At 42.2% G+C, this 72,089-nt stretch overlaps 1 non-coding gene across 1 annotated transcript; it reads right to left on the bottom strand.

Annotated features, from left to right (window-relative positions):
* Positions 1 to 28,927: 28,927 nt before the first annotated feature.
* Positions 28,928 to 29,110, bottom strand: LOC112058921 (U2 spliceosomal RNA). Its single transcript, XR_002888094.1, has one exon. It is a non-coding gene; the product is annotated as a U2 spliceosomal RNA (small nuclear RNA).
* Between the last annotated feature and the right edge of the window lie 42,979 nt (positions 29,111 to 72,089).

Below are 72,089 nucleotides of genomic sequence, written 5' to 3' on the forward strand. Positions count from 1 at the left end.
AGAATGGTTTAATAAGGGGATCCTCACAGAGACATCTTCCTTCAGAGCTTTCTCCCTTTTTTGTTCCACAAAAAAGATATTGTGGCCTAAATATTTCCACTGCCCAATCCGCTTGCCTCCTTTCAAAAATTGCAAAAGGCTCTTTGCCAAGCCAGCTAACCAAAACAAACTTGGGGTTTCTAGGCCATGCCATTTTGTGTGTTACATAGAGAAAAGAAATGTTTTAAAAATATTTAAGCAAGATCACTATAAGATTTGTATCGCTAGATCCCTTTACCATGCAGGTGTAAATGCATAAGGGCTTGATTCTGCTGCAAATACTTATTTTTGACTCCAAATCAGTGAGGTATTTAACTATGTGCTTAACTTAAAGTATGCGTGCCACTGAAGTCAATGGGGTTACTCAGATTTTACATTTAACCATGTGTTTAAGGACTTTGCTGAATCAGGGCACATGTGAGTAACTTTAAACACCTTTTCTTTAACTGGACTAATAGCCTGAGTAAAGTTACTTATGTGGATAAGTGTTTGCAGGATTGAACCCTACAAGAGTGCACACAGGCATGTGAATGCATGCCTTTGCAGGTGCCAGGATCTGCAAATCAGGACCTAGAGCTAAGCTTTTAGCACCTGATCCAGCCCCTGTAGTATGAGGTGAAAAGGCTGGAGTGATGTAAAGGGCCCTAAATTCCCTGGTTTCAGCTGGAAGAGGACTTCCCCCAGCACAGGAAGGGTTTGAGGGCTCTGGTTTAGGGTTGTGCCATGGGTGGGGCTGGGGACAGAAGGTGTGCATTGGGATTAGGGCTGGTGCATGCAATGCTGCAGTTTACTGAGATTCTAAGATTCTAAGAAGCACTATGAACTATGAGGTAGCCCACAGAAGCTTCCAGGAGGGACTTGGACAGACCTCCAGTGCTGTCTGTTAGAATAGGGGCCTCTCCAGTCCCTGGATCAGGAGGACAAAAGATGGCTTAACACTGCCTTAGCTCCCCTGCCCATGAGATTGCGCTGTGCCTTTTAGAAGATGTCACTTTAGACATTTAATTCCATGTACTGGGGCATGGAAGCACTTGGGGGTTTCCATTACCTTTATGTTGTACTTCTGTAAAGTCTGTTTCCTCCCTATTTTCAATATTATAAAAAATATTATTGATTCTTTTGATATGCAAATTATAGATGAATACTTAGTGACTTGGGAAGGGTTCTTATAATTGGTGAGCATCACAAATTGAGTGTAATAAGAGACGGAGGAGGATTATGTAAAATGACTCAGTCTAAAGGGAAGGCCTTTTTCAGAGTAATAAAAAGAGAATCTATGGAGGAGAAACTACGGTCACTGCAGTCGAGTACTACTTTCAGTCATTCTGGATCCTTTTAGGACTCTTTGCAATAAAGAGTTTGAATTTTCTGAACAGGCTAATTCTAGTCTCCTGCAGAGAAGTAATATTCTTTCCTGAGGCAGAATGAGAAATTAAATGTGTCAGATTTGGGTTGGAGATGGTTTGTAGGTTACTTCAGGTAAAAATCCTTGGAGACACTTGAAAAGCTTAAAGTTTGCCTCCTTCCTCTCCCCCTTCCCCTGCTCTCCCACAGGCCACTCTGCAGGAAGCAGGTAATACTGATGGGAATTGCCACACGGAAGACTCCCCCACTGTAATGAATACTTGATGTTCTCTACAGGCTTCCAAAAGTTAAGTTGGGGAGCTGCTGAAATTTAATCTTGTTTTACTGAAAGTAGTTTTCCTGCTGCTCCAGTGGCTCTTGTCTCAATCTTGTTTTCTGCTTTGCAATCCAATATATTTACAGTTTCTATCTTTCATATATATCAATGCCCATTGCCATGGGTACCACTCTTTCTTTGTTCACTATTTTTGCTAGTTTCTAGCACTAAAAATTGCTGTAGCTCGTATCTTGACTTTAATATTTTCTGAGGTTGAAATTCACCCCTTGCTAAGGGCAAGCACAGTCTAGTCACCATCTAAGCCCCACTTAAGTTCTATATTGAGGGCTTTAGTAGAATTTAAGTTGTATATAGGCCTTGTGCTGCCACACTACATAGGGGTGAATTTCACCATGAGTGCATGATGTCTGTGCCACAGAGCACTCAAAGGATCTCTTTTCCCCTGGAGTTTGAATAGTCCAATTATCCTAAATTTGTGAAAGTTGAATTAGTGTGGTCAACAGATGGATGAGGATGCTTTCCACCCCTGCAAATAAAAAATTTGGTTTAATTTATCTTTTACTTGGTCATTTTCAATACAGAGGGAAGAGGGCAAACTAACAGTCATTTATGCGATTTTAAAATGTCAGTATGTCAGCACAATTTTAATTGACATTTGAGTCAGAACATTTAGAATTCTATGTGGAATTGAGTTGTGGTGAATAACAGAATTGAGTGACTGAAAGAAGTTGTTCTTCTTGTAAAACAGAAACATGGGGCTTCCCAGCATCCAGCTACAATGTAATAAGTGGGAGGAAGGTAAAAGGTAATTTAATGGAGGAAACAAACAAACAAAGCCATGGATAAGCATACTAACTGACAGGCATGATAGTGGACTGATGGTGAACACACTATTATCTGTATAAATCAGTTTAGCTCTGTCTCTCAAAATGTTTTCAGCCTTCACTGCTAGGCATTAACCCAATTTTGTGTGGTGCCCTTGATTTATGATAAAAAAGTTGTGACATTTCCTGAGGGCCAGGAAGACTTACATCAGGCTGTGATGGTGATGAGGGAAGAAAACTCTTTTATATCTCCAGTGATTATTGAATGGGGACCTGTAGAAAAACAATGCAACTTCAGATGCTCTCATGTCATTGTGTTTGTGCACCTGGTAGCTAAGAAGAAAATCTGCCCTTCTGTTGCCTGTGGGCTGGATTAGACTAAAGTGAACTGGCTGGTATAAGACAAGAGGAGATATGCAGTATTGCCTAAAAGATGTGGGGAAGTTGGCAGTTGCATTATAAGAAAAGCAACTGTCTTGTTTATAGGAACAATGTTTGTAATTTAGGAAATAAGAATGTAAACAGAGCCAAATTCTTCAGCAAGATGTAGGGACAGCTACTTGTCACTGCCTGGAGTTACTATAGCTGCAAAGTTTCAGGAGTTCTAGCTTTTGATGTTACTATATTTCTTAGCACAATTATTTAAAAAGCCTTCTAGGGAACAGTTCCTCTGTAATGCTGTTTCTGTTGGTGCCTAGGGAGAGGGAAAAACTGCTCTCTAAAATGCTTTTAAACAACAATTAAAGCAATAAACAGCCTTTGCAAAAGCCATTTTTTTCTTTCCATCCCCTGTCTCAAATACTGTCTTGATTGGGACATCAGAATGGTTGGGAGGAGAGGCAGTTCTTTAAGACTCCTTTAAATTATACCAAACATATAAATGCTCTTTGAACACTATTTTATTAACTGGTTTTAAAGAGCTGTCCTTACGCCTCTTCTTCTGAATTATGTGGCAATAGCTGGCCGATTCCTGCCATCTTTCATAATATTAAATTCACAAAATTAAATGTCCTGCCAATGGAGTGTAAGGATTTTGTCTGTACTTGCTGCTCCATGGCTCAGGGTCATGGGATCCTGCAAAGTTGGGGGTATGTAATGTTAAAATAGGAAGAGATAAAAAGTTCTGTCAGAATATTATGGGAGGTATTACTGAAATGACCTCTTCTAGCTTTTCAAAAGCTCTTAAGCATATGCTGAAGGTTGTGTGTGCTTAAATGTTTCACTGAATAGGGATTGAGTCTTGAATAGAAGCTCTGCCTAAGTAAGAATGATTATTTTGTTCTAATCAAATCAGCTGAATGCTGAGAATTCTATTTATAATTAACTCTTCATAAGTTCAATTTATATATACAATACATCACAAACTTGTGTAACCTATTCTGTAAAGATTTTAAAACTGATACACGTTGTAATGGCTTTCTCAGTGCAAACAATACTCCTTAGATAGTACATAAAACACATTACAAAGAAAAGACTAAAAATCAGTGCTGAAAAAAATAAACAGAACATCTGTTTCTTAAATGCTCTGCTGTATGCACATATGCCTGTGAAGCAAGGCAGAAAATGTGAGCTACTCCAAGAGTAAGGTGCTACTCAGGTGAATAAGGATGTCTGAATTGGGGCCCACACTGAATATCCTACCTGAATTCTGGGAAAACAAACATGCAAGTTGTCATCTAAAATGAAAATTTATTATTTTATGATATATTTGAATTCTGGTAGTTTCTAGGAGCCCTAATCAAAGATCAGAACCTCATCATGTTAGGCTCTGCACAAACCAGTAGCACGACCACTGTCTATGTCTCACAAGACTTCACAGTCTAGGCTTATGACAGTCTAGGCTTGTGTCTAAAGCTGCTCAAAATGCAAATTAACTTTCCTGGAAACTTATACAAAATTGCATTTTCTAAATTTCCCATGATAGAGTTTTGGGTTTCAATGAGAAACTAAAATGTTTGGTTTTCAAAACTAGTTTTTTTTTTTTTTTTTTGCTGCAAACTGAAATTTTCTTGATGATCTCTTGTAAATGATGAGAAACAGACAGAAGGGATGTTGGAGAAGTCTGATCAGAAGGACTATATAATAGTTACATGAGCATTTTTTGCATAGTAGATAATGGTTTTGTTTTTCTATTTTATAGAGTTTAAAAGTACAATAGCATCTCTGTTTTTAAAATCAACTATCCTACGTGGCCTCCTATATACAGAGACATAAAAAAAGTGGTCCAGATCAGCACTACACAACAAACTTCTCTGATTGTTGAGCTGATTCTAAGAACAGAATTAACGCAAAATGAATTGGAGAACCAAACATTGTCAGAAAGATGCACCCCAAAAGGTTTATGTGGTATTTATTAAAAAATTCCTTCAGCAAAATGTTCTCACCTCATCTACAAATTCACTTAAAGTATATCTACACCTATGATGGCATGTAGTGTACAGACACTGTGTACCCAGCTAGCATGGGTATAAATGGTAGGGTAGATGGTGAGGCAAGGCTTAGGTGAGTAGAGTATAGCGACCTATATGCCTGAACCACCAGGATATATACTCTACATGGATCTCTACAAGTCCAAGCAGTGCCTCACACAACTACACGGCTATTTTTAGCAGCGCAGTGTCCCACTGCCTTCCCTGCTGCAGTGAAGGGGGGGTGGGGAAGACTTTGGGAGGGAGGAGGCAGTGGCGAAAGCCCCCAGGAAGTCCCTGCTGTCTCCCCCTTCTTGGAGCCTTTTGCTGTTGTAGTAATAGGTTCCAGCAGCAGGGAAAGATTCTGGCAGGGAGGAGACAGCAGAGAAAGGCTCCAGCAGCTCCCTGATGCTGGATTCTTTCCCCACTGCCGCCCTCCTGCCAGAATCTTTCACTACCACATGTAGCTGCATATCACAGTGACGTGTGTGGATGCAGCCTGCTTTCACTGTGGCATGTAGCTACATGTGTAGTGCTTGTACTCTACATGCTGCCGTAAGAGTAGACAAGGCATTAGACTTGTCTGTTAGTTGCTTGGGTTTCCTTCTCTGGTGGTAGTTGGAATATTTACGTCCTTAACCATATTTCAGATACTTTTACTGTCATCATTGTTACTAAGGCTATGTCTACACTGGCAATTGAACGACACAACTTTTTGTCTTTCAGAGGCATTAAACACTCTTTCCCTCCCCCTCCCCCCGCAAGACCAAAGTTTTGCTGTGATAAGCACCAGTGTGAATAGCACGTTGTTGGCAGGAGCGCTCTCCTGCCAACAACGCAAACGGTGCTCCTTGGGGATGGAAGTTTTCTGTCAGCAGGAGAGCCAACAAACAGCAGAACACTGCATGACTTTTAATGGCACGGCTGTAGCAACACAGCCATGTCACTAAAAGCTGTTAGTGTAGACATAGCCTAAGTGTTGTTTTTTCTTTTACTAAGGGGAAAGAAAAAAGACAGATATAAAGCGTCTGCTGGCATTGCTAGAAGTTTTTAGTTGTCCTGTGACTTTGAGTGGCAAGGGGTAGTCTACATTTCCAAATTGAACAAATTCTAACTCAGTGATTCTCAAACGTTTTGTATTGGTGACCTCTATCACACAGCAAGCCTCTGAGTGTCACCCTGCCTCCTTTTATCCAATGAGCCAATAACAAATGCATATGCTAAATTGAATAATGTACTTCCTGAAGTACAGGTGCATTTTTTTCAGTGCCGGAGACACTTGAGACCAGCTTCGCTAGCTGGATTATGGAATGCAAACAGCTGCAAATGCCCAGCAGAGAATTCCCTTGTCAGAGGAGATCTCCTTTCTGGTTGTGTGTACACCACACCTGGGCTCTGTGTCTCCCTCCTTGTCTCCCAGTGTAATGGGGCTATCAGGGGAAAGAGGCAGCATGTTGGGGACTTGGAGGAGGTATAGTGGAACAGAGCTCTGTCACAACAAACTTCTAGTGGCATGGGATCTATAAAGGATCCTAAGCCAGTGGCAGAACTTAGAGCTGCCTGACAGCAGCTGTAAGCATTGTCCGGGCTGGCCATTTTAGCAGAATAGAATGCCTTTTGGTGTAGGAGAGAATTTGCCACTTGGTTTTTGACCATGTGCCATAATATTTTGATATGATTGTTGTTTGCCTATTATGTTTGCTGAGCAGCTTTAGGTGGAAGGACCTAGATCTTCAAAGAAAATAAACCCTCATAATAACATGTATTACATTCAATTTTTAAAAATCAACGTTGGTCCCATATTTAACAAAAGTAGAGCCCGCAATGCTCCTCTGTCTGATTGACTGACTCATATCAATCATATCATAATGGCTTCAGTCACACACAGGAACACATTTAACTGGCAGGACAAAAACAGAGGCCCAATGACATTTTCAGCATGGAAGAGACAAATCTACAGACCTCCTTATGTACTGTATGTGGTCTAATATTTGGTCATTCAAAAGATGTGTATTGTATAGTGTAGTTTCCAGGACTTTCCTTGCCAATGGCAAGCTGTAAAATGGCTGCCCCTCCCAACCCAAAATCAATCAGAAACTAAGGAGTTACTAAATATTTTCTGCCTTTGATTTTACTCCCGAGGCAGTCCTCTGCTGTGCCTTGCATGGTAGACGTAGTTTTTGTTCTGGTTATACCTGGAAGAATTGTTTTCTGTTTGACCTTTCTGTACAAGGTTTTCTTAAATGAGCCAGCCTGTCAGCTCTGCACCATGTATGCATTTGTGAACAATGGGAAAACTAGAAATTTCTGTGTGATGGATGTTTAACAATTAGAGATCTTATAGAGCAGGTGGGATAGCTGGAAAGGAAAGTGTAGCTACTCAGGAGGATAAATGATGATGAGAGATTTATTAATAAAACATGGGTAGGACTACAGTAAATGTAGAAAGCAGCAAGGTAAAAAATGACTTAGAAAAACAAGTCAAGGAGAGAATCAAAGAAAATAAGAAAAGACTACAATAAAGAAAAAGGAGATCAAGGGGAGAAATCAGTGTATTTGGGGAAAGAAAAACAGCCCCAATGGAGCAGAAATGATATAATAAGAAACAATCATGCACTGGCAGTGGTGTTCACTAGATGATCCAGATAGATAGGTCTTTTCCATCCCCTATATTTCTATGAATGGAAAAAGGAATTAGACATGAAACATAGTACTATTTAGTGCTAATATACAAAGAATCCTGCAGTGCCAGGGGATGAACTTCATGATTATTTCTCTCTTGGATTTCACTAGCTAGGTACTGTCAGTCAACCAGAGTGATGTTCCACAACAGTGACTGATGCATTTAGTCAAAAGCTATTTTAACCGTCTACATCTCTGACATGCAGAGATTGAGCCAAGGAGGTTCAGAAGAATATAGGTTGTCTGGAAAGGATGGGTGCCTTTCTCGTCACCCGCCTTTTCTGAGTGGTGTTAGCACTGCTGTGTTTCAATTAGGCTGAATTCTGCCAGACTTACTGTTGCGCTGCATAGTACCTTAATAAGTATTTGCACTAAAATGCTTAGGATTACACCTGTAGTAAGAAACTACTCACTGGGTGAAATTCAATCCATACACAGAATGACTGAGGACCTGATCTCTACTCTTTTATAGCAGGTTGTTCCAGAGTAGCAATACTGAAATTGATATAAAGTCGGTGTAACAGAATAGAAAACCAGGCCCTGAATTTTTGGGTTGTTTGGGAGGCCAAACTCATCCCCCAAACCAAAGCCAGGGTGGGGCTGGTGCACAGGCCCCCTGCTTTTGCTTTTCCATCTCATGGGCTAGAATAACCGCTAAACCCCCTCACTGTCACTTGGGGAGATGGACATTACATTTTCAGTTACATATTTTGCTCTTCTCATATTTGAGAAAATTTACACTTCCATTTAAGGAGTGTGGCTTGGGGGGAAGGGGGGCGGGCCCCAAGAGACTGGATGGCTAAGGGCTTGTTAATAGGTTACTGAGCTTCCTACCAAAGACTATTACATTAAATTGATATATTTTCATGTGAGGTGTATCCCCTTTCCACTCTTCAGGCAGAAAATATTAAAAAGGAGGATAATGTAGAAAGATTTAGGTCCCCAATTCAGCAAAGCATTATGCACAAGATTAATTAAGTACCATTCAAATCAATGGGAATGTATGGTGTTGCTCCTCAACCAGGAGGTTCTTTTCACCTTGCAGGATCAGGCCTCTGTTGCTTTTTTGTCTGTGCTGCTGCTTGGTTAATCCAGGCTTGCAAAAAAAAAAAAATCTTCAGCTGAACAACGCCTGCAGCCAAGTTGTGTGATCAGTGCTCGCTCCTCTTGATTCTCATTTGCCACAGTGAGGTATGAACTCTCCTCCCTCAAAATATAGCACTTATGTGGTTCATATGCTTTGTTCTGGCCCTCTGATTTCAATCATTTATGCAGTGTGGGTATGAATCCAAATTATTTACTATTTAAACCAATTTTTATACTGAAGCATTGATTTCATCCTATGAGTACCTCAACTATGTGAATTTCCTGCCACTTTTGTTTAAATAAACAGGTTGGTTTTTTTTTTTGGTTAGGCATAATGTTTTACAATAGATTCAGCTCATGATATTGCAGTGAAATTAAATGTGTTCTGTGTATATGCACATATGGGCCTAATTCTGTTCTCAGTTACACACGTTTTTTCACCCGTTTAAGTGAGTGCACAATATGAACCTTTGCTTTAAGAGGTGCTAGAAGCATAGCCTGTGATACTTTTACAGTGATTGCTGAAATTGTATGTAATGTCTAACATTCAAATCAGCAGAAAAATAAAGCACTTTAAATTCTCACATTCTCTCCTATCTTACAGGAAAGCAATATGGGTACTCTTCAGATTTAAAACAAGAATCAAAAACTCATATGAACTGCTCTATACATAGATAGTAGGTACATTGTTATGATATCGTCAATAAAACTAAGATGAATATTAAAGCGCTGTCTTGCTCACATAGATGCAGCACACGCAGTAAGATGGCATTTTAATTATACTCCATTCCTTTCCTGCCATTGTCAGACTCCTCTATGTTGCTGACTTGGCCTTTTGGATTAGATCACTAGAAGGTGACCCCCTCTTTGCACAGTGCATTTTTGAATACATTGATTTTTTTTATACCATCACTACACAGAGATGGTTTCTGATGCTATTGTGATTAGCATATGCACCAACTGTAGCATGTCCTTCCACTGATTGATCTTCTTCTATGAAATGTGAACCTAAGTGAAGTTTTTATGACCATGCTGAATAAGCTTTTACAGAAAGCATTAGAGTGTGGGAGAAAGAAAATATATTCTGATAAGTATGACAGCAGCCTGACCTGTGGTTTCTCAGTGGCTAGCTCCATCAGCTATGACACACCTGTTGACAAAACTTTTCAGTGCTTCATTTTCTTGAAGATACAAGGGAGACATAAAACAGTAGAGGCTTGAAGCAAATGAGTCCAGGAACAGTTAATTATTTCTGCTCTTTGTGGTGACAGCAGACAATTTCTCCAGGAGATTTTTATATTTCATATGTTGAATTTCTACTTGTGCTTGTGCTTTGCTCAGTAAAATCCAACTGCACAATGAGTCTCTTGTGCCAGACTCTCCGGATAAAAATCCCTTTACCTTGGCAATAATCTGGCAACTTTACGCCATCTCTTAAAGCCTTGCTTCTCAACTGTCTGACATGCTGCAAACCCAGTAAATGTTGCTGCATCACACTGTTTGAATCTTCTGTTGTGGCCCCAATGACAGAGAGGCCATCCCTTCCCTGAGTGATCACTAAGGAGATCATCAAACATCCAAACTCTATCATCAATGCTGGCTGTAGTTTATGTACTTTATCATTCCTTGAGTCATCTTGCTGGAGTAGCATATTGTCAAATCTAGAAATAATGACACATACAGCTTGTGAATTGGTTCTTTTTCACTAACTGAAAATGACCTGCCTCTGGCTCTTTTTTCGGCTTCACATAAATTGTGACCTCTGGCTGTTTTTTGTCTTTCTGTTGGACCAGATTCACTTTCCACAGTGTCTGCATCGTCAAAAAAAAAATGGCAAAATCCATGCCAAATCCCAACAGCTGCTCCCTACTGTAGCAAAAGATTTAGTCATCTGAGAGGCATCTGCACTTTCCTTTCTCCTATCTTCCCTGAGCTGTTCCTTTCATTGTGTGTGCTAGCAGAGATACACAATTAAGTTTTAAGGGCTCACATTACAGGTTTAACCCTTTGGGGGACAGTTGACTGTTTAATCCAGCTTCACAACTATCACTCAGATTTCACCTAGAACATTTCGAGACTTCTTATGCTTTTTCATCATTACTGAAGCATTGTCTCAACTCCCAGGACTTATGCCTGCAGCAAAAAGACATTTTCCCACTATTTCTCCAATGCATTTTAAATGTCAGTAAGGCTTATCTTCGATGCCATGGACTGGTATGAAGTGCCAATTAAAATATTTCATTCTTCCCAGGTCATTAGTATGTCCAAGTATATTTTTCACTTTTTTTGGAAATTTATTGGTGGGAGGACCACTTCTTCTCTTCAGCAGGTCTAAATAACTATTTGTTTCTAACCTCAGCCATGCTTACTTTGCCAGTGTAATCAGCGAACTGTTGCTTTTGTGACACCTGCATATCATTTAGCAATATTGCCGCCTAAGAATGTCCTGAGCAGTTGCACCTGGCTTGGTAAAGCTGTTATTTAACAAGAAATAGGAAGCTTATGCTCTACTTTGAAATAAATAGTGGGGTATATTTTGATGCCTCATCAATCAATGTGTAACCCTTCTGCCAGGTGGAACCGGCAGCAACCAGGGCCCAGTTCAATATCTAGGGGTTCCTTTTCAACAATACAACACAGAACGGGCTCGAACCCCTACCCAGTAGCCTGGGAAAATTACACACCACCCCATGGCGTTTCAGAGGCAACATTCCCAACATTCATTAGGGAAAAGGTCACAAGTAGGATTCATAATCATAAAACTATGAACAGGGTACCCACCCCATAGTGCATGCGGGCAGTGCCTTCTGCCTGATGTTCTTGAGTTCTACAACCAACAGTTCCTTTTCTGTGCCCCTCTCTGCTCCCTCACCATACCCCACTCACAGTGGTTGTCCGTGGTCCGTGAGGACCAAGGTTCAGAGGTGCATCTGTATGAGTTCACCTCCCACCCAGGGAAGAAGGCACCTTGCTTGTTCCACCATCTGCACACTTCCTGTGTGCTGGCCACCCTGCCAGCTGCTTGTTCATCAGCCGACTGTCAGTCACCTTCTGCTGACACCTGCCTTTCCGCTGTGACCTCTGCGCATCAGTCTCTTAGTGATTTGCAACTCTTTGCAGACTGGGCAGAAACACTGCCCCATCTCAAGTCAATTCAGCTCTCATGTGAGCACTTTAACATAACAAAAGGCCCCTAATGAAGCCTATCTAGCTCTGTCTTTGAACAGTGGTAAGGAACAGGTTAAACTAGACTGGGGACCCCTGAGGAGAGTCCACACCTCCTTGCTGGGACACCTGAGGAGAGCCCACCCCTCTTATTTTCAGAGGGGTCTGGCATTGGAGCCCCTGGCTTAGTGAGTTCATTTCACCTGAGGGTGGCCCCTCAGTCGAGACAAGCTCAGCACAGTTCTTCTCCCCTTTGTCACACAATGAAGATAAAACATTTCCCTATCCCTGCATTCAGTACTACAGTGATTTGTAACCCAACACCAGCCAAAGCTGATCACTTGGAGCTACACAACTCCTGTCTGCTAGATACCGAGGCAGAGTAGGCATGTTCATGTGAATACAGTTTGCTCTCGAAGTCTCTCCCCCTCCCGAACTAGCTGTCAGGGGATAGTTCATTCAGACCCTGATTACAAATGCATTATGTGGATTAGATCAGGTATTTCAGATTATCCTTTTCTCCTTAAAATCAATGCTTGGTCAGAGTTGAGAGGTAGGAGCCATGTACTAGTTTATGATGCCTAGCATACTAAGGCGCCAACTTGGATGAGGTCTCTAGATGCTGCTACTACTAGTACCAATACTCTAACAATAGTAACATGTTATTTCATTGAATTTTGGAGTGCACGTGCTTCATACTGGAGAGTAGTGTCAAAGAAGTAATGTGTTGCCTATCTGAAAATTGCATTCTATCAAAGACATGTACAACAAAGGACAAGGCAATAACAAAAACATGGTTGTTGGCCATTATAACTGGAAAGTGTCATGGAAGAATGTAAGGAGGTTGCTTTGAGGGAGGTTTATTTTGTTTTGTATAAAACAAAATTCCTCTTGGTTCAGAGAGTCCATCTGTCATTGAAATCCTTCTTCAGTTGCCACAATTAAGACTTACATGGGACTTAAATGGTGCATACATTGTGTGGCAACCCTGTACAGTTCCTGCATAATTTATATATTGGTAGAAGCGTTGCCTCCATTCTGCAAGGTACTCAGAACTCTCAACCCCTATTAATGCTAGGGGTCATTAATGTTAGATAGTTGGTACCTCACAAGAATGTTCATCACTTCTTCACAGGAGCACTCAGCACCTAGCAAGGTTGAGCCCCAAATGCCTACTCATTCCTTGCAAAGTGCAAAGAACCCTCAACTCCCAACAGAGCTCTCACCATTTTATAGAAATCAGCTCTTCCTGAACACGGTGGTCACAATAGGGGAAAAAAGTGATTTTTTTTTCTGATGGCAAAATAGCCTTTTTTAAACCATGAAACGTTGAGTAAAAACTTGTTGACAACTTTAAAATGTTCTGTTTTTTACAAGTTTCCATAACATTTTTATCAAAGTTTTTCTCAAAATAAACCATTTTTGGTAAGAGAAAATAGCAATTCTGAATATGATTTAGATTAAAAAAAAGATTTAAAATGTATTAATAGCATATAAACTTTTGCAAAAAACTGACCATAGGACAAATATGAACCCTGCAAATCAGAAATAATTTTGAAATTTCCCACAAGAACTTTTTGTTTTTATTTTTCAACAAGCACTAATGAAAAGTTAGTATTTGCAAAGAGTTAGTAAAAAGTGTTGTACCTGAGATTAACAGAATATCGTTTGTCAATAATATCATTGACAAATAATCATTGTCAATAATCACTGACAACGGTTTAATTTATTAATGATGTCTAGTGTTTTTTGGGTGTATTATGAAGATTTTGCCTGCTTCTAAGAATCACTAAAAGTAAAATCACAGTGTAACAATTTAGACTGAAATTTATATATGACTTTAAACAGACCAAAATCAATTATTGGCCTTTTCTAGTCTCTTCCCACCATTCCCTTGGTTCTAGTCTATTTTGTTCCTGATCACTTTATTTTCTTACCTAGACTAACAGTTCTTGTGCATTTACCTTAAGAGACTTTCTCTCAAGTTTGGTTGTTGGCAGATCCTTAACACTCTTAATTGTTTTGGCAGGAGCTACTTCCCATCCCTCTCCTAGAATCCTCTGGAGCCTTTAGCTATATATGCATAATGTATCAGATGGCAGAGCCAATTATGTAGGCCTGGAACAATGCCAGAGATTATTTTAGTCTTATTTATCAACTTTTGGTGTTTGTTCTCAGTTAAATAGTAAGGCACATCATGACAGGGCTCCTTGGTGTACAAGCAGGAGCACTGCAAGCTTTTTTGCCGCCCTAAGTGGCGGAAGGTCCCACCCCCGAAATACCGCCCCCAACAGAGGCGGCGGAAGGTCCCATCCCCGAAATACCGACGACGACCGGGGCGGCTGAAGATCCGGTCGCCGCCTCCCAAATGTTAGTGTCCTAGGCAACCGCCTAGGTCGCCTAATGGGTTGCGCCGGCCCTGTGTACAAGCTGGAACTGTGGGACCACTGTGCTCCACTCTCCAGCCTGGGCTGTCTCTGACGAGCAGCAAACCTCTCCAGGTGCTATTATCACTTAGCCACCAGCATACAGAGACACACCCAGCTAAATTGCATGAATGCTCTCTAAGACTCATGAACTACACAGAGAGAAAAATCCCCCCCCTTCCGCCCCAGCATTGCACCTCAGAAATGTACCATCTTACACTTCTCAAGACCTCTTGAACAATGCAAGTTCATTAATTAGTTCACACTTTGTCAAAGTATAATGGACATGCACCAGCCTTTTTAATCTGAGCAGACTTTAGATAAACACACTGGTAAGGATAAAACATTAAAATAAAGGCATTAATTACAGAAAGATTTTAAGTGGTACAGACAGGGAAAGGAAGACCTCAGACTGTTTAGATAAGTTTCATATAATCATTTGGATGTTGACACTGTTACTTGAACTGAACTCCCTAAGAATTCTGAGGCTGCACATGATGTCAGAATACAATTGATAAGTATTTTTTATTTTCAAAGTGTTTCATTAAGTTTCATAACAATCCTGTAAGTAAGTAAGCTGTATTCATAGTTTACTACGAGGGACAGTGAAGCAGAGAAGTGAAGCAACTTGTCCAAACCCATGTTTAGCCATCAAATACCTGCCATAGCCATATTAGGCTATACCATATGGACGATTAGATACTAACAAGATAGGCCATACTAGAGACCAATGATCTAATATGGCAGTTCCTACTCTTTGTTCCTAACGATTATCCCTTCAGTTCAGCTAACAAATAAATGTCCATTTTCAGCAAACTGATGCTCTAGAAACATAATGCCTTTCCCCCTTAGTTACATAGATAACTTTATATCCATTTACCACTAGCTGACACTATAGCTATTGTCACTAGTTTCCAGTTTAATATGATACATCATTTCACCAACAACATTACTATATTTACAAATCTTTCGATTTGCATAGGCATATTCTTTTAGCAATAATTCTTAACAAATACACTACTGTATCCAAACCAATCTTTCTTCAGTTATTTTAAATAATCTTTGTGAAACCTCATACAAAACCATCTGTAAGTACCATACAGACATGCACAAACATGTAATTCCTCTAACTAGTTAATATTTCTATGTACGCTACCAGAAATGAACAATTTCATTCTATGTACGCTTGAATGCATAAAATATATAATTTGTACAAAATCCATGCAATTTTCTGTTTATTATCATTAACCTATTTATATAATATACATATATTTGTATATATTGTTACAAAACTGAAAGGTTCTTATAACACTGAGAGTCAGATTCTGAACTCCAGTATGGTCCTGAAGTCAGGAACCAATTAAGAATATACTTAAAATGAAGAATCTGATTAAATGTTTTCCTAACAGGGATGTTATCAAAACTAGAGCTAGTGCCTTTTTGTACTGTTCTAGTGGAACACAGAGTCCAGAAAACTCATCCTGTTTTTGACAAAGGAAAAACAAAGAGGAAAGCTACTTCTAATGTTGTTGTTTTTTAATGTAATTTAATGCTTTCTCACATATTATCAGTGGTCTGACAACTGTGCCGATGTTTATTGTGAGGTGACTAGCTTTTTGAACATTCCAAATGCTAATGCCATTACCTCATCCCTCGGTACATGTGAATGCCAGGAAATCAAGTATCAGCTTTTTATTTAAAAAGAACTGGGCCCCCTTGAGGTTGGTAAGTAATATTATCCCCATTTTACTGTTGAGAAAATTGAGAAACAAAGGTTAATTGCCTTGTCAAGGGCTTAGTGTGGCCTAGTACATTAGATATAGAACTAAGAGTTTGGAGACTTACATAATAATCATAGTTCTAACTCAGGCTCTGGCTGGGTGATCTTGGGCAAGTCATTTACTTATCTGTATTTTGCCTTCCCAGCCCTGTCTGACATCTGTTAAATGGAGATAATGTAGAATGGATTTTAATTTTTTTTTCTCCTATGGAAAATTTTGACTTCTTTGCAAAAACAACTACTACAACAAAAACACAACACCACACAACTGATATATTTCTATTTGGAAATGCTACCTGGCTGCAGTTTCCCAGCCTAACTGGTCAGATTATGTCTCTCACAAATCCTATGCGCCATGGTTTTCCCCTTTTGCTGAGGGGAGGTGGTGTGGGACTCCTTGGCCATCATGCATCATGGGAGAAGAAGCCAAGCTGGAGAACCCAGCCCATAGGAAAAAATGGGGACATGAGGTAACAACAATTCCCGTGGAGCATTGCAGCAAGATATGGGAATCAGAATATTTCAAGTGTTGTCTGAAATATTTTTGTTTTTTGGCCAACAGACACTTTTTGTGCCAAATAAAATAAATAAATTATAATTGTTTGGAAAACTAGGTTATTGACTTTAAAGATAGTTTTTAGAAATTTTTCAACCAGCCCTAGGATAATATATATTAGGTTTCACAACACCCTGTAAGTTATACAAAGGCCACTTCTGTTGGTATAATAATTCACTCAGGGGTGTGAAAAAACACCCCCCCTGACTGATATAAATTACACCAACAGAAGCACCGGGTGTGGACAGTTCTGTGTCAGCAGGACAGCTTCTCCTTCTGACATAGCTACCACCACTCGTGGAGGTGATTTTATTATGTCAACAGGAATTCTGTCTCCCATCAGCATAGAGCAGCTACACGAATGATCTGACAGAAGTGCAACTGCATCAGTATTGTTGTGCCACTGTAAGCTTGCTAGTGTAGACCTGGCCCGAATAAAGTTTGTAAAGTGCTATATTAGTGCTATGAAACTATTTAGCGGTGCAGGTGTTCTTGGGTTCCACTTAGGCGTTCATTCCACATCATGTGGCAAATAGGGCAACACACCAGAGATTTCACAGTATTCTGGACTTCTGAAAGCTTTCAGCTTTGGTGGTGATTAAAAGCCTTTGTAAATTTAAATCAATCCGAAGTGTCCCTTGACATCCCCAACATTCTAAGCTGCTTTCAGTCAAGCAAAACAATCAAAATGCTCATTCACAATGTTCTAAGCCAAGCTAAACTACTTCAGTGTTCTAATTCAAGCTAGAATTCCTATTGACAATTCCTACTGGATATGTGGGGAAAAATATAACTCTTCATAGCTACAGACCTGAGCCAATTTTTTAAGTTTTACTTTTTTTTAAATCTAGAGATGTAAAAACCAAACCAAATATGAACATGTTTCAATCAGTGTTAACTTATGTATAATCAAACTTTCTAATTCAAACATGAGAAAATGCCTTTTGTTTTTCTTACTCACACAGTACTCAAAACGACTGAAGAGATTTTACTCAAACTTGAGACAAGAGACATATTCTATTCTGGGGTGCAATGAAACTTGTGTGGTTTAGTCTGCTTCAGAGCCCACCATAAATGATGGTTCAGAGTGTCGGCATAGAAGAGCATGCCACCCAGGCCTCTGTGTGCGCATGCATACACTCACACAAAATCTTTCTCACACCCACTCCCAGATTCCTATGCAATCTCAGTTTCTCTCCCCCACTCCTGTGTTTCTCTCCCTGATTCCCAGACTGATTGCCCAGCCACATCCAATCTCTCCCTATCCCAACTCCAACTCCCAGTTTCCCTCTCCTCCCTCCCCCTTCTGTCCCTGTTTAGATACACACACGCTCCAAGGTGTGGCTCTTGTCTCCATTCAAATCAGGCAACTTCCTAGTTAAATTTTGGAAAAGTTATCTTGGGGGGTGTTGCAATTTGGTTGAATCCAGGGGGCCCAATTACAAGGAAAGTATTGGTATTAATTCCTAGGAAGTGAAACTCCTGAGTTTCTCAAATCTCTTCTAGTTGTCTTGCAAGTATTGGTGTTTGCTTTGTAAGTGTCTTGCTATTGCACATCCATTAATATGTGCATCAATTGTTAATTTCTATGGATCAGATTGTGGTTGGCTCCAGTGCGAGGTTCCACATGTGACAGCTGATACAAGGGCTTTTTTCTCCCTTTCCATCTCCCACAAAATAGCTGGTCACAAGTACAGTCTCTCTACTTTCGTGAATTCAGGGTTGTGTGGCTCTGGGGCCCTAGAAACTCCAAAGGATGCAGAAAGAAAGTGAATCCATGGTTTTCACTCCTTCTACATGTCAGATAGGGGAGGGCACACTGCACTCATTGAAGGGGCATAGCAGCAGGCATGCTTTCTGCCAGGTTGCTTCAGGAGGTATTCTAACTTCCAGTAATTCCTTCCAGTTCTCAGGCCCACTGTAATTGAACAGTACAATTCCCAAGGCAGAACTTGGGTAATGATTAAAATACTATATTGGAATATGTCAGGTTCAATTTTTCAGTCTAATGATTATTCTTAGTAATATATTTTAATAGCACCCAAAAGGCCCAATCAGGATTGAGGCCCCATTGTTCTGAGCTGGCACAAAGACCGAAAAGAGATGATATGATAAAATGCAGCCTTTTGGAACTCTGATGACCACAGGTCAGGTGTAATATAATGTATCAAAACCTTAAAGTAACAGCACTAAACACTTTTCCATCATCTGGGAACCTGTTCATTTGAAAAGCACCAAACTTTTTTGTGCGATTTTTTTGATGATAAAAATTCAGTAATGTTGGGACCTCTTTGAACATAATTAGCACTGTACATTTAAAAAAAAATAAGGGAAATTTCTTTAGTGTGTGGGATAGAAAGTGATGGGTAGCAAAACAGGGAAACCATGAACAAGTTTGCATTTTCACTCATATTATAATTAGACTTGGAAGGACTGGATTTTTGTCTGTAAATGTTGGTGAATGTCAGTTTCACCATACACACACAAACCGATGAAAATATATTTCTATAGATAATAATCAAAATAATCTAAATTTACAGCTAGAAAAAGTAACATAATGCTGCCTGAGAACTTATTAGAGTTTGATTTAAGGATAATTATGTTGTATTTTTTGACATGATGACAATTTGTGATTTAAGAATTATAAAGCTTTAACTTTTTGTATCGCAACATCTACTGTAATGAAATAATCATCTCCATAACTGTAAATCAATCATTGAAAAAAATTAAATATCAATATTATCTATCAAAATTATGAAATAAAATAAAATAATATTCTGCCAAGCTTAATTATAATGCAAAGAAATGAAAGGACATAATCCAGGGGTATGCTAATAACCAGAATAGCGCTGTTATATGGGTCAACCATAATTTATATCACTGTACTTCACTTCATGAGAGATATATGGCCTCTCTTAGCCTTAAAAATGGCATACCGAGTTTGACATAAATACAATAGTCAATGTTTTCCCCTCTAGTCATTCAAAGACCCAATTCTGGATCCCTTACATGCACATTCACTCATATATATGCAAAAGGAACAGCACAGAGCCCACTATTTAAAAAAAAAACCTTAAAATATTTTAATATAAATAGGACTCTCTTTTTTCGTATTGTTAGTACCATCAACTCATTAAAGAAGGACAAAACCTACCCATTTTTCCAATGTTTAAAATACATAACACATCCAGGTATTTCTATATAACTATGTCAAATGTTTAAACTTTAATGGAACACACGTTAGCTAATACATATTTAAATTTCCTTTCTGTTTTTGTCTTGTTTAACTATGATCCCTCCCTCATTATCCTCTTTAAATTTCTACTTGTTTGGCCACTTTCCAGTTCTAGGTTTGCCCAAACCTATACAACCATCTGCCTGGTTCCACCACCACCCTCCGCCCCGCCCCGCCCCGCCCCGCCCCACCCCACCCCATGCAATTCCCTATCCCACATCATCTCCTTATTGTTCTGTTTTTCTGTTGGGGCCTCACTGCTGCTGACCACATATGTAGCTCAAGTAGAGATAATATCATGCTGCAATCTCAAACTCATTGTTTTTGCTGATACAGACTAACACGGCTACCACTCTGAAAACTCTCCTTTGACTTTCAACTCCTTTCTCTCCCCTTTCCACACAGCAATTCCCAGCTTGATAAATGTTTGTGTCAACACACCTAAATTTCCTTACAGGAAAATGTCACAGCAGGCTGTTGTCAGAAACATATTTAAAAAAATAAAAATAATGAAAAGACAAAATCTGCTAGTTTCATTTTCTCTCTCTCTCTCTCTCTCTCTCTCTCTCTCTCTCAAATTCACCCCACAATTTTCTTTAATATCATCAATGTTTCAAATAGGATATTAAAAACTGGAGCACTGTAGTAAGCATATGAACTGTATGTGGAAAGCAAACCAAACAGAAGCTTCTGTGCCTCTTGAATATTCCAGTGGGGATGCAGGACCTTATCCTGCTGAGTGCTTCCTGCTTGGTGCTAGGTACCATCAATGTGCATTGAAATCATCACTTTGAATGGTAGGTGTAATCACGTTGTTGTTATACAATACAGTGCATGAGATGGCATAACAGTTTACAGCATCCGTCTACCTTATCAATATAAATTGAAAGCTGCCATGTAATTAAATGCTGCTAAGATTTTCAAATTATAAGACAAGCTAATTTGATTTTAAGCAAAGAATTTTAACTTCAACTTTGGAGGTTTAAATGAAATCCCTATTGCAAATTTAATGTAGCTTTTTATGGTTAAAATTAATTTTAAAGGGAACACTTTCTTAAAGGAAAATGTACCTCTAATGTGCAATTAGAAAACCACAAATTACATATTTAGAATTTTCTTCAGCTATTATGATTATATTAGTATGTGGTTTTAAAATGCCTGATATTTATTTTATCCAAATATTGGCTTCACCTTTTAGAGACAGCCAGTCAATTCGGTGCCTGCTTACAGAAATGTTTGGTGACCTAGACTACTGGCCTGACTTTGATATACAACTTTTGATGAAGTGCACATACTTTATTTTGTCAGAATCACTGCCAGTAAAATAATCTGACATATTTAACTTCATAATCAGATCTCAAAACTGCTAGGAAAGACTGTTTCATAGAACATCAATGAGAAGCAAGGGGAATAGAATTCAATGTGCAGATGCCCTGGTTTTAGGATCTTTTCCATGCATATGACTGTTCTCTCTGTCTGTCATTCTAACTATGCTGATAATCTATTAGTTTACATTCTGATGATTATTCCTTTAGAATTGACACCCAAGCAACTGAACAAAGCTGCCTGCCTTATCAAATCCCATCCCCTGTACCTAGCCTTTGTAGCTGTGTTTAGACAGGGGGGTGGCATGGGTGAAGGAATAGGAATCGTCGGAATAGGAATCGTCTAAAACTGCAATAGCCACCGCTGCTTCTGCACCCTAGTTTGACAGGGGTTAGTGAATCTATAGAGTAGCCTCACTCACTTCCCACACTTGTGTGCCCCTGCCCTCCTCCTCCCCAGACCCTGCTGCACATCAACACACAGGGAACCCATGTGGAGTTGGGCTCTATAGCATACAGCTGGTGTAGATTCCTGAACAGACTCCCTAAATCCTATCTGTCTCTCCTTCCATCATCCTGCTGGATTTTGCGTAAGTAAAATATGAATTTAAGTCTTATAAGGTACTAATAGAAAAGACCGAATAGGTCATGTAGTCCATCCCACTGAACACTGTACTGTCCCCTGAAGTATATTTTTAGGGTTGTCCAGTCCATTAGTAATGGGCTGGTAATTCTGAAGCCCAGTTTAATTTCAGTGCTTACATTTACACATTAAACTACTGATCCTTGTAGAAGGATAATCTAGTTAATGATTTTAGACCAATGTGAATATATATGTCTGATTTATCCTGTAGTTCCCTACATTGCATAGAGAAAAGGCTAATGGTCAATTTGTCTAAAGTGGCCACTAACTCCGACCACCTCAGAGATGCCTCACTTCCAGTTTGTTTCCCTCCTCAAATGTTTTCCCAAGATCACTTGCATACCGAGGATGACAATCTTCAAATTTTGCTACCAACACAAAGCGTTTTTAAGTGAACCTTAAATTGGGAAGGCAGTATGTGAATGAAAAGGCCTTGAAAAGCTGCACTGACAAACTGGGGCTATGTCTACATTTAAAATGCGACAGCAGCACAGCTGTAATGTTGCAGCTGCACCGCTGTAGTGCTTCAGTGTAGCCACTCGCTACAATGACCAGAGGGGTTCTCCCATTGGCATAGGTAATCCACCTACCCAGAAAGTGGTCCGTAGGTGGATGGAAGAATTCTTCCATCAGCCTAATGCTGTCTACGCTGAGAAAGGTTAGTTTAACTATGATTCTCAAGGGTGTAGATTTTTCACACCCCTGAGAGCCATAGCTGGGTCAACATAACTTTTTAGTGTAACCTGACCTAAAATAATGGATTGTCCTGGGAATGGGATTGTGTTGCAGTTCCTGATAAAGAATATCTGGGCTGAGAGGAATGGAGACTAGAATGATGAGCACCTAGAATGTGTTCCTGATGTGGATTTACTGATTGATTGATTCATTTGATTTGTAATTTCCGAGGTCTCAGTTGAATTGATGGCCTTGATCATCCCCTTGCATGAGTGTGTGCAACTCTCACTGATTCACTGGGAGTTGTGAATGTGCATTTAGGGGAAGGACTAAGCCCATGGACTCCTATACTTTGATCAATCCATAGATGGGGAGGAGGTGAAACACTGTTGTAAGGTCTCTCTCTTTTCTTCCGTAAATATTACAAACTTTCTAAAAGGTTCAGCTGGGTGTCAGGAAGGTCACAGCTCAGGATAAGAATGTGATTTTTCCACAATTCAGAATCTATTAATCCAGCAACTTTGATAGATTTATTTATGTACAAATGTTATTCCTATATTTTATATGCATCTCATATAGCCAGCTGGCTATCAACTCTTGGCCTCTGTGTCCCTCACCTGGCCCCTGCACCTACTCAGCAGCTACTTGGTCCCAGAAACCAACCTACCTGCTCCTTCCCCCTGCCTGCTTCCCTTCTGCCACTTTCCACCTTCATCCTCTCCATTGCAGACTTGAAAGTTACCTTAATCCATTCCTCACCACTGCCCAGCTCCCTTCTTGATAATAGTTATCAGTGTCCAAAATTCAGATTGTGCAGATTCAAATGGCCAGTATCCATATACCCATCAATTCCCAAAAAGCTGAATTTGTCACATCCCTAGTTCACGCTGCTTTTGGATATTTTTATTCCATCCTTATTAATATACATGCCAGTTTTTCAATATCTGAAATTACTTTAAATCCTGGATGCTCAGGCACTAAAATACTAGTTACAACTCCCCTGACCCACTGTGATTTGACAACCCTCCAAGAAACTTCTCCCGACGGCAGTACTTCCAGCAGGGATATTAGAGCCTGCAAGAAATCCTCATTGTGCTGCAAATTACCCAGGTTACTTTCAAGTACTATACCTCACCAAATGTTCATTGTACAAAGTTCATAAAAGTTAAAAGCCTGTCTGTGGAACAGTTTGCAATGCTTGCATCTGCTAAATGCCAATTTTAAATGTATATTTTATCACTATGTTCTTCACTAACATATAATGCACTCCGTATGACTACAAACTTGTTTATGCATATCTCACTTGTTTCTGTTCTATAAATTGCTCAGTAATTGTTTTATGTCTAATAATATTTTAACATTATTTCCACATCCTGCAAAAGGGAATTATTTTGATAACCCTAACAGTATATGGTAGCATTCTTAAAATAGATTTATTTAGGATGTAAATTTTCTCTACAATCCTGGGGTATTTCATCTTCCTCTAAATAATACTTATGTTGAAAACAATTTTTTTTCCCATATTGAGGTTTTTTTCCATATTGAGGCTCTCCTGTTTATAAAGTTTTGGCTTAATGGTGCCTCAGTTATACCCATTACCCACTGTTGAAGCCACTAGTGGGGTTGTTCATGTATAATTAAGGGCAGAATTTGGCAATATGAATAAAACTGGTTTTTATTCAGTTCAATTTCAGTGCCCAGCCAGTAAACAATGAGATCAGGTTCATTTGTTTTATCTTTGAACATGCTTAAATTGGTATGTTGCTGCATGTACCCAAAGATGCTGTTGAACATGACTTATTCTCATAAAGTTTCCCAGGATCTCTCTAGCTTGTCTTTAGAATCTTTCATAATTTCATAGTAAAAGAGGGTTTTCTTAACAATACAAGACACAGCTGTGACAAAATTTGAACTATGTCTGCCTAAAATAAGCCCAGTGGATGTTAAATAGCAAAGCTCTTTATAGTGCACGCAGATTTCATAGCTTCACTGAATAGATTAAATGGTATAATTGTCCATCCTAAATTGCCTTGTCTCATAGCTTAGAAAACATTAAATAGAATGGAAGTACTCTCCAGTTCATTTTGGTCATTTTATAGAAAAAGCTTTCTGAATCTCTGGACCTTGATCACAACATATAAAGGAAAAATTGAAACCATGATGAATAGAAATCAAGGCAAACACCTAGCCAACTAACTGGACAGCATGTCATTCTATGTTTCAAACTATTAATGCCCCTTTTTCTATCTTAGGAAGAGTCCTATTTCTAACATATCTTAGACTGGACCAGAAAATAAATATTTATGAGAAGAAAAATACTTCATATGAGCCATGTGATGTAGATGAATTATTTCCCACTTAAATTAGTTTGCCGATAACCTAAATTACAGAACATCCAACAAGTGGACAAGCATCAAAAATAGGCTACATTAAACCATATTAAATGGCTGGGCAGGCTTCTTTTGTTCATATGGAAAGTCTCAAGCTTTATGTAGTCAAAGAACACAATGTTTTCCTCACTAAACACTTCATGGAATAAAATGATCTTTCCTAAAATGTGCTAGTGAGTAGATATAACCAGTTTAATTGTGTTTTCAGTACATCATGTGACCAAATGTTTTTGTATTTAGTAAGACAGATGTTAAAGTCTATTAGAGATAACTGTGTATTAACAGACAGATCCCTTATTAGGATATAATTTAATGAATGATACATTTTTGTTATACTCAACTGAGTTGCATGAACAAGTAAAAAATCCACAGCTGCTCCTTCATGTAAGATAATATGGTAGAGATGAATAGTGACAAATAGACAGTATGGTGATTGTGTGGGTAATTTGCCATCAATAGCAGCTTTTAAAAAGCAGTTGTTTATAGCCTTTTGCTCAGATTTTGAACATTTTTCATATGTGAATTGGAAAGGCAGATCTTTTTCACATGTGTTTTAGATGAGAATTCTGTTGATCTGCTTTAACAGAAAGCAATATATTTCTGAGGCTTGATGTATTTATGCATAACTTTCCATGAAAATGATTCCAGTTGTCCGATTTTTTGTTATGGGCCACTCCACTTTTGTTATCCTAGAATGGGACTGAGCTTGTGACTTGGGCAGAGGGTCAAGCCATGGAAGACCAGGCTGGAGGCAGACGGCCAGCAGGAGGTGCCAGAAATGGGGCCTTTTGCAGCTTCTCACCCTGACCCAAAGAGGTGCTATGACTGGTGATTACACTACCTTACAGTTCCGTTTGCTTACAGGAGGGCATTAGGCCTCAGTATCAACAGAACTTCATGGTTGTAACCAAGATCTCAAAACAGCAACAATATGGTTTTGAAAAGCTCCTGATAAAATAGCCACTCTGTCCATCCCTACCCAAATAGGATCTCCCTGTGCAAGGAAGATTACAGAACATGTATACCTGATGACCCTCTAATCAATGCAGGCAAATGAGTTCTCAGCCATAGTGACAGAATAAATGACACAACCCACACTGAATCTTACATATAAATATATATGATTAGGAAAGCAGACAATGCTATTATCTACTTGAAGATTTTAGGTATTAAATCATACTATTAATACAGCTGTTTCAAGTTAGATAGCAGTCTTCACCACCAACATACTGACTAAGGATCCAACACTGCCTTCCCTACACACACACACACACCTCCCATTCGTTTCAGATTTCAGTCCTAAATGCAATTTGAATGTATTAATGCATTAATTTCTTAGCCACAGTAATGTGGGTTAATTCCATATAATCTGGGCTTCCATATTACTACACCTCCATAATTGCCCTTTTAAAAATCCATTGACAGTTGACATTGCAATTGTAAATTATAAAAAATATCGGTCACAACAAATAGAGACTGTGTACAGGCATTGCTGAATAACACTCTAAGGGTATGTCTACAGCACAATTAGACACCCGTGGCTGGCCTGTGCCAGCTGGCTCAGGCTCAGGCTGACGGGCTGTTTAATTGTAGCGTAGACTTTCAGGCTAGGGCTGGAGCCTGAGCTCTAGGACCCCAGAGTTCAGGCTGCAGCCTGAGCCTGGAAGTCTACACAGCAATGAAACAGCCCCCAGGCCAAGCCCTGGGAGCGTGAGTCAGCTGGCACAGGCCAGCTGCAGGTTTTTAATTGCAGTGTACACATACCTGCAGATCCTTTCAAGGTAGGGTTGTCACTTTGGGTTGTCACTTTGCTTGTTTCACAGAGATTTAACATAAGCCACACCCATATGACTCAGCAAAACAACTTGTTACAGTGGCTTTGGCATATAAACAACACTCACCTTCCAAAGGGGGCATTTTCTCAGAGTTCCAGTTCAACACTTCAAGAGTTGCCCCTTTTAAATTTGTACATGTTTTGGCCCTGATTTAGCAAAGCACTTAAGCATGTGCTTAAATCAGTGGGACTTTTAGGGGTGCTTAATATTTGCTAAAGTGCTTTGCTGAATCAGAGCACCACAACATATGAAGGACAGAGATCTCTCTTTTTTTTTACTCATGTAAAACTCCATCTGGACTAGCATTCAATAATATTGAATGACAGTGATAAAGGTGATATACACTGCGACCCCCCTGAATTTGTTCATGGAACTCTCCTAAGATTAGTATGAGCCCCTCACCAGAAACTGCAAAAACCATTTAACAGAGGCCTAAATGAACACTTGTACATATTCATTAAACTGTGGTCAGCTATTATTTTGTTCTAGGAAATTATGTGGCTCCAAAATATATACAGATGTTTCATCTGCTGTTCATAGCCTCACTTTGAGCTACTATAACACTTCTTAACACAGTATTATGGAATATGGCATGAAAATGAGCAGGAAATTAAATAGGTTATGAAAGAATATTATTAAATATGAATATAAAAGAGAAAACTTCTGTATATAAAACAAAAAAGGCTAGATTAAAATTTGAGTCATGCTTCAGTCCTTCTTTCAGCTCTCTGTCACATGGGAATGAAAAATTAGACAAAGCTCAGATATGCCAATATAAATTTAATGCAGAGTTAAAAAGGAAGTTCACCATTCATTGATTACAAATGAAACTGGACCAGATTGAGAAACGGTACCCCACATATTTTACAGCATTCTCTGAGTTCTCTGAAACAGTGGGAGAAACCTCATTTTTAATGTAATTCCCAGAAGTACAACCTCAATAAGTAGTACTCAGCATGGGGGAGGCATGGGCCAGTTAGCATCATCTGAGATTGTGAAATTATTCCTAGCACCACAGTATCCTTTCAGGGAAAGGACAACTTCCAGCAGCGATGACATCCAAAACTATAACAGCTTCAATTCTGAAATTATGCTGGTAAAGCAAAATACCCAACCGGCACATAAACATCTGAATGCTTCTGTGTTTTGACTCCCTATTGATGGCCACTAAGAAGTGCTTAACCTCACAAGAAGCAAGATTGGGTGGGAGCTGGTTCATTTCCTATTTAAATTCTACATTGGACATCACGGTAGGATAATAGATAGTTCCAGAGTAAAATCAATGCTGTAATTCACTTATGGAGATTTGCTGACATAATAGACTATGAGAGAGGGCAGGTTTGATGGATGGCATCAAAGCTCCAAGTGTGAAGTCAACCATGTATTATAAGAAAGAGTGAACTTATTAATATGAAATAAGAACAGGCCACAACCTTCCTGCTTCTCTGAAGAAATCTCAAACTGTTCTAAGAGTCATATTAGCTTATTAGGCACCACACATATCAAACATTCTACAATGCCCTTCAGTCCCCCTTCTGCTCCTCAAATCTGATATTCAATCCTTGTTCTTCCATGCCACTGCCATCTGATCCCCCAATCCTATATCACACAGAATGCCCTAATCCGTATCCAATCTTGACACCACCTCCACTCTCACTGCTATTTGCTTCAACCCTCTTCAGTTTTGTCTAAGTATGGAACACACCTGGTCTTATGGTTTTACTGTTGATACACAGAGGTGATACCTACTTCAAATTATCTAGTATTCAGGGGTAAGATCACAACTCTATAGGTTAACAAAATCAAAAATCAGAATAGTTCAACTGAAAACCAAAATAATTTGATTCAGAAATGTCTCTGTAGTGCCTCGTGTCCCAATTCTCCTCTATAGCTCAGGTTTCCTGGTCAAACTACATCTCCGAAGACTGATCATAATCTTCCCTCTAGCTGAGGGGAAGCAGTGCATCACGGAAGATGGAGTCATGCTGGAGAGCCAGGACCATACAGGACAAGGGTGACATGAGGTACCTGAACTACAACTACAATGCAACACCATATCTTATTTTTAAAAATTGCAGATTTTGGTCATAAATGTTTGTTTTCAGGCATTCCATTTTTCAATGAAAAAAATCAATTTTTTTCTACAACAAGGAGTGTAGCTACAACAAGGAGACACTGTTTGCAAAAAAATTCATTTAGTGTAGCTAAAGCTGAAAAGGAGTTTTCTTCCAAAATAGAAGGAGTGGAGTATATCTTCAAAGCAGCATCAATTTTTTCAAAAATGGCTGCAGGAGATTCCATCTTCTGGACGTGTGTTTGCAGATGTCCATCAGAAGAAATTAAACTGATAAGAACAGACACTACACTTTGATCTTAGCTCCAAGGAGCCGAGAAACGATTTTTTCCCGCAGGAGGTGCAGGCGAGGCTGTCGAGGACCAAAAACACCGCCCCTGGAAAAGATGGCATCCGTTACCCCCTGCTGAAGAAGCGAGACCCTGGCTGCTTGGTGCTCGCTGCCATCTTCAACAAATGCAAGCAGTTCCATCGCATTCCCCACTCCTGGAAAAAGTCCATGACCACGCTCATCCACAAAAAAGGTGAATGAGACGGCCCCGGCAACTGGAGGCCCATCTCCCTCTGCTCCACCATCTACAAGCTGTATGCCAGCTGCCTCGCAGCAAGGATCACAGACTGGTCAGTGTGCGGGGGCGCCGTCAGCTCAGTGCAGAAGGGTTTCATGTCCTGCGAGGGATGTTACAAGCACAACTTCCTCCTTCAGACAGTCTTCCAGGAGGCCAGGAGGTCCAAGAGGCAGTGCGCAGTAGCATGGCTTGACCTGACCAACGCCTTTGGGTCCATACCCCACCATCACATCTTTGCAACCCAGGGAGAGTTTGGGATGCCAGAAACCTTCATCCAGATCCTCCGGGACCTCTACAAGGACTGCACCACCACCATCCGCGCCACGGACGGAGAGACGGATGCCATCCCTATCTGCCGCGGCGTGAAACAAGGATGCCCTCTTAGCCCCATCATCATCAATCTGGCCATGGAACCGCTCATCTGAGCCATCTCCAGCGGCCCGACCGGCTTTGACCTGCATGGCAAGAAACTCAGCATTCTGGCCTACACGGACGATCTGGTTCTGACCGTGGATGACCCAGAGAGCCTCCAAGGTATGCTAGATGCCACCAGCCGAGCTACTGACTGGATGGGGCTCTGCTTCAATGCAAAGAAGTGCGCAACTCTGCACATTGACGGCAGCAAAAGGGACTCGGTGCAGACAACGGGGTTCCAGATCCAGGGTGAGCCCGTCATCCCCCTGGCAGAGGGGCAGGCATACCAGCATCTGGGCACGCCAGCAGGGTTCCATGTCCGGCAGACACCCGAGGACACCATCCAAGAGATCTTGCAGGACGCCACCAAGATTGATGCCTCCTTGCTGGCACCGTGGCAGAAGATAAACGCCCTAACACCTTCTTGATCCCACGCATCTCGTTCACCCTAAGGGGATCCACCGTGGCGAAGGTGCCCCTCAACAAGGCAGACAAGATCATCCAGAAGCTGGTGAAGAAGTGGCTGTTCCTTCCCCAGAGAGCCAGCAACGAGCTGGTCTACATCGCCCACAGGCACGGCAGCACCAACATCCCCCGCATGGGTGACCTGTGTGACGTCGCGGTGATCACTCGCACCTTCCGCCTGCTGACATGTCCCGACGCCACGGTGAGGAACGTTGCGGCGAACGCCCTGCGTGATGCGACAGAGAAGCGGATCGGCAGACCCCCCTCGAACCAAGACATCGCCACCTTCCTGAGCGGCTCCCTGGATGGGGAATTCGGATGGGACGGGCGCGACATCGCTTCACTGTGGTCCCGCACTCGCACTCGCGTCGCCTGGGGAAGCGCATCGGCTGCCGCTGGGAGTGGTGCGAGGAGTGCCAGGAGCTGGGAATCCGGGTGCCGCAGATCAGGTCTGACAACAACACCATCGTTACCCCGATGGCCAGGGGCTTGCTGGAGAGGACTCTGAAGGCCGCCATCTGCTCGCTGTACATGGAAACCCTGAAGCGTAAACCGGACCAGGGTAAAACCTTTGAGTTGACCAGCAAGTGGGACACCAACAACCACTTCCTTGCTGGGGGCGGCTTCAACCGTTTCGCCGACTGGCGGTTCATCCACCATGCCTGGCTCAACTGCGTCCCGCTCAAAGGAGCCGTCCGCCACGGGAACCGAGACAAGCGTTGCAGGAAGTGCGGCTACCCCAACAAGACCCTGCCCCACGTCCTGTGCAGCTGCAAACCCCACTCCAGAGCCTGGCAGCTGTGCCACAACACCATCCAGAACTGCCTGGTGAAAGTCATCGCGCCACGCCTGGGGGAGATTTCTGTGAACTGCACCATCGCTGGTACCGACAGCCAGCTACTACCTGACGTGGTCGTCACCGACGAGGCCCAGAAAAAGATCATCCTCGTCGATGTCATGGTCTCCTTTGAGAACAAGACTCCGGCATTTTGCGAAGCCCGAGCTCGTAAGCTGGAAAAGCACGCCCCCCTGGCTGACACCCTGAGAGCGAAGGGCTATGAGGTGCAGATGGACGCCCTGATTGTCGGAGCCCTGGGCTCCTGGGACCCCTGCAATGAGCGTGTGCTGCAGACCTGCGGGATCAGTTGACGCTACGCACGTCTCATGCGGCGCCTAATGGTCTCAGATGCCATCCGATGGTTCAGGGACATCTACGTCGAGCACATCACCGGCCACCGACAGCACCAGGAGGCGTGAGCCAGAGTGACATCCCACTATGAGAAAGGGACCAAGTGACCTTCTCCGTTGGATCATATGAACTGGAACCATAAATTCCCTAAACATTAAATCTCACCAAATGAGGGTCAATCCATCCTCATCATCATATCCAGTCATTATAATTCACACCCAAACATAGCCACTTTATGAACTTCATACCCTCATATCTCAATGTCTGTACTTTAACCTATCAACCTTTTACTCCCAATTGGGGATATTGCAGATTATGTATTCCTCATGCCACTTTATCTTAAACCAAACTTTGCACCCACTATAATCTGTTTGTTATTCCCTGATAACCAGAAACTTCTATGCTCAAACTCTATTCACTATTTTTTTTTAACATCATCTTAATAAATTTTTTAAATATGTTCCCGTCATGGTTGCAGAGATAACTGCACTTCTTGTCCCCTTTTGGTCCCTGAATCCATTCCATCCCCTCAAATATTAGGTGTTTTGCCCATACCTAATTTATATACCCTTACCTGTCTCAGGGTGGAAAATCTATATTTGTTCACACGTTGACCAGAATCTGGGCATGCTACCCCTATGTATGCCAACCACTCATTGCCATGCAGCCCCATCTCTGTGTGGGTATCTGTTCCATCCTCCTTTTGAGGCCCTGTGACCAGTGATATTGAGCAAGAGCCTAAAACAAAGTTTTTTTATTTAGTAGTTGGAATTAAGCATTAAAACACACTACATTTTAAACCACTCTATATGCATATTTAGTCTCATCTAATCTTACACTTCACTACATAACACCTCTTAATTTACAGAAACAGAACTGAAACAATCACATTCTCTTAAAAAGCAAAGATCCTCATGTGACCCATCCTGGTCACAATGAATAGAACTGCTACTTGTCTAACCCCTGTTTTTTGTATCTGTGCAGGTACATCTATGCTGCAGCAGGAGGGATAGGTAGACATATGCACTAGCTTCAATTGAACTAGGGAGCTTAAAAATAACAGAGTAGCTGCAGCAGTGCAGGCAGCAGCATGGCTAGCGCCTAAATACAATTCCATCAAAGATCCTAGGGTAGGTACTCAGGTGGCTAACCTGTGCTCTTTGACAGGAGTATACTCAGGCAGCTAGTCCAATCTGCCATCAGCACTTCTGCAGCTGCACTATTTTAGCTCCCAGGCTCTATCAAAGCTAGTGCATGTATGTCTACCTGAGCTGAAAACTACACCTAGAGGGGCACTGTAGACTTACAGAATACGTCTATCCTAAATAGAAGGGAGATCCTCACATTGCAGAAGGAATCCATTACTATAGTGCTCAATCATTTTGTTTGTTTCAGGGTCCAAGTGTGAAGTTTCCTGGTGCCCCACACTGGTTTCTCCTGGACCATTCAATGGTGTGTATCAAAGAGGATGCCCATTGTTTGGGTGGTTAGACCAATTTGGTCCTAATGGCTTGTAATCACTGACTTAATGGCTATGTCTCTCCTGTTGATGAGGGTGTTGAAACTATTTCCATGGAGGCAGTTCCTTCAACCCATTAGTTTAAACCACAATCTTTGAAATCAAGCCCATGAATCACAATTTGTATAAAGAGCAAAATATGCAATTAATATATATATATACTTATGAGGATATATTGTCACAGTCATATTGTCCTTTAACAATTTGTGATCAGAGTTTGTTATTGGTTGTAGAGCATTGGCCTCGTCTATGAATATTTATTAATTTACACTTCTTTCCCATTGTGGGCAATGATTATAGGGTTTTGGGTTACTTACTAATGTTTTTGAAGTACCCTAAGATTTTTGATATATTTGAACTCAAAGTACAATGTTCTATTTTCATTATTTCAAATTGTTTAAACTTTCTACTGTAAATCATTCACCTCAAATGAGGTGGAAAGCCATGTGCTAACAGGACCCTCTTGAGTGACTTGCAGTCACTTTCTTGGTCATGTGCTGCTGGATAATATAATGCTTTGGGGACTGAAATGGGGACGATACCTCCTCATCCCACTTTCCCTAATCAAGGGGAGTGACATTAACCTATCCTGATACAGGAGAGAAAATAATGTATGCATACCTTTCCTCAATAGCCGATTCCATTGTCTAGGTTGAAGACATTTTCTATGACTGAGATAAGTGGGATGGGAATATACTATGACTCAGTCCTCTTTAAGGTCCTGAATGGTCTGTACCATCCATCTGGCATAGTTATAGTTGCTTGTGGTTCTTCTTTCAATTGTCCTGTTTTCTCACACAAGAACATTCTTCAACGTCATGATAAAATTGTGCATAAACCTGTGTGATTCAAAACTAATTTTCTCTGCTTGTTTTAACCTTTGTTACGAGAGGGTGAAATTGCAATGTTTACTTTTAAGAGTGAACAATGACTGCATGCTCTGTTGGATATAGTGAAATATTTCTATAAGAAGAACCTAAGAGAGCGCAACAGAGGGAGATAGCAGGTGAATGTGAAAAGGTATGTTTGGGCAGATAGGATGATTGCATATGAAATTTAAAACTAGCATGACAGTGAATTTCATTTTTTGAATGTTAATGTGTCAACGAGGAGGTTGATAAAGGCTGAGTTGTGTCTTTCTTTAAAATACAAATGCTATCAAAATACAGGTTTCAGAGTAGCAGCCGTGTTAGTCTGTATCCGCAAAAAGAAGAACAGGAGTACTTGTGGCACCTTAGAGACTAACAAATTTATTAGAGCATAAGCTTTCGTGGACTACAGCCCACTTATATGCATCCGAAGAAGTGGGCTGTAGTCCACGAAAGCTTATGCTCTAATAAATTTGTTAGTCTCTAAGGTGCCACAAGTACTCCTGTTCTTCTTTTTATCAAAATACAAGCACTGTTATTAGATTGACAGAGCAATTCAATTATATCAATCTTATTTCTGAAAAGCTTTTTGTGAAAACTTCCATAGGCATCTAGCAGAGTGCAATAAACATATATGAGGTCTTCTGTTAAAAGGATAGGAAGTCACCTGAATCTTTCACTTTACTTTTTTCTCTTCCCAAAAGTCCAGTTTGTCAACTCGAACGTGGGCTTACATTGCAGTGAAAGCATACCCTAAAAATCCATGAGAGGGCTTCACCTGGCTAACACGAATTTACTCTTTCTGTTCCTGGAACTGTTTTCCCCTTAAAGTATTTTATGAAGTATAAATCTTTAAAAATAAATAACAAAATCCCCAATTTATTTTTTCTATGGAATGTGACATAAAACAGATTTAAACATTAACTGTAAGTTTTCTCATACAGTTATAAATCTAAAATCTAACAGGAAGTTACAATAGTGAATTATACACAGTAACAAAACTTTTACTAAAGTGAACAGTTTACAGCATGTAACAAATTTATTCTGTTACAACACTCAATGGGGCGACGAGAAGATTGAAAGCAAAAAGTGTCTGTTTTAAGAAATAGACTTGTGTTCATAATGCCCCATTTATTACAAACCAGTGATATACTTTTTCTAGAAAGGGCTAAAAGAACTAAGAGCTATATACAAAGGACAAATAAGAGGAGCCACATTATAAAATAAACCAAGTTCCTCATTGAATCCTTTAGTTAATTTTTCCATTTCAGCCACAAACCACACCTGTCAAAGCCAATCAGTGCAAACGCTGGCTGGCTGGCTGAAGCAATGCCAGTTCCTAACAATAACATATCAGCCAGCTAGAAGTAGATGGTCTATTAATTTTCTTGAATTGGTATCTTGTGACAGCAATTATTTGGGAAATCTATATGCTCCTATCAGGGTAAGTGGAAAGCCCATTCCATTTATTAAATAAATATGTTGATGTATTTCTTTTCAGTACGGCACAATCATTGCACAGGACCATAATAAATGTATAAGTCTCCCTTTCAAACCACAGCTCCTCTTGACTTATGTGATAGTCCATTCAGAGAGTTCCCCTTGTTATCAGGCATCCCACACAAGCTCAAGTGAAAAGTTATTGGAGTTACTTTAAGAAAACCAGTAAAGGCTTGTGACAAATTATGGCCCCAGATGTGTAAAAATTTAAGTATGTGCATGACGGTCCTTATGAGAATAGTCTCATGGGCTTTAATGGGATATTCATGTGTGCAAGTTATATACATAAGAGTTTGCAGGTTCAGAGCCCCAGAGGATCTTTTATGCCTGCATTTTTTTGTTGCATATCTCTTTCCATTTTTTGTAACTGCAACTTAAGCACAATATTGAGAATTTATCACTGTATTCTTCATAGGACACACACTTTAAAAAAGAGTCCAGTAGAAATATTTTACTCACACTAAAAGTAAACAATCAGCAAGTTCTAATAAGGGCAGCTATCCCTCATTCTATTTATATGCCGCCTTTCTTTTGGTTCAGACATCACTAGTTTTGATAGGATATGGTATCCAATACATTAATGCATTTAATTATCTGTTCTTTTCTTATGATTGAGGTGCAATGAATCAATTTTTTAAAATATGAGATATTGGTTATCGTGCATTCATTTACAGCTGAATATGAATCCAGGATATCAAAGGGCCGGAGAGAGAAGAGAGGCAGTAGGATGGAGCAAGTGAAGAATGTAGTCCTGAAATCAGGGGAGGAAGCAAATAGACCAATTCAGGGGATGGGTTGGTGGGAGGGAGCCATAAGGAGGTGAGGGAAGTGTTTATCTTTGTTTGCTGTACTTTGAACCCAAGACTAGAGGGGAGTCCTCTGAGCTCTTTAAGTTTGATTACCCTGTAGGGTTAATTTCCATACTGATTTTACAGAGATGATTTTTACCTTTTTCTTTAATTAAAAGCCTTCTTTTTAAGAACCTGATTGATTTTTCCTTGTTTTAAGATCCAATTTATGCCCTCAGAAAAAATAGTGCTAAAATGGCACAAGTGGGGAGTCTCTTGTAATAGAAAAGATGGGTAGGGTCTGGTGAGTAGGAGGGGAAAAAGCTGGGATCATGGAGTATGGCAGAAGGCTCACTTAATTTGCATGTTTAGTTATAACTGTTGTACACACAGAAGCTAGATGGACAAGTATGCAGACCTCTTTGTAAATGACTCTGGACTATTGATGTTTTGAAAATCAGGCCTTATAAGAGGGGGAGAAATGGGCTTGGTTATCTCCAGTACCTGAGCTCTACTCAGTGAAGGGAGGAAGTGGCAGAGGCCTGGCCTTGACTATAGTTGCAGTTGCTTCCAATGCAGGGTCCAGTCAGTGTCGTATAGGTAGAGTGCCATCATGCCCACTTCCTTCTTCATCTCACCCCTTACAAATTCTCTACCGTGTGTGTGTGGGGGGGGGGGGGAGAAGCTCAACAGGTGCAGGTCCTGGAGCTAGCACACTTTGTGCCAGAGTGTCCTTTTGAAAAAGGGAATTCTCCGCTGACCAGCTGCAGCAAGATTATGGGCCCTTTGCATCACTCCAGTGTTGCAAAAAGGCCAGTTCTGATTACAAAATGTGGCTGAATAAATCAAATATTCCTTGCATAAATCTGAAATTTCAAATTTGTTTTCAAGTACAGAATCATGTGCTCTTATAAAGTTAAGTATTAGGCCTAGTCTATACTACACAGTTAGGCTGACATTAGGTTGACCTAATAACAAATGTGTCTACGCTACCAGGTCCCTTCCGCTGAGGTAACTTGCCTGCCTCCGCAAGAGGTGTAGCACTTAATTCATTGTTGTTAGGTTGATGTAGAGGCAGTGTAGACACTGTGTTGCTTACGTTGACATAACTGGCCTCCAGGAGGTGTCCCAAAATGCTCTGGTGTGACCACTCTGGTAAATGTTTTCAACTCTGCTGCACAGCAGTCATGTACACAGGAAATATCCCCTCCCCTGTTAAAGGACCAGAAACTTTTGAATTTCTATGTCCTGTTTTTGGTGTGGGGAGCTCATCTGCACAGATGATCATGGTGGCTCCACACTCCAAATGTGCTCCAGACTGGAGTGCACAGGAGATGGTAGATCTTCTTGGTCTGTAGGGAGAAGAGGAACAGTTCCGATCCAGCCATAGAAATGTAGACATCTATGAGCAGATTGCATGGAACATGGGGGAAAAGGGTGGTGTTAGATGTCTGGCTGCATGTGTGTGTTTTCTTTGCATGTTGTACTGACTCTAGCCAGATAACCCATACAGCAGGGTCCTATCAAACTGCCCAATAACTACAGACTCAGTTCGTAGCGAAGGAACTCAGTTGGGTTTATTGTCAACAAAGCACTGTCCTAATGTCCTGGCTCAATGGTTACAGGTACACTAACACATGTATGCCCATTGAAATGGACCAGCTCAGTGAATGGCAGGATTTTCTGTTCCCCCCTAGGCCAGACAGAGGCACTCCCTTTGAGTTTCATTTTATACATCAGTACAAACAAGTTACATATTGCCCTTCTGATGTGGTTATTTACTGTCCCCTGACGTGAGTTGTTACCATCCCTTACCTTGTACATGTTGATTCGATCAAAACATCTCTATTCATCACATGGTCATTCTGACCTTATCTTTAGCATGGGTCAGCATGTTCCTGTTATCTTTAGGGATTGTGTTGGTATAGAGGTGTTCTGGTACCACACTTATGGAATGTGTTTGCATGAGTGGTCTGTGTCTAGCACCTCTTAGGAATGTGTGTTTTTTGCAATATCACTCCTTTTCTTGCCAGATTCTGTGAGCAGGGTCTGCCACAGCCTGATTTTGCTTTATATCAGCAAAACTTTGACCACTACTTTAGCCCAGGCCTCAGGCCTCATACCAGGCCTCTGATACAAGGGCTTATGTTTCAGGCCCTCTTCCTATTACATTGGGCTACGCCAGGGACATATAGCAGTGCTGCGTGAAAATCAAGGAACTGTGGCAGACATGCCAGAAGGGAAGGGACGCGAACAGTCACTCTGCTGCAGCACCGCAGATACTTCTATAAGAGCTGCATGAAATAAGGGGAGCAATTTTTATGTAGCAACTCTGCACTAGACACTGATTCTTTACTGACAATGGTTGCTTTGTGCTTTCCATGGCTTACAGCTGAAAGTGCGGCCTTCAGGTCTTCCTCCACACCAGCGGAGAGGCTCTCCCAGATAAGACAAAGATGAAAGAGAACGCATGATGACATGTTTAATGAGATTATGAATGCCTTTGGGACAGTGGATACTGAGCAGAGAGCCTGGAGGATTTCTCTCTCTGAAAAACTGAACATAGACATGAAGAGCAGGAGAGCAGCCCAGGAGAGTGAGCTTGGCACGCAGCAGGAGATCCTGGGGATTCTGGAGAAACAAACAGACATGTTGATGCATCTGGTTGACCTTCAAGAGAAACACTTTGAGGCTAGACTCCCTCTGCAGACCCTGCAGAACGGCATTCAAACATCACCATAGTCCCCCTCTGCCACATGCTCCAGGAAGTAAGGGGGGAAACTGCACGATCCCTTCCACTCAAGGGTCCTAAGAATAAAAGTCTCACTATGATGATGTGTGACAGGCAAGGCTACTGTGCTTTTAAACACAAGATGAATGTGTTTTTCCCTACCAATTTTATTCCACAGTGTGTCCAAGGTTAAATTCTATTTGTGCTCTTTAAGTTTCAGTATGTTTGTCCAATAAATGTCCGTGTCTTGAGAATGAATTCATCTTCATTAATTTAAAATGGTAGGGGGGAGGAAGAGCAACAGAGAAACTGAAGCAACGGAGGGGATGTGCTAGAGACAAAAACCCAGCAGTCACATCAAGGTTCACGCTATGGGAAGGCAGAATACCAAGAAGTAGCACACATTACTTTGGGTCATTACTGAAACGGGTTTTCAAATCCTTTCTGAGATGCAGCGTTCCATGCTGAGCTCTTCTTATAGCCCTGGTGTCTGACTGCTCAAAATGAGCAGACAGCCTATCCACCTCCATGCTTTACCCCAGCGGTTCTCAAACTGTGGGTTGGGACCCCAAAGTGGGTCACAAACCCATTTTAATGGGGTCACCAGGGCTGGCTTAGACTTGCTGAAGCCCAAGCCCCACTGCCTGGGGCCAAAGATGAAACTCGAGGGCTTCAGCCCTGGGTGGCAGGGCTCAGATTACAGGCCCCTTGCCTGGGGCTGAAGCCCTTGGGCTTCAGCCTTGATCCTCGTGCCTGGAGCGGGGGGGGCTCAGGCTTTGGTCCCCGCACCCGGGGCAGTGGGGCTAGGGTGGGCTCAGGCTTTGTTCCCCCCGTCCTGGGGTAGTGTAGTGATTTTTGTTGGGGTCACGGTGCAATGAAGTTTGAGAACTCCACCAATACCCTTTGGAAACTTCTCTCCCTTTGTCTCATAGATATTATGAAGCACACAGCAGGCAGCTATAATCATGGGGATATTGCTTTCACTGAGGTCTAACCTAGTAAGCCAACTGTACCAGCACCCTTTAAATGGCCAAAGGTACATTCAACTACCATTCTGTATTTGCTGAGCCTATTGTTGAACCAATCCTTGCTACTGTCCAGTGTATGGCTTCATGAGCCATCGGAATAAAGGCTGGCTCTCCCAGGGTTACTTTTGGTATTTCAGTGTCACCAGTGGTTATTTTGAATTCTGGAAAGAAAGTATCTGTTTGCAGCTTTTTGAACAGTTCTGTGTTCTTAAAGATGCGCGCGTCATGCATCTTCCCTGACCATCCCATGTTGATGTTGGTAAAACGGCACTGGTGATCCACCAGCGCTTGCAATACCATTGAAAAGTATCCCTTCTGTTTACGTACTTTTTGGCAAGGTAGTCTGATAAGAATATGCGTGCCATCTATTGCTCTACCATAGTTAGGGAACCCCATTGTGGAAAAACTATTGTGTATCTCCTGCACATTACCCAGAGTCACTATCCTTCTTAGCAAAAGGCGATTAATGGCCCTGCATAATTGGATCACAACAGCCTCTATGGTGGCCTTACCAACTCCAAATTGTTTCCCCTCGACCGGTAGCAGTCTGGCGTTGCAAGCTTCCACATAGCAATTGCCACTCGCTTCTCCACTCTCACAGCAGGTTTCAGCGCTGTAGGGCTGGGGAGAGCTCAGCACACAGTTCCTGGAAAGTGTCCTTGCACATATGAAAGTTCTGCAGACACTGATCATCATCCCATAACTACATAGTGATGCAATCCCACCAGTCAGTGCTTGTTTCTCGGGACCAGAAACGGCAGTCCAATGTGTTCAGATGCTGCGCAACTGCCAGCAGCAACCAGGAATTGTTTCATTCTATGGCTTCCAGCAGGGCTGCTTGAAGGACATTGCAATGTTCCACAAGGCAGCTATTCTCGCAGCTCTGGAAGTACTGCAGGATAAGGCGCTTGGTGTTTGTAATGCTCACAACAATAGCGTACAGCTGAGCGTGATCCAGGCTTCTCAGAATATGGCGCACACACGACTATGCCAGCCTTTTGAAAAAAGGCACAAAATATTATAGGTTCCAGTTGAAATCAGGGATAGGAGGGACATTGAGGCCATGTTCCCAGGACTCCCTGCGAGAATGATTTGATCCCATGAAGTATGCCAGCCCTTCCCAAAACCCCCTGTGGCGAGTTGTACTGTGGGATAGCTACCCACAGTGCACTGCTCTCTGCATTGATGCGTGTGCTACTAATGAGGACACGCTTCAATGACAGAAGGAGTGTGGTGTGGACACACACTACCAACTTAGTTACTGCAGCGTCTGGATGTCGACTTAACTGAAGTTGACTTAAATTTGTAGTGTAGACATGCCCTTAGAGAGGCACAGCAAAATGTAATAGTTACCTTAATGTATTTTACTGCATTACACATATCATATCAGCAAGTATGGTACAGTATCAGCATGAAATGTAGTTGACTGAATGCTGATTGTTCTTGATCTATTGTTTATAATTACTTTGGGCTTGACACAACTTAATCTGATTCATGTCCAGTTGTTGTGCAGTCATTTGATCATTGAAAAACACATGTAACTTGCTTGAACTGAAGAAATAGACATAATCAAGTTTTGGAGTTTGGGGATAGAAAGAGTCATAAAAGTTACAATATTCTCATATTACACAATCTTTTTTAGACATAGAAAAATAAAGTTGGTGGTTGCCGAGTGTCAGAAAAATCAACAATAAATTATTTCTGAGCTGTTAGCCCTTTAACAGTTGATTTTACTAATATAATGTGGACAACGGGTTGTCGTATGAATAATGCAATAGAAAAGAAAATAAGATTACTTCTAGAGTATTTTGTTCTCATTTACATCCTTACTCAACAAAATCAATCAGTTTGGAAAGGTAATTCCAGGTAAGATTATTATCTAAGTTCAGTTTTAACAAACAACCATTTGAAAGAAATGTGGCTATTTAAAGAGTAATGAACAGTGTTTTCTCATCTTGTGACACTCACACATGGTCCTAAAGCTTACTTTCTATATTAAGAAAACTTAACTTCTTTACAAGGTGATAATAAGGATGAAATACCTGCATATTCAATTATCTCAAAATTTGACCTACTTCTTAGAGAAGCATCAGCTGCTAATTAACTTTAGTAATATTCTGGGCCAATATTTTAATCAAATATGTTATTAATAAATTTGCAAGAAGAAACTGTCAGCATTTGAAGTAATAATTGTTATGGCGGTACATTTATATAAATTTCAATATAGCACATTCGTTTACATTGCATCCTACATGATTTAGACCATGACATGCAAAAGCCCGATTTAGTTTACATTTAGTGGTCTGCCCCTTTTATTTCTGTAAACACAGGAGTACATTTTAAAAGCAGTGCCTGGTGGTTTAGTCATGTAACCCTTACTAAATCCAATAGGCTGGATTCTTTTCTCAGAGTGTTGTAAATCCAGATAACTCCATTAAAATCAATGGCGTTATACCAGTGTAAAATCAATGTCAGAGGAGAATCAGGTCCAGTTCTTGTTGAATAGCTAAATGTATGGGGTATTTTATTTTTAAAAATTCCCAACTTTGAGTCCACAGTGTTATGTTTTTCTCTCTATCAAAAGCAAATTTAAGAATATTGTACCTTCCCCCTGCATATGGACATGAAAGAGAAAGAAACAAACTAAAATACATACAGGATAAGTTTAGGGAAATTATTCCTAACAAGGAAGCCCACCTGGAAAAAAAACAGTTGAATCTGACAGACTAAAGAGCTCTGATGGGGAAGGAAAGAAAAACAAACAGCCCACTGAAAAGGCTGCATTGGGACTTGCAGAACTTTAATCAGTCAAAATATGAAATATTGAATAACTTCTTGGTTGTGGGGATTATTTTTGAATAATTTCAATGCTCAGTCTATGCTCCTATCCTCTTTTCTCCTCCTATTTCAGTCTGACAGCTGTGTGAAGAGAGGAAAAAGAATTGAATAGTGTTATTTTGGAGCTAGAAGAATATTCCCACTTTGTCTTTCTGACACCATCACTGTCAGACTTTCTCTCACACATACATGCACGCACACAGATCTGATCCAGAATGATAACGTGACTGTGATCTTGTTTTGAAAATTACCTTTAAGATTTTAGCAACCTATCTTGACTTTCTTGCTGATTCAGGAGAATAACTTTGTTCATATTTATTTAGGTTTGCTCTCAGTGATGAGGGGTGAAAGAATTTGTCTGCTGAAAGTTTGAGAAGCCCAAAGAATTGTGTAGCTCTAATTACAGTGGGATGCCATCTGTTCAGCAGTGTTTTTGAACAATATCATTGGCTATTTCACTTACCTGTTTAACATATGGAAATCATCCTGAAAAAAAAATCCTTCCCAATTACTCTTCCCATTGTATGCTTTGGTGCTGGAGGCATATTACATATAGAGTAAAATCCTTCCTCCGTTGAATTCAATAGCAAAACTCTCATTGACTGACTTCAATGGGGACAGGATTTCACTCAGTGATTCTTTGCTGGGACATAATGTTTTACTTCTTCATTAGATAATGGAAGAGAAAGAAACAAACTAAGATACAAGCAGCATAAGTTTAGGGAAATTATTCCTAACAAGGAAGCCCACCTGGGAAAAACAGTTATCATTAGATAAAACCCACTTATCAAGTGATTCATATTAGGCCTCAATATGGAATTGATCCAACATGCAGGTTGCACCATTTGTAGACTAAGAACATTATTGCCTGTATTGAAGAGATTAGCAAAATTGTCAATGATCTCAGCAAGAAAAGACTTTGAGATGTTTTAAAATTATTATAGGGCTCAGTTCTGATCTGCTGTTCACCAATGAAAATCTGAATTAACTGCACTGAACTAAGTGAAGTCAAACCAGTATGTCAATGCCAGGTCATGGGCAGCCAGACCTAGTGGTCAGAGCCAGAGTTCACAGTCAGAAACCAAGACTCAGCTGGGACAGGCTACCAGGCGATCAGAACCACAAGTCTGTAACCAGAGTCAGGCTGCATCAGGATACCAGGGAGGCAGGAGACCAGAGATCAAAACCACATGTCAGAGATCAGGAGTCAAGCTAGGTGAAGAAACCAGGAAGTCAATCCAGGGGAAGGGAAGTAGGTGCAGGAGGCTCAAAGTGCACAGGGTGGATCCCAGTTGTTTGGACAGCTTCTTGTTGCTGGCTTAAATAGGGCCCATCAGTTGCTCTGGGATTCTGCCATTGGGGCATCAGGGGTGGATCACAAGTTGGTAGCAGGCTGCCAAGTGGAGTGGTGAAGCATGGCTGCTCCTGTGGACCTGGGTTCAAGGCCTGTGGGTCATGATACTGTATAAGTAAGATCAGACCCATAGTCTTCCATCTGGAATTAAACCAAGCACATTATTTAAATGCAACATATTTATGGGGAATTTCTGTACTGCATAAGCTTTTAAATGTAGAGTACAGTTGAACTACTGTTGCTGTGCAATAATCATTTTATACTTTTGTGCATTTAGCAGTGTTGTGTGACAGTAATTTGTGGTATTGAATTTTCTTGGTTTTGTCATTTAAAAAAAAAATCCTCTTCACCTACCTGACACCACGACTATGAGGCAGGGTCACACAACCGCCAAAATCGTTTTATTACAAATGAGAATAGAATCCCAGATCATGAGCTGCCTAGAGGGGAAAGAGAAGGAGATATCGTGATCCCCATAGGAGATCAGTAGCTGCTGTTGAGGGACCCCGGGAATGTAGGAATATCTCACCATTTCCTGTGGATGCAATGTGGTCACAGGTAGTAATTTGTCTATATCTGGGACTTGGAGCTTTCAGGCAGTTTCCATGGTGCCAGCGAATATAAAGTTGCTATTCAGGTTAAAGTTTGAAGTCTTTCCTCTGTCACGACTGTCTTCTATCTTTACTCTTTCTATTATTGTGGTCATGGGGAGGTGCAGAATCCAGGAAATTAGTCCTAAATCACATTGGTAAAGCAGTTCTTAAGCTGCCAACAGCTAGGTGCTACATCACCTCCCAACACAACATATCAAATTTATTGTCTAGTTTCACTTTAATTTGATCGTACTTCAGGCAGACTTAAATTATGGCTTATCCAGTTGCTATGACAAGCTACTTTACACAGCAGTGACCTATTACTTTGAATGGACAGGATATTTTTACTTGAAAAATTATGTATAAAGACTTCCCCCCCCCAATCAACGAAAGTAGCTTGCTCTAATCAGTGGAAGGGCTCAAAACCATTCAGAATATAAAGTCACTGCAAATGTATCAGGATTCTATTTTCATTTGAGGCTATTTAACTGTATTTCTTTTAGGAAGTTGTATATGTTTTTGTGATTGTCCCTGTTCTGTTTCCATTGGTTTCAATGGAATTGGGCCATGGATATCAATAGTCAGATCCAATATGCGTACTGTGATACTTGTTCCAGGGACCATCTTCATAGACCACCAATTAAAAGTGTAGCCAAGTTTTCCTGTATTATTTTGTTCTTTAATAAAAGAACATTTTGGATAAGTAAATATTTTTCTGGTCTGCTGGGTGGTTGTCAGATTGCTGTATGGTGGGTGCTTCTGACAGGTCTCTTATTTCTTAACTGTTTGGTAAACTGTTAACTGTACTAGAAATATTCTCCATCATAAGCAGAAGAAAATACCTGCTGGTTATAACTAGTAGTTATACCTGACCCAGTGGTGAAAAGAAAATTTGTAAAGTGTGCTCACTGTATAAAACCAAAGCACATTTTTAAAGTCTGATTTTTATTGATAGCTTTTTTCCTCAAATAAATATCATTTAAAAATAAACTTAAAATTCTAAAAGAAAAATAATCAAAATCCAAGATACTTTGATTTTGTTAAATGTTGTTAGATCCTGGACAATAATTACCAATGAGCTATTTATTACATATTTGGTCTGAGATTGTTTTCCTTGCGGTAATTGGGAGTCTAGGCATAAAAAAAAGTGCCTGATTCTTATTTTAAGATGGTTTATCTGAAATTATTAGCATTAGGAATGAGTGAACTGGTTCAGATAAAATAATTTCTGGACATCTCACATGCCTGGACAATCTCAACTGGTTTTAGAACTGTACAAAATGGAACCTTGTGCAGGTTGTCAAATATCTGGTTAAATGTGTAGAGAACTGGGAAACGCTGATACTACTTTTTTTTATTAAATATGGTGCATGCATCTGTATTTATGAAGGCTTACTTGCTATGGCATTAGACCAAAAGGGATTGTAAGAGGGACCAAGCAGACAAAGTAAAACAATGACACTGGTAAGAGTCCTGGAGGAAACAATGAGGAAACTGTTAAATGGTCAATGCCCCTTACTTGGCTGCATCCCGGTTAGAACGGCTTACTCTTCCCAAAGCTAAGCTGTCATAACTATAAAGGGAAGGGTAACAGCTGTCCTGTGTACAGTACTATAAAATCCCTCCTGGCCAGAGACTCCAAAATCCTTTTCCCTGTAAAGGATTAAGAAGCTCAGGTAACCTGGCTGGCATCTGACCCAAAGGACCAATAAAGGGACAAGATACTTTCAAATCTTGGGGGGGGGGGGAGGGGAAGGCTTTTGTTTGTGCTCTTTGTTTGGGTTGTTCGTTCACTCTTGGGACTGAGAGGGACCAGACATCAATCCAGGTTCTCCCCATCTTTCTAAACAAGTCTCTCCTATTTCAAACTTGTAAGTAAATAGCCAGGCAAGGCGTCTTAGTTTTACTTTGTTTTCTCAACTTGTAAATGTATCTTTTACTAGAGTGTTTATCTTTGTTTGCTGTACTTTGAACCTAAGACTAGAGGGGAATCCTCTGAGCTCTTTAAGTTTGATTACCCTGTAAAGTTATTTTCCATACTGATTTTACAGAGATGATTTTTACCTTTTTCTTTAATTAAAAGCCTTCTTTTTAAGAACCTGATTGATTTTTTCCTTGTTTTTAGATCCACGGGGTTTGTATCTGTATTCCCCAGGAGTTGGTGAAAGGAAGAAGGAGGGGAATGGTTCATTTCTCCTTGTTTTAAGATCCCAGGGGGGTTGGAACTGTATTCACCAGGAGTTGGTGGGAGGAAGGAGGGGAAGGGTTAATTTCTCCTTGTTTTAAGATCCAAGGGGTTTGGATCTGTATTCACCAGGGAATTGGTGAAAGGTTTCTCAAGGCTTCTCAGAGAAGGGAATCCATTGGGATGGTGGCAGCGGACCAGACCTAAGCTGGTAGTTAAGCTTTGAAATCTTCATGCAGGCCCCCACATTGTACCCTAAAGTTCAAAGTGGGGATACAGCCTTGACATGGTGGCAGAGCGGTGGGATTCATTTTAAACCCAAAAGCCAGTAAGATTTTTTTTTTCCTTCTAGCTGCTTGGAAAGCAGAGCTGAAGGTAGATGCATATCTTATCTCTCCTTGCCTGAAGGCAGAGGTGTTAAGTTTTTTTAACAAGATCCTTTGTTAAGAGAAGTGTTTAATTAATGAGCAAACGACTGGTAAAAGGAATTTACAAGCTGAATTGTTTTTTTTTTCTTTTTACATCCTCGGGAGTAGCTAGTTAGAAAGTCTCTGTTAACTCAGCAGCAGCCAGAGCTGAGTACATCCCAGTTTCAGTCAACTGCAGAGGGGGTGACCCAGCACAAGAAAACAGGAAAATGACTACCAAAGAAGTAGCTAAAAAAATAGAACTGGCCAAACTAGAAGCAGAAGAAAATGAAAGAAAACATCAGAGACTGCTTCAATTAACAAAACTCGAGACAGAGCAGAGAGAAAGAGAAGAGAAAGCCAAAGAGGAGGCCCACAAGAGAGAGATGGAGCTGAAAGAAAAAGAGATGGAGGAGAGAGAAAAAGAAAGGAAGCATGTACTGGAAGTAGCAAAGGCTAGGCCGGATACAACAGCCAATCCTAACAACCCCTCTCCAGGTACCACTTCCCATCCCAGAAAATTCCCCACCTACAAGGCAGGCGATGATACTGAGGCCTTCCTAGAAAATTTTGAAAGGGCCTGCCTTGGATACAGCATCACTCCAGACCAGTACATGGTAGAGCTGAGACCGCAGCTCAGTGGACCCTTAGCAGAGGTGGCGGCTGAAATGCCTAAGGAACACATGAACAGTTATGAACTTTTTAAAAACAAGGCCAGACTCAGAATGGGGCTAACACCTGAGCATGCCCGTCGGCGGTTCAGATCCCTAAGGTGGAAACCAGATGTGTCATTTACCCGGCATGCCTACCACATTGACAAAAATTGTGATGCCTGGGTATCAGGAGCAAATGTTAAATCTCTGGAAGATCTGGTTTCCCTAGTAAAAATGGAGCTGTTTTTAGAGGGTGTTCCTGAGGAAATAGAAAGGTACATCCTAGATAGGAAGCCCAAAACTGTAACCGAGGCGGGGGAGATTGGAGCCAAATGGGTGGAGGTGGCAGAAAAGAAAAAAACTAGTAGCAGTTGGAGCGAATATCAGAAGGGGCATCCCGAAACCAAACCTTACCACCGGGGACAACCCAAGGCCCCACCCACTTCCCAAGGGAAACCCCAGACGCCTTCTCACCCCACCACACCAGTCTCCACCAACCAACATCGCCCCGGTGATACCTTAGCAGGGCGATGTTTTAAATGTAATGAACTGGGACATATAAAGGCTCACTGCCCCAAGAACCCCAATCGATTACAGTTCATTACACCCCAATCACACCAAAGATCCCCAGACCCAGATGCCTCTCTCATACCCTCGGAGCGAAGGGAAACCTTGAGAGTGGGCAGAAAGAAGGTTATCGCTTGGAGGGACACTGGGGCACAAGTGTCAACTATCCACCAATCCCTCGTGGACCCCAAACTCATCAATCCGGAGGCTCCAGTGACAATTCAACCCTTTGTGTCACAGTCTGTAACCTTGCCTACAGCCAAGTTGCATGTCCAGTACAAAGGCTGGTCAGGAATGTGGACTTTTGTAGTCTATGACAATTATCCCATTCACATGCTGCTGGGGGAAGACTTGGCCAACCATGTGAAGCTAGCCAAGAGGGTGGGAATAGTCACCCGCAGCCAGGCTAAGCAAGCTTTCACCCCCATCCCTGTTCCTGAGCCGTCCACCAGGGCTCCGTCTGTGTTACCAGAGACCCAAACAAAGGTGGTGGAACGGGATCCCCTGCCAACGACTGCAACAGCCGTAGTGGATCCAATCCCAGAGACCCAGCCAAAGCCAGTCCCAGAACCGGAACTGGCAACGCAACCAGCACCAGAACCATTGCCAGCACTGAGTCCAGCGCTTGCAAACCCATCTACAGCTCCAACGCCAGAGGGCACCAGCAAGCCTGACCTGGCGGAAGCAGCAGATAACCCTACCCAAGAGGCTCAGCCAGAGCCTGAGATACCACATAGTGCACCAGCGGACAGCGGTTCACAGTCAATGGAAACAGCCCCAGCACCTGCATCGCTTCCAGAGGGACCAAGCCCCAGTCCACAGTCCAAGGAGGAACTAATGTCTCCAGCATCAAGGGAACAGTTCCAGGCCGAGCAGGAAGCAGATGACAGCCTTCAGAAAGCTTGCACGGCGGCATGGAGCACCCCACCGCCTCTCAGCTCTTCTAACCGATCCCGATTTGTTGTAGAACAAGGACTTTTATACAAGGAGACTCTTTCGGGTGGACACCAGGAAGACTGGCATCCTCAAAGACAGTTGGTAGTTCCCACTAAGTATCGGGTAAAGCTCTTGAGCTTAGCCCATGATCATCCCAGTGGCCATTCTGGGGTGAACAGAACCAAGGACCGGTTGGGGAAGTCCTTCCACTGGGAGGGAATGGGCAAGGACGTTGCTAATTATGTCCGGTCTTGTGAGGTGTGCCAACGAGTGGGAAAGCCCCAAGACCAGGTTAAAGCCCCTCTCCAGCCACTACCCATAATTGAAGTCCCATTTCAGCGAGTAGCTGTGAATATTCTGGGTCCTTTCCCAAAGAAGACACCCAGAGGAAAGCTGTACGTACTGACTTCCATGGATTTTGCTACCCGATGGCCGGAAGCAGTACCCTTAAGCAACACCAGGGCTAAAAGTGTGTGCCAGGAATTAACAGACATTTTTGCCAGGGTAGGTTGGCCCTCCAACATCCTTACAGATTCGGGAACTAATTTCCTGGCAGGGACCATGGAAAACCTGTGGGAAGCTCATGGGGTGAATCACTTGGTTGCCACCCCTTACCACCATGAAACCAATGGCCTGGTGGAGAGGTTTAATGGAACTTTGGGGGCCATGATACGTACATTTGTAAATGAACACTCCAATGATTGGGACCTAGTGTTGCAGCAGTTGCTTTTCGCCTACGGGGCTGTACCACATCCCAGTTTAGGGTTTTCACCATTTGAACTTGTGTATGGCCGCGAGGTTAAGGGGCCCTTACAGTTGGTGAAGCAGCAATGGGAGGGGTTTACGCCTTCTCCAGGAACTAACATTCTAGACTTTGTAAGCAACCTACAAATCACCCTCCGACACTCTTCAGCCCTTGCTAAAGAAAACCTAAAGAATGCTCAGGAAGAGCAAAAGGCCTGGTATGATAAACATTCCAGAGAATGGTCCTTCAAAGTAGGAGACCAAGTCATGGTTTTAAAGGCGCTCCAGGCCCATAAAATGGAAGCATCGTGGGAAGGACCATTCACGGTCCAGGAGCGCCTAGGAGCTGTTAACTATCTCATAGCCTCCCCGACCTCCAACATAAAGCCTAAGGTATACCATGTTAATTCTCTTAAGCCCTTTTATTCCAGAGAATTAAACGTTTGCCAGTTTACAGCCCAGGAAACAGATGACGCGGAGTGGCCTGAAGGTGTCTACTACGAAGGAAAAAAGGATGGTGGCGTAGAAGAGGTGAACCTCTCCATGACCCTTGGACGTCTGCAGCGACAGCAGATCAAGGAGCTGTGCACAAGCTTTGCACCAATTTTCTCAGCCACTCCAGGACGGACCGAACGGGCATACCACTCCATTGACACAGGTAATGCTCACCCAATTAGAACCCCACCCTACCGGGAGTCACCTCATGCCCAAACTGCTATACAAAGGGAGATCCAGGACATGCTACAGATGGGTATAATCCACCCCTCTAATTGTGCATGGGCATCTCCAGTGGTTCTAGTTCCCAAACCAGATGGGGAAATATGCTTTTGCGTGGACTACCGTAAGCTAAATGCTGTAACTCGTCCTGACAACTATCCAATGCCACGCACAGATGACCTATTGGAGAAATTGGGACATGCCCAACTCATCTCTACTTTAGACTTAACCAAGGGGTACTGGCAAGTACCACTAGATGAACCCGCTAAGGAAAGGTCAGCCTTCGTCACCCAGGCAGGGGTGTATGAATTCAATGTACTCCCTTTCGGGTTGCGAAATGCACCCGCCACCTTCCAAAGACTTGTAGATGGTCTCCTAGTGGGATTGGGAGAATCTGCAGTTGCCTACCTCGATGATGTGGCCATTTTTTCTGATTCATGGACAGAACACCTGGAGCACCTGGAAAAAGTCTTCGAGCGCATCCGGCAGGCAGGACTAACTGTTAAGGCTAAAAAGTGTCAAATAGGCCAAAACAGAGTGACTTACCTGGGGCACCAGGTGGGTCAAGGAACTATAAATCCCCTACAGGCCAAAGTGGATGCTATCCAAAAGTGGCCGGTTCCAAAGTCAAAGAAACAGGTCCAATCCTTCTTAGGCTTGGCTGGATATTATAGGCGATTTGTACCCCACTACAGCCAAATTGCCGCCCCGCTGACAGACCTAACCAGAAAGAAACAGCCAAATGCAGTTCAGTGGACTGATGAGTGTCAAAAGGCCTTTAACCAGCTTAAGGCAACACTCATGTCTGACCCTGTGCTAAGGGCCCCAGACTTTGACAAACGGTTCCTAGTAACCACAGATGCGTCCGAGCGAGGCGTAGGAGCAGTTTTAATGCAGGAAGGACCAGATCAAGAATTCCATCCTGTCGTGTTTCTCAGCAAGAAACTGTCTGAGAGGGAAAGCCACTGGTCAATCAGCGAAAAGGAATGCTACGCCATTGTGTACGCGCTGGAAAAGCTACGCCCATACATTTGGGGACGGCGTTTCCAACTACAAACAGACCATGCTGCACTACAGTGGCTTCATACCGCCAAGGGAAATAACAAAAAACTTCTTCGGTGGAGTTTAGCTCTCCAAGATTTTGATTTTGAAATACAACACATTTCGGGAGCTTCTAAGAAAGTGGCTGATGCACTCTCCCGGGAAAGTTAACTGGTTAACAGTTGTTCTTGGAATGAAACATATTGTTAGTTTTTATATAATCAGTAGTATGTCTAAAGGTACATGTGTCTTATTACATCTGTTTTCGCCTAGAACTCCAGGAAGAAATCACAGCCAGTGTGGAACCGAACGTCCAACACTATCTGTGATTTGGGGGGCGTGTCATAACTATAAAGGGAAGGATAACAGCTGTCCTGTGTACAGTACTATAAAATCCCTCCTGGCCAGAGTCTCCAAAATCCTTTTCCCTGTAAAGGGTTAAGAAGCTCAGGTAACCTGGCTGGCATCTGACCCAAAGGACCAATAAGGGAACAAGATACTTTCAAATCTTGGGGGGGGGGAGGCTTTTGTTTGTGCTCTTTGTTTGGGTTGTTCGTTCGCTCTTGGGACTGAGAGGGACCAGACATCAATCCAGGTTCTCCCCATCTTTTTAAACAAGTCTCTCCTATTTCAAACTTGTAAGTAAATAGCCAGGCAAGGCGTCTTAGTTTTCCTTTGTTTTCTCAACTTGTAAGTGTACCTTTTACTAGAGTGTTCATCTTTGTTTGCTGTACTTTGAACCTAAGACTAGAGGGGAGTCCTCTGAGCTCTTTAAGTTTGATTACCCTGTAAATTTATTTTCCATACTGATTTTACAGAGATGATGACTGCGGGATTGGAGGGTATGCAGCACACGGCTGCCATCTACAGGATCCCTGGGCTGGGACCCGGAGTAGAGGGCCACTTGCCACTGTGGAAGTGGCTGGACAGTGGACGATGGTTCCCCTGAAAGGGGGGAGTGTGACACAGCTGGAGGTCTGTGTCCTGAAGAGGACACTGTGTTCATTGGGACAATTTGCTTCCTGGAGCAGAAGTGGTGGCGGCGAGATGTCATTGGACGAGGGCGCATGGGCAAACTAAGCTAATTCCCAGGACAGCCAGCAGGATATGCCACAGCGGTGAGTCAAACCCCGTCACAGGGAGTCAAGGTTACCTAGTGGTCTGCAGGGGTATACTAAGTGTAAGTAAGACAGTAACTATATAGGTCTCTTGTTTTCTAAAATTAATTTCTTATAGTGCTTTGAACTGTTTGGCAAATAAATTATACTTTGTTTTGAAGACACTCCTTCTGTGTCACTGCATACTGTTACTCTCTATGGACTCATAACAAGAAACTCTTGTAGGTACCAAGCCTATTGCTAGGTATCAGAATTGGTAACCAGGTACCGAGTCAGAAAGTGATTAGGTTGTGGGGTCCCATCTCAAAAAAGTGGAGGCTTGGGCTGTCACTTGGAAGGGCTACACTTGGGAGGGGGACTGTAAAAGGGTTTTAGAAGGGGCAGCCTATCTAGGGAGCATGACCAAAAGGATTTTACACTTTTGATTTCTAGCTAAGACTGGAGCTACAAACATCAAAATGCCTGAAAAAAACATGTTAACACAATATTACCTGCCAGGACCTTAACTCCTGTAAAACCCACAGGAAAGCCCATTCTCAAGAGACTTCCACCCCATTTTTCTGCTTCCAGAGGTTTGCATAGTTTGGTTGAGGTATAGATGAGCAAACCAAAGTTTGTTACCCCAGTTAGTTATGGAAGTATGGCCAATTGCAGCAAAAGGGAAGCAGTTCAGTAAGGATTTTTCCAGACAATGTGGATTGCTCTAGAAAGAGGACAGTGTATTTATTCCTTGAAAGGACAAAATCCAATAATTAGTTAGTTAGTTTGTCTTGGCTGAAGTCAGACTTTATTAGCTATACAAAAGGGTTTGTTCTAGAACTGTGAGGGGATTAGAGTGCAGGGTTTTATTTATTCACCTTGTGAACTACAAGGGTATTGTTTATTTTTGCATTGCTGTTATTTTAATTGGTGATATCTTTTGGCTGTTCTCTAAAGTGTGATATCTTTTGGCTGTTCTCTAAATGGGTATCCACTATTCAAATGAAAAAAAACAAAACAAAAATAATTAAATACCTTTCCTATGGTTTGTTATTTAGTGTACAGCAATTCTGCCTTTGAATTGTAGTGCACTGTTTATTACTCAACACCAAACATTTAAAAAGTGGATTGCACTTGAAAAATATCTAATTATTTAAAGCTGTTGTGGATATGTCCAGGAAGAGCATGTAGAGATGAGTCTACCCATCATGTTTTGATTATACCTTCCCTAATTATTTGTCAGAAGAGCAAGGTGGGGGGGCGGGGGAGGGAGAAAAGAACAAAGAGTATTTTTGTGACCTTTACAAAGCCTCTTAAATAATTCCAATGTTGATAAATATATTTTCCTGTTTGATGTATTTAGGCCAATGGCAGTGATAGCTGCAACAAGAATTTCCATGTTCAGAAGAACAGCACTACTGTAGTCAGGTACTTATTAGTCTATATAGTAGCTGGGCTAAGCCTGTCTGGTTGTCAGACCTCCTACTGACTCACAGTGTGCTTCTCTTAATATGGTTATTTTCATCTGCATACTATGGATATATCAACATATATGGATATATCCACATTTCCCTCACATTCCTAATGATTTACCCATTACAGAAAGCATGAAGTTTTAGGCAACAATGGTGCAAAACACATCATAAAACAACTGGGACTAATTCCACAGTCATCTGAAGTATTTTTAAATCCATGTACTGTCTTTGTTTTACAATTAGTGGGCCAAATCTTGAGGTCCTTACTCAATATTTATTTAGCCTTTTACTCAGGCAAACATCCACTGATGCCAATGGCAGTCTTCCTGAGGGAAAAAAAGGACTGATTTAAAACTATGTAAGGACCTGAGGATTTGGCCCACAGTAATATTTGTCTTTTAATTTTTCAAATGCTTTTAATACTTAGGGTCAGATCCTCTGGTGGCACCAAGAGAATGGCTAAGGATTCTCTTTGCCTGCAGGAGTCCCTGGGTTTGCAGGAGCTGGCATCCTCTCCAGGCATAGGGGATGTAGTGAGGGTGTGGCCAGTGTAGTGCTGGGTTCTGGTGATCATTATTTCTCATATTTGCCCCTTAGGCTCAGCACCAGCCTTCATAGTTACAACAATCCTGAAGAAGCTCTCATAGAACTGGCACTGTACTCTGGTGACCCCAGGATATGTGTCCCCCCATCTCATGGCAGTGTACCTCTTGATGAATAGTCTGCATGCTATTCTCCTGATGCTCTTTCTTTGACTTTGGTTTGCTGAGTTGGTGAACGCTACTTCTTTGTTCTTCCTTTCTGATCAGGAACTTGATCTTGGGTCTCCCACATCCTATATGAGTGCCCTGCCCCCAAGACTATAGAGTCAGTCTATCTTTCTATCCCTATAAATATTTAATACAAAATGGAGTGGTTCCAATAGGTAACCAAGGAGGAAAGAGGGAGAGTGACTCTACAGCAGGGGTGGGCAAACTTTTTGGCCTGAGGGCCACATCTGGGTATGGAAATTGTATGGTGGGCCATGAATGCTCACAAAATTGGGTGTTGGGGTGCGGGAGGTGGGGAGAGGTCTGGCTGAGGGTGTGGGCTCTGGGGTGGGGCCAGAAATGAGGAGTCCAGGGTGCGGGAGGGGGCTCCATGCTGGGGCAGTGGGTCAGAATGCGGAGTCTGAGAAGGGGTAGGGAAGGGGTTAGGGCTCTGGCTGGAGGTGGGCTCTGGGATGGGGCTCGGGATGAGGAGTCTGTGGTGCAGGAGAGTGCTCCGGGCTGGGACAGAGGGGTTCAGAAGGCGGAAGGGGATCAGGGCTGGGGCAGGGGGTTGGGGCGCAGGAGGAGGTCAGGGGTGCAGGCTCCAGCCGGCACTTACCTCAAGCAGTTCCCAGAAGCAGTGGCACATCCCCCCTCTGGCTCCTACGTGGAGGCGCGGCCAGGTGATTCTGCACGTCCGCAGGCGCCACCCCTGCAGCTCCCACTGGCCATGGTTCCCGGCCAATGGGAACTGCAGAGTCAGCACTTGGGGAAGGGGCAGTGTACAGAGCCCCTGTGTACAGCCTGGTGATTAGGGCACTTGCCCAGGGTGTAGAAGACTTGGATTAAAGTCTCTGATCCACCTTATTCATTTGATGATTAGGCTGAAGCTCAGGAGAACTTCAATAGGGTTAGAGTTTGCGACTGTTCTGCACGAGCATCCAGACTTCGGCTTGTTCATCCAATCTTCTTTCAAACTAGGCAAACACTTTGAAGCTGCAAAACTGGGCTGAAAATCTCTTGAGAATGGTCTTGCTTGTGAGATTTCCAGGAGTTAAGGTCCTGGCAGGCCATAATGTGTTAATAGCTTTTCTATTATTTCAGTGCTTTTGGTTCCAGTCCGGCTTAAAATTAGAAGTGCAAAGTCACTTTACCAGTCATTTCAAAGCATGAACAAGGTTCTATTGTGTCTGAGTCTAAACTTAATGAATAGTGCCCAGGGGGTGGGAGGTGTTATAATTTAATCTAGTGATTTATCAAAGAACACAGTCTAAAAAGATTATTCCAGGAGAAAGGAATAGGTATTCCACTGAGGACTTCATAAGCATCCAAGTCCAAACAGGTAGAGGAATAAGGGCTTTCCCCGGAGTGTCCCAAATCCCAAGTTTAAAAACAATTCCATTTTCTTGGCAAACAAAAACAAATTTCAAAAGTGGCTGTGAAATGCAATTGTCATCCTCTGCTCAGCTCTATATTGTATGTCTGAGTCCTTGGTTTTCTTTTCTTCTTTTTTTCACCTCTAGTTCAGCTCCCTTATGGGCAGCCTACTATGATCTTTGTTTTCATCCCCAAAAACCTGTGTCCTTCTCCTTTCCAGACATAGGCTGTGTCCTGTAAAATGAAGCCCTGCATTTTGCTTCTTCCCAATCAAAAGTGTGGGTGTATGGATCTAGTAGTTTTATAAACATCGGTCTTGCTTATATAAAACAATATCTCTCAAACTTATTCTAATTTAATGATGAGTGATTGTACATTCATTTTTGAAGATAGCTGAAGCTTCTGCAAAAGCAGAAAAATATTATCGTTTAACATTAAAAGAAAATTGTCATGTCCAAACAGATTTTAGGACAGGATCAATGTTAATTGATAATATTCTTAAATAAGCTGCTAACCAGAATTGTCCTAGTGAAATTCTCATAGATGGGCATAGTGCATGGTGAGGAAGCTTCACAAAGCTCCCCCTGCAGAGCTTCATTTAAATCTATCTTTAAGGGCTAGGGATTAGTGGGCCTTGGAGGAGGAAAGAGATATTGTAGCCTCCCAACCCCTTGAATCTCTGCCATCGATGAGAAAGAGCTCTCTTGACAGCTAAGCTGCAACAAAAGACCCATGGCAGAGCTGTGGCTGGCCTTGGTCAATTAACTTGGACTCAGGTTGCAGGGCTGAAAATTGCAGTGTAGATGATTGGGCTTGGGCTGGAACCTGGGCTCTGAGATCCTTGACTAGAAATTCTTGACTAGATAAAATGGTATCTAATAACCATTTATTTTTGTTTCTGAGTCTGTATTGTTCTTGCTCTGGGCCCAATTACTTCATTGTGCATCCTTGTGGGCATAAGCACCCTCTTGCACTATCCTGATTGCAGGATCACGGCCCATGTTTGTAAAATCAAAGTCTTGTGAGATATAGCAGGGATCAGTATGAGTCTCCTTGTAAACTCATTTCAGTGGAGAAATAATGTTATAAAGCATCAGTTTTAAAGGCATTTGGGCTCAACTGTGCAGGGCCGGCTCCAGGCACCAGCTTAACAAGCAGGTGCTTGGGGCGGCCAAGGGAGAGGGGCGGCACCTGCGGCAATTCGGGGGCAGCAGGTCCCTCACTCCCTCTAGGAGCGAAAGACCTGCCACTGAACTGCCGCCACCGATCGAGGCTTTTTTTTTTTTGCTTGGGGCGGCAGAAATGCTGGAGCCGGCCCTGCAACTGTGTCTGGTAGAGCCCTGAATAAAGAACAGCCTAGAGCAGCACCCTCACAGGAGTAGTTTGGGGAACTTGTGTCTCAGGGAGGCACAATGCCCCCCAAAGCTCAATGCTATGCAAAGGGAGAGCACCTGCTGCCACAGCCCTTGGAGTTGGTGCAGAATGTGTTCCCTAAATGCTCTGCCAGTGTTGCAAGCTAGGGTGAAGTGGGTCAGGCTATTGCTGCTGCTTCATCTCACCCCTCACTCCATCAGTATTAGGGTGGTTAGTGCCCAATTGCCCTGGATAGGAGCAGTCATTGATATTGGAAAAGCACAGACACCACAACAGTGCCCATCTACTGTACAAAGAGCACAATGGAGGAGGCACCGGAGAGGAAGTGTTTCTACACACTCTCTCTGTGCGTGTGCAGTGGTGCTATGTTATTTAAAGAAATGAAAAAGGGGTAATACCTGACATGGTAATGAATAATAATTACACAAAGAGAGAAGAGAGCACACAGGGAGATCGTTCTCTTGCACTATTGCAAAGTATCTAACAGAAGACAAAAAAGGTGGGTTATCTTTAAACTGATAGATTTTAATCTTTAGTATATCATATTCTTCAATTTTGGCATTAGAAACCATGTGCATTTTCCCCTCAAAGTTCTGGAGTGATGGCATGTTTTAATTTTTTGATGCTTCAGTTTTGGTTATTTTGTGTGCATCACAAAATAGAACATGACATGGCTGTGTTGAAAGGCAAGCATTGTATTCTCACTTGTTCATGTTTTGTGCCTTTGAGAAGCTGCTGACAAATATTAGTAGCTGTTATGTGGTTTTACAATGTGCTTAAAGATCCTCAGAATAAAAAAGACCCCCAGCAAAAACTCTTCCCCACATTTACATCTCTACCTCGATATAACGCAGCCATCGGGAGCCAAAAAATCTTACCACGTTATAGGTGAAACCGCATTATATCAAACTTGCTTTCGTCCACCGGAGTGCACAGCCCCGCCCCCCCGGAACACTACTTTACCGCGTTATATCCGAATTTGTGTTATATCGGGTGGCGTTATATCAGGGTAGAGGTGTACTTCATTATAATGTTTGGTTATCTGGGGCTTCCTTCTTTACACAAGGTTTTATAAATCTTACACATAAGAAGTCTTTTGCAGTAGCTACAGGAGGATTGCAAAACTTTGGTCTCTTGTTTCAATGGCAGTGAAAATGTATGCACACACATGCACACAAAAGATATAGCAGAATGTTGTCATGAGTGTGTTACAAAGCATTACCAGATCAACACATACACTATAGAAAAGTAGTGATAACGGAGGGATTGGCAGTCATGCCTGTGACAGAAAAATAGTCTGAAACAGAAGCGAAGAGGAAGAGGCACCGATACTATGAGTAGCTCCCATCCCCTGGGGAGTGGAAGATGAAACAGTGCAAGTCTAATTTGGTCCCAAGAAACCTGGAACCATTTGACTGTCAATTGAAAGACAGCAATGCAAGAGCATTTTTATGTCCAAAGAAATAAAATTGTGTTAGCTTTGCATGAGATGTGTGAATGCAGAACATGATATCTGCTGAAAACTAGTACTAGTAAGTTGCATAGAGTAATGAGAAATGTGCCTTGCCTCTTCAGTATGCATGTTGTTCAGTGTGTGTGTGTGTGTGTGTGTGTGTGTGTGGGGGGGGGGGGGGGGGAGCTGAAAAAGGAATATGTAGCTGGCTTGTCTCTAGGGCTTACAGCTTCAAAAATATTTAGGTGACTACCTGCCTCTGTAGGTGTCTAAGACCACTATGTAGGGTCCACTTTCAAAACCACTGCTCAGCTTGTGCCTAATCCTGGAGGATCCTTAGGCACCTAAGTTTCCATCAGTAGGCCTTCACAAAACCATCTAAACTTTAATGCCACTCCACACCTAACAATCAGCTCAGAGCCCTTGTTCAAGCCAAAGGCCCAGATACCACAAAGATGCCAACATCTCTCTCTCTGGCAGGGCCCAATCATGTAAGGATGCTCTGAGCAGCCGTAAGATCAGATACATGGCAGGAGGGCCAGAATGCTGATAGGTAGAAGGGCAGGACAGCACATGCACAAAACACATGTAGAAAGGGCAGCACAGCATCCACAAAAAAAGAAAGCCAGGGGCACAGGGAAATGTAGGGTGAGTATGGAAGACATATGAAGTGTGAGCAGGGAAAAGATGCTTAACTAGAGGGGAGGACTTGTAGCTGAGAATCCCATTCACAGGGAGTTGCTTATCTCTGTTTTTTCACCCAGGAACACCAGATTAGCAATTAGGTGCCTAAGTCCTTCTCCTTTCCCTACCCCTCTCCTGGCATTTCACTCCTGGATAGCTTAGGTGGCTCCCCATTCAGCTTGCTGGCTTCTGAGAATCCCTTTCTTAAGTGCCTAATTCTATTGTATACAGGGAGTGGTGGCCTACTTTAGGGCTGTGGGTTCCACTAGGCAGCAGGACACTAGGGGTCAGGCATTGCTTGATGTTTGGAGTTTTGAGTTAATCTGTTAATTCATGTCAATAAAGCAGACCCTGGAAAGGGAGTGTAATTCCAATGCACCAACTGCTGTGATTTATTTGATGGTGGAAAAGTTGGAAACTGAGGGTATGTCTACACTACGAGAGTACTTCGATGTCACTTAAATCGAATATGTGGAATCGATATTAGAAAGTCGAACGTGTGTTTCCACACTAAGGACAGTAATTCGACTGTGTGAGTCCACACTAACGGGGCAAGCGTCGACATTGGAAGCGGTGCACTGTGGGCAGCTATCCCACAGTTCCCGCAGTCTCCGCTGCCCATTGGAATTCTGGGTCGACCCCTAATGCCTGCTGGGGGAAAAAATGTTTCGAGGGTGGTTTTGGGTAACTGTCGTCATCCAACCGTCACTCCCACCCTCCCTCCCTGAAAGCGCCGGCGGGCAATCAGTTCGCGCACTTTTCTGCTGAGTGACATCGCGGACGCCACAGCACTGTGAGCATGGAGCCCGCTGCGACCATCGCTGCAGTTATGGCCGTTGTCAACACCTCGCACCTTATCAGCCACCTTTTCCAGAGGCAGATGTTGAGAAATCGGGCGAGGAGGCTACGGCAGCGCGATGAGGACATGAAGTCTGAGAGTGGCCCAGACCTGTCACAAAGCACGGGACCCAGCGCCATGGACATCATGGTGGCAATGGGTCATGTTCATGCCGTGGAACGGTGATTCTGGGCACGTGAAACAAGCACTGACTGGTGGGACCGCATAGTGCTGCAAGTCTGGGATGAATCCCAGTGGCTGAGAAACTTTTGCATGCGGAAGGGAACTTTCCTTGAACTTTGTGAGTTGCTGTCCCCTGCCCTGAAGCGCAAGGACACCCGGATGCGAGCAGCCCTGACTGTCCAGAAGCGAGTGGCCATAGCCCTCTGGAAACTTGCCACGCCAGACAGCTACCGGTCAGTCGCGAACCACTTTGGCGTGGGCAAATCTACCATGGGGGTTGTTGTGATGCAAGTAGCCAAGGCAATCGTTGATGTACTGCTGTCAAAGGTAGTGACCCTGGGAAACGTGGAGGTGATCATAGATGGCTTCGCAGCGATGGGATTCCCAAACTGCGGTGGGGCCATAGATCGAACTCACATCCCTATCCTGGGACCGGACCACCAGGCCAGCCAGTACATTAATCGAAAGGGCTACTTTTCCATGGTGCTGCAAGCACTGGTGGACCACAGGGGATGTTTTACCAACATCTACGTCGGATGGCCGGGCAAGGTTCATGACGCTCGTGTTTTCAGGAACTCTGGTCTGTTTAGACGGCTGCAGGAAGGTACTTACTTCCCGGACCACAAAATAACTGTTGGGGATGTGGAGATGCCTATAGTGATCCTCGGGGACCCAGCCTACCCGCTAATGCCATGGCTCATGAAGCCCTATACAGGCACCCTGGACAGTGAAAAGGAACTCTTCAACTACCGTCTGAGCAAGTGCAGAATGGTGGTGGAGTGTGCTTTTGGACGTCTCAAGGGGAGATGGAGAAGCTTATTGACTCGCTCCGATCTCAGCGAAACCAATATCCCCATTGTTATTGCAGCTTGCTGTGTGCTCCACAATCTCTGTGAGAGCAAGGGGGAAACCTTTATGGCGAGGTGGGAGGTTGAGGCAAATTGCCTGGCTGATGATTACGCCCAGCCAGACAGCCGTGCGTTAGAAGAGCCCAGCGGGACACGCTGTGCATCCGGGAGGCTTTGAAAGCTAGGTTCCTGAGTGAGCAGGGTAACCTGTGACAATTTTGTTGGTTTACAGAGAAGCTGAACCTGCCCCCGTTTCTTTACCCAGTGACTGTTCACAATCCTCTCCAGTTTCATACCCCGTTCACCCCCTTCCAACCCACATTTAAAAATAAAATCACTGAAAATTTGTTAATGAACAACGTTTTATTTATTACTGTTTTCGCGGGAAAGTGTTGAAACTGGGACGCAGACTGTGGTGGGGAGCGGGTGTAGTGTACTCATGCAAAGGACGCTTCTAAACTCGAGGAATGCCAGGCTCCTGCTTCTACAGTGGTCCGCACTGGCGGACTGATTGTTTGAACGGAGCCTGCCACCCCTCCTGTTCGGGACTCTGTGTGTGGGGGCTATGTGACTTTGTGGCAGGGGGAGGACGGTTACAGATTCCCTGCTGCGTGGCTCTGTGATCCAGGATAAGGACCGCTGCATAAGGTCTGTAACCGCCCTCCCACCGCCAAAAAATCTCATAGCCCCCCGCCCCCAACAGACAATGAAAACCACCTCCCAGACTGACCAGTGTGCCTAGTGACTGCACTGTGTGTGTGACCTGCTGCTGAACCTGCCCCTGTGTCTGTACCAACCACCTTTCCCCCCCTTAAAACAGACTGTCATCTAAAAAAAACATGATGGAAACAGCAATTAACAGAAACGTATTTTTTATTAGCAAATGGACAGTTAGGGGATGAAACTGGGATGGGGGATTGGGTGATGCGGGAAGGAAAGGACTTATCAAATTTTGGGGAATGACAGCCTCCTGCCACTTGAGCAGTCTGCAGGGGTAGAGTGACAGTTTTCACGGGCTCTGCAGCCCCTCCTTCTTGGTACTTTCGGTGAGGGGGGTATGGGACTTTGTGGCGGGGGACGGTGGTTATACATAGACTGCAGCGGGGCTCTGTCCTCCTGCCTCCGGTCCTGCAGAACATCCACAAGGCGCCGGAGCGTGTCCGTTTGCTCCCTCATTAGTCCAAGCAGTGTTTGAGTCGCCTGCTGGTCTTCCTGCCGCCACCTCTCCTCCCGTTTGCTGTGTGCTCGCTGGTATTGGGACATGTTCTCCCTCCACTGACTCTGCAGGGTTGCCTCGGCTCGGGAGCAGCCCATAAGTTCGGAGAACATGTCGTCCCGTGTCCTTTTACGTCTACGCCTAATCTGCGACAGCCTCTGGGAGTCTGATGACAGGGTAGGTCGAGAGACAGCCACAGCTGTGGGATGGGAAAAAGGGAGTGAATTCCTCAGAAAGATAAATTTTTGGGTGAACAAAGAAAATAGTCTTTCTCTGTGAAAAAGACCATTCACAGCACCTATCACATACGCACTCAGGACAAGGTCGAATTTTCGGCCTTCGCATTCAGTCCCTGGGGTCCTGCAGTGCAGATCACAGAATCGGAACAGCACAGCAGAATTTGGGTAGCGGGCTGACATGGTAAGCTGTAGACTTGTGGCAGCTTAAAACTTTAATAATAGCACTGCCCTACTTTCACGTTCAAAGCAATGCTCCTAGCGTTGGCCAGTTCCTGCTGCCAGCAATCCGGCAAGCATGAACTCTGCCCCTGTCCCACCCCCTCGCGGCTGTCCCCGGGAAAGATCCCTCTATGCTGCCCCTCTCCCGCCTCCACCGCATGGCTGTAAACCGGCGGTTACAGTTCTGTAAAGGAACAGGGAAGCTGTCCCAATACTAACATTGCCCTAATTCAAAGCAGGTGACCATGAGCGACATCACTCTGATGCGTATTTCAGACAGCGACAAAGAACGCATGCTTCGGGAAAGCCTCCAAAGACCAGGGCCGTATGCCGCCATGCTGTGCAAGGCAATGATACCGGAGTACTTGATGGTAGCCTGGCGCGGAAATGTTTCATACTACGGAGGACACAACAAGGCCGCTCTCCCAAGGAACCTCATGCAAAGGCTTTCCAATTACCTCCAGGAGAGCTTCATGGAGATGTCCCATGAGGATTTCTGCTCTATCCCCGGATATATTGACCGAATTTAACTGTAGCTGCACTGGCAAGGGCTAAACAGTACAGCGCCTAGGGCAAACCAATCAAGATTTACCGGACATTGTTAGATTTTTTTGCAGCAGTTGCACTGCCAAAGACTAGAACTTTAAGTGCCTAGGACAATCTAATCATGAAAAAGCCACAGTTAATATTAATATTCTTTTATAAATAAATGTTTACATGTTTAAACCACTTACCGGCTGATCCTTCCCCTGATTCTGGGTCTGGGTTCGCCTGGGGACAGTTGGTACGGGATCTCTGTGAGGGTGATGAAGAGATCCTGGCTGTCTGGGAAATCAGCGTTGTATGCGCTGTCGACTGCCTCGTCCTCCTCATCTCCTTCCTCTTCTTCCCCGTCCACTACCAACTCAGAGGAAGCGGGCATGGACAATATCCCATCCTCAGAGTCCACGGTCAGTGGTGGGGTAGTGGTGGCGGACGCACCTAGGATGGAATGCAGTGCCTCGTAGAAACGGCATCTCTGCGGCTGGGATCCGGAGCGTCCGTTTGCCTCTTTGGTCTTCTGGTAGCCTTGTCTCAGCTCCTTGATTTTCACGCGGCACTGCGTTGCATCCCGGCTGTATCCTCTCTCTGTCATTGCTTTGGAGATCTTCTCGTAGATCTTTGCATTCCGTCTTTTCAATCGCAGCTCTGAAAGCATGGACTCATCGCCCCACACAGCGATCAGATCCAAGACTTCCCGATCAGTCCATGCCGGGGCCCTCTTTCTATTCTGAGATTGCATGGCCATCTCTGCTGGAGAGCTCTGCATCGTTGCCAGTGCTGCTGAGCTCGCCACGATGTCCAAACAGGAAATGAGATTCAAACTGCCCAGACAGGAAAAGGAATTCAAATTTTCCTGGGGCTTTTCCTGAGGGCTGGTCAGAGCATCTGAGCTCTGACTGCTGTCCAGAGCGTCAACAGAGTGGTGCACTGTGGGATAGCTCCCGGAGCTATTAGCATCGATTTCCATCCACACCTACCCTAATTCGACATGGCCATGTCGAATTTAGCGCTACTCCCCTCGTTGGGGAGGAGTACAGAAGTCGAATTTAGGAGACCTCTATGTCGAACTAAATAGCTTTGTTGTGTGGACGGGTGCAGAGTTAATTCGATTTAGCGCTGCTAAATTCGACATAACCTGCTAGTGTAGACCAGGCCTGAGGCAGGGTCTGATAGTAGGTTTGGGGACACTCTGCTACATGGGTTTTATGTACACTATACACACACAGACGTTAGATAAAACCATAAATACTTTTACTGGAAGTGTTGCAACATAAGTGTTTGCAGACTGCTAGACCCAGATAGTGCAGTTCCATGCACCTCCCTAGAGCCTCCTAGCCTTCAAGCAGGAGCAGGAAAAAACCCAGAAATGTAAAGCAACAGCCTACAATTTTAGCAATGTTTTTTAATACAAGAATGGATACAAAATAGCATCCTGTTGTAAGTGTGACAGTTCCAAACATCCTGACTAAGCCCTGGTCTACACTACAAACTTACGTTGGTGTAACCACATTGCTCCGAGGTGTGGAAAATATACACCCCTGAGCAATGCAGTTATACCAACCTAATCCCAGGTGCTATGATGACAGAAGGGCTTCTCCTGTCAACATAGCTACCTCCTCGTGGGGAGGTGAAATACTTATGCTGACAGAAGCTCTCCCATCAGCATAGATAGCATCTTCACTAAGTGCTACAGTGGCATAGCTGCACTAGTGCAGCTTTGCCACTGCAGCACTGTAAGTGTAGACAAGACCTAAGTGCAACCCTTTGTAGCATAGAAGATAATACTCACATGAGTTCAAACCTTTTTTTCCATATACATATGTTAACTGCATAGCAATTTGCATCTCCATTGGGGGTTTGGCCAGTAAGATAGACATAGTAATAACTCTACTGTCCCCACTCCAGCACCTCTACTGACTTGCTTCTACCCTACACCATCAAATGCTCTGAAACAGAGGGACAGCCTGAAGGGCTGTGCTGTGAGAGGTGAAAGGAGTGCAGAGTGCCTGTATAAGCTACCTGAAGTCTGCTCCATGTGAAGTGGAATTGCACCTTTTCCACTGCATTTGGTGTGATCATCTGCAGATGGGCTGGAATAGGACTTGGCCCAAGAACTTTTTTTAATATCAAGTATTTTTGTGGCTCAAAAATGCTCCCTCTGTTTGTGTTGCAGCAACAATTAGAGCCTGATCCAAAGCATATTGGTGTCAATGGAAAAACTTAAACAGATATCAATGGACTTTGGATCAGCCTCTTAACTAGCAAACTCTGTTTGCCAGAGATGTTGAGAGATATTTAGGTACAACAAGACATTACTTTCAGATGGTCTCATTAATTTCAGCTCCAGGAAATTCAAATGTTTGGTAAAATGAGATGAGAAAATCATGAAGGAAAAGGTGCTGTTTTCAAGCTTCTAAAAGGAGGCATAAAAATGCAGGTAATGGAGAGTAAGACAAATTAAATCCATTACACATCAGTGTTTGGTTAATTTTCTTTACAAGAAGTTTAAAAAAAACCCAACTTCTTCCAAAAAACCCTTTTAAAATAGTCAAAAATAAATGCACATTAATGTTACTGTTCACCACAAAAAAGAGAGAGAAATATCAAACTCCAAATGTTAAATCATGCTTTTAGACTGTTAGTTTAGTAAAGAGATAAAATGAATGTCTGGCACTTCACAGAGAATCACTCTAAAAAAATTGTCCAATAAAGCATCAAGACAAAAATGATACTTTTAGTTACATGATATCTGGCAGTTCTAAGTTGTCTGTCACTTAGAAAGATTCTCTTAAAGATAAAAAATGTTATGTAAAAAGAAGCTTCTTCAGCAATTAGCACTTCAGTTCAATTGACTGAGCCATAAGAAAAATAAGATAGATCATATTAACAATGAATGCTTCTGCCTGCACTGATGCTGCTGTTCAAAGAAAGCCAAAACCTCATCATCTGAGGTTGTCTTTGCAACTCAAGAAGATAAATTCCTTTCCATTTTCAAGACTGAAATGCTGATGTGAAAGGTTATAAAGCATTAATGACTTTTAATGGTGACAGAGTACTCAAAGAGAAACTGTTAAAGGTAATGAAGAAAAACAAAACAAAAAACCAACTGAATTTTCATTGAGCCATTTGACTCTGAGACCTGCAAGTTCTCAATGTTTTGAAATTTAAATGGAACAAAGTCACATTTAAAAAAAAAATTCTGGCACTTTGCTGAAATTGGACAATCTACTGTGAACAAGGTGCAGTGGAGGGGAAGGGGAATGGCATGTTAAAGGGGCTTTCAGCTGTTGGACTTTTGCACTATAGGGGGTAAACTGAAGCAAAGGACTATTGCCCAAGATACTATGCGGTAGGTGTTTACTAATAGTTGGCATACTTTTGAATTGTTGTTGTCCCTCTCCCTTTTAATAAAACTTTTATTTTGTTATACACAGACTTAGTGCTTGTGAATGAGGAAGTATTGCCTCTAAGGAGGTGCCAAGGGGGGCTGTGCTTAGTTTTTTTCAAGATTTCTGTGAGGGGGCTCAAGCAGCGTCTGTTTTGTTATGTTAGGAGGAACACCTAGGTGTTGAACCCGACCCTTGTTGCTGATGATACCACCTAGCTGAAGGTTTACATGCTGAACAATGTGTGTGCAGGAAATAAGATGGCAGAAGCCTCTAGAATGTCTACCTCCTTTGGGCACTGTGGAACTGTTCTTCGGGTTGGTTCCTTCCATTTCCACAGTGACATAGCAACAGTTGGGGACAAAGTGGGAAGGGGGAAGAGCAGGGATGTGCTCGTGGATCCATTCCAGTGCAGACCCATTGTCCATTCCTTGCCCTTTTACAGAGGAGGATCACATCAGTCTCTTTTTCTGCAATTTCCACTGCAGTTCAAATAACTGAAGGATAATTTAAATTTAATTTAATTTAAATAAGGATAAATTTAAAGAGACCACATTAGCAATATATGTTTCTGCTTTCATTTCAGCTGCCCTTGCTGTTCAAAGTAAGTGTTTTAGGAGGAAATAAAATGGGTATAATTTGATGGAGAGAATCAAATAGAGCCTGATAAGCTACTGCATTACCCTGGTTTTATAGTGGTGCAATTCAGCTGATTTTAGTGGCGTTACTCTTATATAAAACTGGAAAGTTGCAATGGTGAATCAGGCAATAGATCTAAATATCTTTCTCTATGTACATATACTCAGGCCTTGTGCAATGAATTGAACCGATCCACAAATAAACAATTTCATGAAACAAAGTCCCTGATTGCTGTGTACCAGGAACACCCAAAAGTATCATACAGTGTTATGAACAGCATGTCCATCTTGTCATTTGTTCACTAATTTGTCATTTTATAGCTAACCTACATTGGTGCCCTCCACCCAGTGGTTTGTGTGCAAGTAGAACAACCCATATGTGACTTCAGATTTATTTCCCAAGGACTCATTACTATGGAAATAAATTGTAAAGCAAGTGTTGCTCAGCAAGAGCAATTTTTTAACATCTGAGAGGTAGATGCCAGCAGCCCTGATTATAGTTGAATAATATACTGGCAATACTTTCTGGAGGGTTTCAATTATAATGGAAGTGTTTTTTAAGTTGCTCTTTCTGGCATTGAAGACTAACGCTTCAGCTAGATCTACTGATAAACTCATTTGGACCGTGAACCCATGAGTGACTTCCAGATGAGCTAATTGATTCGAACCTTGCAGGAGGGCCAGAGCACCTCCCATGACCAGATTCTTATTAAATATTTGTTTGCCATGTAGATACTAAATCATGTCCCTTAACCTTTTTGTTAAGCTAAATAGACTGAGCTCCTTGAGTCTATCATCATAAGGTATATTTTCTAAAACTTTCATCATTCTTATGTTTCTTCTCTAAACCCTTAAAATTTACTGGATACAATATTCCAGCAGTAGTCACACCTGTGCCAAGTACAGAGGTAAAATAATCTCTCATATATAAAAAATCTGTTTAACATTATAAAGGATCTACGTCTTTGTCAAAGTGAGAGCCCATTTTATAGAATGAGTGAAAAATGATGGATGTAGAAGACCTGATTCCTTTTGTCCTACACCTTGTGTAGTTATTTATATTAGTACAAAGATAGTATCAGATTTACCAGATAAGAATGATAGTATTTCACATCCACTTTATATTGACAAAAATGACTGCAAGAAGTGCAGGGCCAGTGCAGAAAACTAGACCCAGAGAGCCCACATATTCACCTAATACATATCTCATGGCTTATATACCCTAAAGGTATAATGTGTTAGATTGTTCTTTTTATTAATATTTTTTTCAGTTATGGACTTAAAATCTGTTAAGCTTCAAGCCCTAATTATTATGTCTGGCAGCTTGTTACACATATTGATGACCCTTTTAGCAAAAGCCTGTTCTTATATCCAGTATAAATTTTTTCCTTATCTTCAATTCTTGATCTTGAATTACAAAATGACTATGTAGGATGAACATATCTTGCCCTACATCATTATCATGAGCCTGCTTTTTCCCCCTAGAATCTACGAGGAAATTTTTTTTAGGTCTCTCCTCATAATATTTGAATATATTTTCCTTAAAACTAGGTGACTTCCAAATGCAACTTTGTGCATAAGAAAGCAGTGGTCTAAATGCCCTGATCACTCACCCTGCTTTAGAGACGTGCAAATATCTTAATACTAGTCATTCTCCTAACTATTTTCCTATTTTTTTTGTATTAATGGGAAAGAGGATGTTTCATTTTTCAATACTAGTTTTGCATGTATTTCAGAAGAATACTTGATATTTGACATAATTATATAATATGATCATGCTTTATTTATATTTAATAGTGCATATCCTGCCAAAATAGCAATAACAATATTTACAAGAAATGGTATCAATAAAAAATAAACTAATACCACACCTGACATTGCCTTTACTGTTGTATCACCTATTACATTGTTTTTTTACATATGTTAAAAGAAAGTTATTTATACTGTAACATCAAGCACTGAACAATCAGGAAGAGCTGTGCACTGAATGAGGCAGAGGTCCTATAGAAAAAAAATAGTATGTGATAATATATTTGAAGACTGTAGGTGGAATCCTGTCTCCACTGAAGTCCATGAGAGTTTTGCTATTGACTTCAGTGGGCGTAGGATTTTGCCATGTATCAAAATGCTCATGCACAAAACAGCAGAGCTAAGGTTGCATAGGACATTTCCTAAGTTTCAAGTGTTTGACTTAAGTCAACACTTTAAAAAATAATAATAATAGTTTTGTGCACAAAAACTAATAAATGAAAAGTTAAGACCTCTGACAGTGTATACCCTCTACTATTCCACCCAGAGAGAGACAACTCCTCACTACAACAGCTACCATAAACCACAGACCTTAATGCTGCTCCAGCATCCCTTATCTAAACCTGAGCAAGTGACTTTTCCAGAACTGTGCAGAAAAAGATAGTTTTGGGAGGTGGGGTGTGAAACCTGGTCCATTTGTGGTGGTGAGTCAAGGGAAGGAGGTAGTGCATGTCTGTTATCCCTCCTGGGACAGTTATGGTTATGGAGCACTGTTTGTGATATATGATGGTGGCTTATCTGTAGGATGAATAAGAGTGATATGTACAATTAAATACCTTAAATTTTTTTCATTTCCTTGCTTTTTGTGTTATGTACATTCTAAGCTTCATGGTTAGACTGTGCTGTATTGCTGTGTATAAATAAACTATCAGAATTATATTAAATATATGTTGAAGATAATGAGGTTAAAGCTTGGTGTCTTTTTTCAAAATAGAAAATAACTTAATTCCAACAGTAGATTAGCACAGGCACTAACTAATCCTCTTGCAAATACAGTTCATGCAGATATTATTTACAAATAATTTTCTACTTGACTTAGCATTGCTGTGACTAATGTATGTGTTTTTTAGATTTGATTGATAAAATGTAATCCTGGCTTAGTTAAACCAACAGAGAATTTTGGAGAGTCCTTCAAGCCTCCAGAAAATGGAGACAGTCCTTTGGCGTCCTTCTAGCTAATGACCTATTGATATCAGATTCTAGGGAAGTGTGATGTTTTTGAAAATTACTGTGAAAGCCATTACTGGCTTAGTGCCCCTACAGATAATGTAATGTTGATGATCACATTGGCTATCTAGATAGAAGGATGTTTCTTGATATAACTTTGAATAATTTATTTCCAGATCTTGCATTATTTTCACACTTTTGCCGGGGGGAGAGGGAGAGGAAGGAGGAGGGGAGAAGATGGGGATCGGGGAAGAGATATTGAGTGTGTGTGTGTATGTAAAAATGAGACACAAACTTGTTGGTAGGCCTTCCTGAATTAACAATGACAATACTTCTCTAGAGATAAATAATCAGATGAAACACTTTTTAAAAAAATCACAAGCAACATGTAACAAGGCAAGTATATACTTACACATATAGAGTAAAGTGCTTTTAGTCATTATTGTGCTTAACTTAATTATGCTAAGCAGCCTAATAGGATCTGGCCAATCTGTGATTGGTTCAGGAGCTAAGGATGTGGACCAGATATAGCTTCCAGTTACCTTTCTACTGCCTCAATCCTAGGGTAGCAGGGCCCTGCTAATCTCCCAGCACAAATTAAGGCAATCTTGGAGTTACTCTAATTTGCAAAAACTAATGAAGTCTCTCACCTGGTCATTGTCCTTAAGACAAAAATTCCTCTAGCTATTTCTGCACAGAATCATGAACTTTAAATGTTCCACTTTAACAAAGAATGATTTACACAATCATTTCCTTATATGTAGCAAGCATCCCATATGCTTTCAGAATTTCCCTTGTGTAAGCATAGGAATGGTACATGATGTAGAAGGATGGGGGGATACACATGCTATTGTTGCTTTTATAAATTGTCATCAATGTGCAAATTGTGTCCAACATAGATA

This window comes from Chrysemys picta, chromosome 6, assembly GCF_011386835.1.
Source record: "Chrysemys picta bellii isolate R12L10 chromosome 6, ASM1138683v2, whole genome shotgun sequence".
In the NCBI taxonomy this organism is placed as follows: Eukaryota; Metazoa; Chordata; order Testudines; family Emydidae; genus Chrysemys; species Chrysemys picta.